Here is a 72,089-nt window from a genome sequence, read left to right as displayed (position 1 = left end):
CATCAAAGCACATAAATATGAAGTCATTGTTCGTGACATGGTGCACTGACTTCATGTCATGGGTGTCACATGTCCCTCAAATTACACTTTCTGGACTCACATGTAGGTTTTCCCCCGAAAAACCTGGAAGTAATCAGTGATGAACATGGGGAAAGGTTCCACCAGGACATTACTGCGTTTGAAAAGCGCTTCAGAAGACGTTGGAACGGCAGTATGCTTGCTGACTATTGTTGGTCTATCATCAGGGAGATCTCTATAGATATGTACAGTCTAGGGCCACGGGACCTACAATTTCGTAACGTTTTAAAGCCTAATGTTTATGCAACCCAAATAACAAATATTCGCTTAAGTTTGCCTGGTGGGTCTGGAGTCTCGGGAAGGATTGAGTAGTGATAGCAGGAGTCACATGACTCATGCGCCAGCCACAACAAACAACAGCTGGGTGCTACGAGGCCTCCAGAAGAATATTTCAGGAAGTGGTTTCTGAACAAGAGCTACTCGAAAGGAAATATTATTTCGACTGATATTAGAGTCATTGTTCACTGACTTTATGATTTACATCGAGTTCTCATCACAGACGCGCATACCACACGCTAATTAAAAATTGAATTGTTTAAGTCCAGTTTATGCACTGGACCTACAGATTAAAGTGGGATCCGAACCACATGTTCCTCTATCTGGTATTGAATTCGGAAGCCTTTGATTACATGGCGAAGACGTTACCACTACGCCATCGGAGGCGCAATGGAACCCCTTGAGAAAGAGACGAGCGAAAATTGCTACTTGACAAACCATATTTGGCCGTAAATTTTAATATAAGATAATATTTTGTGGTCACAGGTTAAAACCGTGAGAAAGGCATAGATATTTTGTCCCATCGTCACTTTCACGAGTTTATAATTCTCCCTCACCGACACGAGTGGTAGATGAAAAGCGAAGTAAATGAAACAGAAATAAAAGGAAAAAGCGAAACAAATTTTATCCATAATATTCTGTACTAAAGTCCGCGCGTTTATTATGTCCCCATCGGCAACCCTTTCATGAAACTTTTTTTTTATAAATGTATATTTGGTTGTAGCTTTGCTGCTATGCACCAGTTACATTTGTTTTACATTTTATAATTTTACGATTTCATAATTTTACAATTTCATAATTTTATAATATAATATTTTCTCTCACAATATAGTTTTTAAGTACATATATTATTTTCTTCGTTGGGTTCCTCAAAAGTATTGACAAGGCGTATGGGACATTATATCCTCCTTCTTTTAGGTCTCTAAAGAAATAATCACGCGTAGTTGCATTAAGATGACATTAAAATATAATATGATCAGATGTTCCTTCAGTTGCACCACACTGACAGATTGGGGATTGAACAATCTTCCTAGTGTACAGCTCTTTAGGGGCTAGGGTGTAATTTAGCCGACATCTAAGAAGACTTGTTAAAGAGTTTCTTGAGAGGTTAATGTCTTGATACCAAGGTTCTTTAGGTATAAGTGGTTGAATTGGATAATATTTTTTCCTATTAGTCTTCCCTGTAATTGTCCATTGTTTCTGCCAACTTTTCAACAATTCTGTTTTAGCATGCGACTCTAGCGATTTTGTAGAAAATTTGATCCGAAGCGATCGATGACTTGATTCTTCAGCTGCGTACTTGGCTAATGCGTCTGCTATGTGGTTCCCTTCTATGGATGTATGCCCAGGAGTCCAGACAAAAGAAATACTGTATCCTGAGTTGGTTAATTTGTGATACAAAATTTTTATGTTAACAATGTACCAGTCTACATAGTAATCAGCTGTTATCGATCCCAGGGAGTGTAAGACTGACACTGAATCAGTGGCTATCACTACCCTCTTGAGGTTTTTCTCCTGTATATACAACAATGCTTGACGAATAGCAAACGCTTCCGCCGTGTATATTGAAAATTCTGTTGGTAATGGGTAGATTTTGTATTCCATTAGATTATTGCAATATATTGCAGCTCCAGTGTTACCAGTTGCGAACTTTGATGCGTCTGTATATACTATGTAAAAACCTTCATGCACTACAGAGTGTACATATTCCATGAATATGTTATTCACCATACTTGGCATTGATGTTCGTGTATCTTTAACTGGATATGGAGGAAAGTGAACGGGAAGTATTGTTGCTAATTTAAAATAGTCTGTCGTAAAGCACGGAGACGTTGAAAATCTAATAACTTTCGGTATGAAATCCTTAATCGACTTGTATGCTGCGAATAAGATTGGAAGATTTAATTTATATTTAGCTGTACGGTTTGATGACATTAAGGCTTGTAAAAGTGATAATTTTGGTATTATCGGACTGGATATGGAAGACGTCTTTTTCATTAAGAATTTTCTCGCAAGATATTGTGCCCGTAGATGAAATGTTGGTTCTCCTACTTCGACAAACGTAGCCTGTTTCGGTGTTCCTTTCCATAGACCAAAGATTCGACATAAACTATGATATTGTATTCAAGATATTTTCCCAAATGTCCAATTTAGATTATTGTTAATCAAGAAAGAACCATATTCTAATCTTGAGTTTAGCATTTGCTTGTGAACAATGTGGAGTAGTCTAGGATCTGCTCCCCACTTTTTCTTGACTGTGAGACATTTTATAATGTTAAACGCCTTAAGCGCCTTTTCTTCCATGTGTTCTACTTGGGCTTTCCATTTCAATTTATCATCCAACATAATACCAAGAAATGTGTGTGTCCTAGTTTGTTTTATGTGTGATCCATCAATGTCTTACACAACTGGAGTTTGTAATCGTTTTCTATGGAACACAATTACAGATGATTTTTCTACGTTAATGTTTATGCCATTGTTACCACACCATGTTCATAATTCGTTTAAAGCCAGTTGTGTTTTCTCTATACCATCAGATAGATTCTTGCTGCTTTTGTATATAACAATATCATCTGCATATTGCAATAATCAAGCATACTTCAATACTTGTTTACCAAGATCATAAGTATACAAATTAAATAATGTTGGACTTAACACCGCACCTTGCGGAAGTCCTTGACTAGTTATGCGAGCATTTGAAAGTTGATGACCGTAACGAACATAAATTTTTCTCTGTAGTAATAATCCAACTATACTTTTAATAAATTGCTTAGCAAGATTGAGATTTTTTAGTTTTTTAACAAGCAAATCTATAAGGACTGCATCATATGCACTAGAAAGATCCAGAAAAACAACTATACAAAATTCGCGACAGCCATATGTCTAAAATAAGTGTAGTCAAAACATATATTGTTCCCATTCCTCTTCTGAATCCCATTTGATATTTTGGTAATATATAGTTATATTGAATCCACGAAGTAATTCTATTAAGTATAAGATGTTCATAAATTTTTGATAAGCATGACGCTAGTGCTATATGCCGATAATTTTTAGAACATCCTGGTGTTTTTCCTGGTTCAAGGATTGGAATTATAACAATTTCCTTCCATTGAAGGGGAACTTGTCCACTATTCCATATCACGTTATAAAGTTCTAATAATTTATCTATCCCCAGTTGTGGTAAGTTTTGTATACATTCATATGATATGCCATCCATTCCTGGTGATGACGAAGGTTTCCTTTCACTTATTTTTCTTAATTCTGCACTGGTATATGGACATTCCAATGTTGATGGTGTGGATTCATTCATTAAATTTAATATGACATTAAAATCACAGTCGCTGGAGTCTGGTGTTAGGGTTTGATGAAATTCTGTTATCCATTTACTACTTATGTCGCCTCCATGATATCTACTAATATTGTTGGCATTAGACATTCTGTTAATAACTTTCCACGTTGTGGTTAAGGATGATTCATTTGTTAATAAGGAACAATACTTTTTCCAAAACTCTGCCTTAATTTGCCTTAAGTACCGTTGATTTTTAGCTGCTGTTTCTTTGTACTTCAAGAAATGGTTCATTGTTAGGTTTTCTTTATATTTGATGAATGCATTTTGTCTAGCGTTTATCAATTTCTGGCAGTTTTTCGTCCACCACGGAGCAATCTTTCTTTTCGAGTCACGTTGACGGGGAATTGTAGATCTGTTCAAATTCTCTTTAATTAGTGATGTATAGTTTTCGTAATCTTTCCCTAAAGTTTGTTGTTGGTAATTTTCAGAAGAGAGATTGATTTGTCTTAAAAATTCGTTCCAGTTAATATTTTTAGCATAGTACGGACGTGTTCGTCTTTCCGGAAGATTACTAGATATAAGTGTTGTATCTATATTTGAATCAAATGATATCAAAATTGGAAGATGATTACTATTATATGGATTTTGCAGAACTCTCCAGTTAATATCGGCAAATATATTCTCTGTCACAAAGTGTTATGTCAGGGGCACTAGGATTTTCATTTGGTCTCGAGATATATATGTGGGAGTGCCATCGTTTAGTATTGTTACATTTGACTCTTGAATGTATCTGCACAGAGATTTCCCTGACATGTCTGAACCATAACAACCCCACAATGGATGATGTGCGTTAATATCCCCTCCGATTATAATAGAAGTATTTGCCGGAAGTTGTTGGAAGAGATTATACCAGAACGAATACAGTAATTTAGACGAAGGTGGATTATATAGTGTAACAAATGTAGTACTATCTATTGTTACTCCAACTATTTTAATATTATCAGGCATATTCCTCAAATGTATTACTTCATACCTATAATTATTTTTAATTCCTATGACCACTCCACCATATCCGTCATCTCTGTCGTGTCTCATCCAGTGGAATCCATAGGCTTTAATTTTTTGATTCGGGATTCAACCACGTTTCTTGAATTAATATAATGTCTGCTGGGTAAAAGTGAATAATGTTTTCTAGACTGTGTATATTTGGAATTATGCTTCTAACATTCCATTGTATAATTCTCTTTATCCTGCCTGGCATTCTGAGTGATGAATTAGATAATTTATTATACTTGATGCTACAACAGACCAATCCTGTTTCATGTTATGTGATGACGAGGTATTGGCGAAGTTGCATATTCCTGCTAGATACTTAGAAAAATTTGTTAAAAAAGGGTCATTCATTGATGATCCACAATCTGAACTCGCTTGCATTTTCTGCGATAGTGGAAGTAATTTGTCTTTTTGATCTAAAGCCGAGCTCATTGAACCACTCTGCTGTTTGTTTTTCTTTCCAATGTGGTTTTGATTTGTCAATTGTCGCTGGTTTCTGTCTTTCTTTTTGTTCTCGATTTTGATATGTTTCCGATGATTTTGGACGTTTTCCCTGAGATAACTTTGTTGTTTCTTGGTTACGATCCACTTGTTGAGCGTAATTAAAAGCTCTTTTGTTAGGCAGTTGGTGATGAATCGTTTGGTATTGGATTTCTTGTTTATAAGTATTTGCATTAATATTATATTGGGTCTGTGTTGTTTCCTTGCATGTTGATTTTATTTGATTTAGTTTATTTTACTTCGTGTTTTGTGCCTCTTGGCTAATTTGCGAAGATGGGGATGAGTGATGAAATTGATGAATGGACATTCACAAACAACCAAGCCCGACCGGGATTCGAACCCAGGACCCTTGACGTCGCAGCGCGATGTGCTAACCACTTTTTTTTTTTTTTTTTAAAGGAAAGCCCCCTAAGCGGAAGCTTCCCCCATCAAATTCACTCATATCATTTCATTCACATTTCTATTTCAGGACTTTTTCAGGACAGACAATCACAAATACCCATGCCTTACCCGGGACTCGAACCCGGAACCCCTGGCGTTGTAGCGCGCTCTGCTAACCACTTCGCCACGGAGGTCGACTTCACTCGGCCACAGGGTCGGGCCCTTGCATGTTGATGCGTAGTACATGTTGTATATTCTGTTCTCACTCGGTACTACTGATGCAGTAGTTAAAGTAGCTTTTGGGTATTTTTTCACAGCTTCATGATAAGATAGGCCCTCAAGCGCCATAGTCTTGACTATATCCTTTTGTCGCTGTTTTTCTGGACAGTCCTTGTCTGTTGCCCAGTGTTCTTGTGAATAGTGAATGCATATGACATTATCATTACAGCTTGAGAATTCATGATATTGCCCACAACGTTTACACTTCAATTTACTCTTACAGTAAGATTTGAAATGCCCATAATACTAGATATTGTATAAAGCAATACCATTAAAAAGAAGCACATGGTTGACAAGCGCCATCCTTCTTCTACAAGGAACAACAATCGATTCGTTATCAGACGTCAAGGCGCATGCGCTCAAGGGCGAAAAGTAAATGCTTGTTCGGAAAACGCGGCTCGCGTCATAAGGAGTTCAGAAGCATGGATGCTTAGGGTGTTCTGCTTATGGACTTTTTGGAACGAGGAAGAACAATTAAAGCTGACCGTTATTGTCAACATTGGATAAACTGAAAAATGCAATTCGACATAAGCGACCAGGTCTCCTGTCATCTGGTGTCATTCTTCTTGACGATAACGCTCGCCCCCACTCAGCAGTGCAAACAGAACACAAAATTGAAGAATTGGGGTGGGAACGGCTGCCCCACCCTCCATACAGCCCCGAAATAGCGCCGAGTGATTTTCACCTTTTTCCGGTGTTAAAGTCTGAATTGCAAGGTTACCGTTTCGAAACAGATGAAGAAGTGAAGCGTAATGTGAGAATAGTGCTCAATAGCCAGAGCCCTGATTTTCTTGCAAAGGGTATGGACAAATTGCTGCAACGGTGGGACAAATGCCTGAATCTCTATGGGGATTATGTGGAGAAGTGAGGAAGGATCCTCCTACACATGTATGTATAGTTTTCTAATGTATCTTAAAAATAACATTTTTTACAGCATACGGAAACTTATATATTGAACGACCCACGTAGTAGCAGTCTGTGCATTGCTTTACCATGGGAATGTAATGCTCTACATCAATCTTTGAATAATACAAGGTGATCCAAAAAAGTCGCCCCTTTCAATTGGTGAGCATAACTTTATTTAGGCAAATAATTGCAAGCTACAAGGACAGAAGTGTTGCACAGACATGGGAGTTTGATACAAGATATGTCAATCCGGTTGTGAATGTCACATCACATCACGTCTCACTTAAGTTTTGAATATAACATCACTCAGGTGAGCACCACCGTTGTTGGAGCACTCATGAAGCCGAGCCACGAAGCTACGCCGCAATGTATTCTCCAGCATAGCAACCGGAATAGCAGCGATTTCACGGCGGATGTTCGCCTCCAGTTCCTGGATCGTTCCTGGGCGGGTTTCGTAGACCCGGGACTTCAGGTATCCCCACAAGAAAAAATCAGCTGCCGTCAGATCCGGCGAACGTGCCGGCCAAGCCACGTCGCCATATCGGGAGATGAGGTGGCCGGGAAAAAGGTCGCACAATTTGGCAATGGACACACGGGCTGCGTGTGCCGTTGCACCGTCCTGTTGGAACCATGTGATCAGAGGAAGGCGTTGGAGTGCAGGCAAGAGAAAGTCTTGGAGCATGGTCACATAACGCTCTGAATTGACAGTACACGTGGCACCAGTGGCATCACGAAAGAAGTATGGTCCGATGATTCCTGATGTACTGATCCCACACCACACAGTTAACTTGGGACTGTGCAACTCACGCTGATGCAATCGCCGCGGGTTTTCTGTACCCCAGAAACGGCAATTCTGTTTGTTGACCGACCCCGATAGCAAAAAGTGTGCCTCGTCAGACATCAGAAGGTTGTCGACAATGCGTGCATCTTGTGCCCACATGTCGAGAAACGTGTCACAAAACTGAACACGTGCCACTTTGTCGGCTGCGGTCATTGCTTGCACTACTTGCACCTTATACGCTCGTGTATGTAAATCCAAGTGTAAAATGCGATGTAAACTGCCATACGTCATATGCAATGCTTGCGATCTGCGGCGCACTGATCTTCGTAGACTTCTTTGGATGTCATCCCGCACACGGTTGATGTGTTCCTGTGTCCTTACAGCTCGGGGTCGTCCAGGAGACGACCTGTGTCGTACTGAACCATCCTCGTGCCATTTCGCTACCCAGCGCCGTATGGTGTGTTTGTCCGGTGCGTCTCTACGCTGGCCTAGTCGGCGGAAAACTCGTTGGGTTGCAACAATGGACTTGCTTTTTATAAACAGCTCTACCGCGCGAACACGGTCTTCCACATTCCACTTCTCCATCGCAACTGATTCTCCCACTATTCGTGAATACGCTTCACTGCCGCCAGCGCGCGCCGGCCAGTGTTGGCTTTGCAGTAGCCAATTGAAAAGGGGCGGCATTTTTGGATCACCTTGTATAAAGTTACATATGCTGGTAAGGTTTGGGCATCAAATGTCAATATTATTGATCTCGTTGGCTCAGCAATTCGACTTCCATTTTCGTCAATTTTGTATTTCATTATTCGTTTCACTTTGAGTACGTTGAAAACATTAGGTTTTATGTTTTCTAATAACTCATCATCTGTAAATGAGGTATCTATCCCTTTAATTACACCCATTCTCCTCACTTTATGTGCTGGTACATAAGCAAACCAGTTATTGTTCATTAGAACCGGATGAGAGAGAAAGTTGTTAGCATTTTTCGCAGATTTGAATTCCAATTTCGCCAGAATTTTCCCCATGGTCTCAATAGTCTTTAGACCTTCTATTTTGGTTTCATGATGTTTTAAACCCTAATTTTAGTATATGTAGCTGTCCAATATTTCTTCTATTTGTTCCATTAATTTCGTTTGCACTTCTTACAAATATATCGTAAGGTCCCAATTGGGTATTTCTGTATGTAATTGTTTCATGATCTTTAGATATTTTAACTTGATGTGTATTTACTGTATCCTGTGACAGGTTTTTCTGAAAGACATCACTTTCGTCTTGACTAGCTACGCTAGCAGGAACCCAAACTTCCATACATTCCGAAGTGTCTGTGTCACTTACTTGGGTATTCATTTTGTTTAATGGCGTCGAGCCATATTAAACACTTATATCATATTAATCACTTTATCTTCACTTAATCTATCAATTCATGAAACTTAACACTGGCAACAATAGCTAACAATAGCCAAACCGCTTCCGATAAGCACGTGCACTCAGACGTTGTTGCCACATTTTCTTTACATTTCTTGTAGTTGCAAGGCGCCTCTCGTTATTTTTGCGCCATAACCACGTGCGGGGTTGATTTTTTTAAACTAGTTGTGTTATTTCTTTGTTGCGTTATGGTGCTGTTTTGTTGCTTTGTTATAGTGTTGTGCTTTTAGTTTTTTTCTTAGACTTTGCTTAATGCAAGTTATCACTCACGGCTGCTAGTGAAAATCCCAAGTATGAAAACAAAACTGCAGGATATTATTTCCTTCATGGAGAGCAGAGGTGCCCATCCCCCCCAAAGCCAATGGCGCATTCCCCCCCCCCAAATCATGTTATGCGTCCCCCCAAATCATGTGTCCCCCCAAAATAAACATCATTAGCGCCCTCAAACCATATCGTAATCCCCACAAAGTATTTATTTACGACAGCGTGTCTACCGAAAGTAACTTTTCCTTAGCTTTACAGAACACTATACTTGATCTGCTCCTCCTCCCTAAACAGGGGTGCCCATCACTCACGACCACCCCTAAAATCGTTCATCATAATCCCCCGAAAATAGTTTGGATGAATGTGTAATAGTTGATGTCTATTTGAATGAAATACCATGTTACATTGTCCATATTTTTTGATTGTTCGATTTTCGAAAAAAACTTAAAGCTAGCACATTGATTGGTTAAGGCCGTACTAAAGGCAATTTTGTGGTAATTTTTTGATAACACATGGCAGCACCGTTTGCCATGGCAACCGAGAGCCATGTTGCCAGATCTCCGCGTAATCAAGGCAGATACATACAGGTTGGTCGATATGGGTACTCGATGTGAAATGAAGCCATGGTGGTTAGAGGTGAGTTAGTGGATTAAAAAGAAATAGTAGTAAATCAGGGAAATTGATAATCATGAGATTTTAGTTATAGCTATGTTCTTATTAGAGAAATAAGCAATATATCATCAGTGGAAGGTAGTAATAGTCGAAATATTAATATAAAATCCGTTGTTTTATATTAAGTATTTTTTTTTAATATTTAGAACGCAGAGAAGAAAATGCAATAATAAGTGTAGTTAAAAATTAATATAAAATCCGTTGTATTATATTCAGTATTTATCTTAATATTTAGAACGCAGAGAAGAAAATACAATTATAAGTGTAGTTAATTCAAACACGAAACGGGCCAAGTGAGGACAGTAATTGAAATAATTGAAAACATTTTGTGAATTCGTTTGAAGCAAATGCTGCGTTGACTCAGGCACGTATCCAAGGGGGGCCTCTAGCCCTCCAGAAAGTTTTCGGTTTACACTAGATAAAATGGGTCTTTTTGGTTTCTCTGTGTGTGTGAAATAAAATAACGTGACGAAAATTTAAGAAGAGAAATAATTATCGAGGCAAGGTAAATTTTTCTATAACCCTGTAATTGATAATAGCACGTATCCAAGGTGGCGATAAGGAGGGTCGAGCCCACCCTCAGGAAATATTTCAGTTTACACGAGATAAAGTACTTTTTTTGGCTTCTTGAATAATGTGACGATAATTTGAGGAGAGTAATAATTATCTAGGCAAGACAGAAAATGTTCTATAACCTTTTTATTGATAATAGGATGTATCCAAGATGGAGATCAGGGAGGTCGAGCCCCTCCCCAGGGAAATCTTTCAGTTTACACTTGATAAAATTAGGTTTTTGGCTTCTTGAATAATGTGACGATGGAGAGAAATAATTATCGAGGCAAGAGGGAGAATGTTCTATAAGCCTGTTATTGATAATAGCACGTATCCAAGGTGGAGATCTGGAGGTCGAGCTCCCGCAGGAAATCTATCAGTTTACACTGGATAAATTAGTTTTTTGGCTTCTTGAATAATGTGACGATAATTTAAGGAGCGTAATTATCGAGGCAAGGAGGAGAATGTTCGTTCTATAACCCTTTTGTTGACAATATTGCACGTAAACTTTTATTGCGGTTTCATTGTTGTTGTTGCAGCGAGCGCGATCATTGTGTAAAGATTTGTCATCATTTAGAAGCTGCACAACAAAGCCTGCCACGAGTAGGACGATTCTTTGATTTATTTATTCTTTGGAAAGCGGAAAAGGAAACATTCTTAAATAAGAAGTGGAGTCGAACTACTGGTAACATTAACGAAAGGTTTTATCTGCGGAACATTCTAGAATATAATGAAGACATAAATAAATACCCGGCTTCAATTTCCCGGTTGATCAGTACAACAGAATCTGTTAGTAATTCAAAAATGAAGATGACTAAGCCAAGCGTCAGGTTAACCTTGCAGCAGGTTTTATGTATCAATCCGCGCGGGAACTGAGCACAGAATCTTCCGTGCCAGTCTTGCCTCAACCGCCGAGCTGCTTACATCGCAGACACTGAGAAAATCCACAGTATTGCCAACCGCACAACACATCAAAACCCGCATGCATGTCAAGCGGAATATATTTGTGTTTCTTTTTGTCTCCTGAAACATAACATTTTAGAAGTACTTTCGGCGCATAAATTATTTAAAAAAATGTGTCATTACTTAATATAAATGCGAAATATCTTCGAAACATGAGAGTATTTTTCCCAGGGGGGCAAACAAGTCACATTTCCCCCAAAAGAGTGTAGTTCCCTAATAACATTGCTTAAATTTGAATTTATTGTGTTAATGCAATAATTAACACATATTATTGTGGCTAAAATGAAATTATATGTGTGAAATACATAATTTTTGGTTGACTTTCATTTTCCAGGGATGGAACGGCCCCCTTGCCTCCCCTTCCGGACGCCCATGAGCATGTGTGTATCTTTCGAGCACGCAAAAATAAAAATAAACAAAGATATAAGAAAACAACGACAGGCCCTCTTGAATTTAATGACAAATTATTGTTTTTGGTTTATAAAAAAATACGTTTATGAAAACCTTTGTTACTGTAAGACACACGCACTTCAAGTTATACCAGCAAAAAAAAAGTATGATTTGTTATTGTGGATATATACAATCAGGTGCATTGTCTGCTGCTATTATTCTGGTTACAATTTATGAATCACTTCACTAAACCAGGATTCAAATCTTGGTCTGTCCATTTCTTGCTAATCATCCATCCCTTTCCTTGCACGGAACAGTAAATAAGTGGGTGAAACAATAAGCCTCCCCCCTTCCCCTCTCCCTTTCTCGTCGGTTTCTTCAGCCCTGGCGGTGGTTTTGCATGGTGATATATATATATATATATAAAATCAATATAACGCCCACGCCCCTCCCAGAGTTAAAGCACGTCTGGTCCAAATAATAAACATGTTTCTTCTCACGGGGATATCTTTTAATACCGGGGACATTCTTTTGTAGTCAAACAACAAACAATCGTTTCCTCTTCCTAAACTCAAACCGCAAATCATTCAACACCCGGGATACAGTTCGTGCGCCCATTGACGGCAAATCACCTCACGCCCTGTTTTACTTTGATCTTGTTTCCGTAAGGAGGATTATGCATTTTAAACAACTTGCTTGATTTGAAGAGCTTTTCCCTTCGGATGAAGCCCACACTAACACTCGCTGAACAGGAGACCTTGCTTGATTCAGCCATTCTCGCCGATGTATAGCACGATTATTAATCACAATAAACATAGGGTTAAAATAGTAGGATGTGCAACACTGGTATCACGGATTCCACGCGCTCTGCAATGTATTCAGTCTTGCTCGACTCGCACTTGGGCTTCAGGGATTCCTCAGCTCAATACAAACTCCAGTTGGCGAATCTGCGGATCCAAGTTCGTCTGCACAGTGATTGCAACCGATCAAGTCCACGCCTGCTAATGGATGTATTATTTTGTCTGTATTTTACAAATTAAATAACTGTTTTCTTGCAAGTATGCAGTTGTGTCGGAATAGAACCCGTCTCAGTGGAACTATATTCTTGCGCGCACGTTTGGATCTACATATGCGAAAACCTGCTGCAAGGTTAACCTGACGCTTGGCTTAGTGACGCAATTTCCTGTAAACTACGGAAGTCTACTTCTAGTTCCAGTTCGTGTCCAAAGTTGAAGATATTGCCGACTAGGAGCCTCAGTGTAGTCCTAGTTCGGGGCATGAGCCGAAGAGATCGAAGGTCTCTAAAGTGAACATTTCACGAGTACCGGATATTGGTGCGGTTTATTAAGACATAAATAAGGCGCAAAGATCAACTGTAATTTTATTTGTGCCCGGGCCAAATTTCGTGTATGCAGTCCGAGACTTTCATGGGATAAAAATGACTTATTTAAGCCAACTGAGTTTGACACACACTCAAACACTTAACTACTACAAAGGGACAGCCGAAAATTTATGAATGTCAAGAAGAGAAAGCAGGAAGATGTTGCATATGTAGATATTTTAGTGGAATTTTCAGGCTCTGCCAGGACCCGAACCAGGGTCTCTGGTATATCGTGCCGTTGCTATACTGGCATACCCAGGATTTTCGAGGGGGGGAGTACGTATACTCTTTTCGGTAGTCAGTCCTCATTTTACCATCTTTCTCTGCTTTTGACCTTCAATTTTTTAGAAATACTGGGCCAAAGGAGGGTTATGACCCCCACCAACACTCACTCCCTTGGGCACGCCACTGGAGATAAATGAGTGAGCATTTTATCATATTGGAAGACGAAACATTAGATGTGTTTGGAACGGAAGGGTTTTCACTGTGCATTAATTGTTTCTCGATCCAGCTGTATTCGAGAAGACTTCCATTGTTTCGTGCCGATATATGACAAGACTGCGGAAGCTGTGGCGGACAATTTTGAACACTTGCGAGTGCTTAGGCCTGAATATGCACAATTTGGTGGGTTTCAGCTTGTATAAGAGCTGCAAACATGGGTAGACAAGACATATTAGTGGTGTTCAGGCTCGAATCAGGGAGAAATATTCGAAAACTGTGTGCGTCCAGTTCGCAGCCCACAGTTTGAATCTCGCATTGTCGAGTGGATTGTCCATCCATTGTGTAACAGCTTCGTGAAAACACTCAGACACCAAAGATGTTTTCATGCCTAATGAGAAGAAACGGACAAACACGTTGTGATAAAAATGGCAGCCTTAAACGGTGGCTACTATTTAGGGGACAGTTGCTTCCCATTTTTTTTGCCTCCGCACTATGGCCTCTTAATGCCAAAGGGCACCACTGACCTTAAACATACACTTGAGAGTTTATATCTATACCCCTTAAAAATATATTGTTCAGCCACCCTCGAAAGGAATTTCTGGATACGTGCCTGCCTTGACTGTACACTTCATTTTGTATGACAGTACTGAATGGAGACTTTATACTCTGTCCCGACTATCTCTGCTGCAGCAAGTCTGCACATGGCGGCAGAGAAGGGGTGGATCGAGTGGGCAGAGCGAAGCAGTACACGATGCTGCGAAAGCTAGTAACTACAGCCGCTTTCACCCGTTCCACGCAATCCCGTTCCCTCTCACGTGTTCATTGGTAGAGCCGTCTCGCGTCACTACTTGCGCAGAGCCTTGCTTTCGTTCGCTTGCTCCAGCGAAGTTCTCTTCTTGTGTATGGAGTGACCGTTCAAAATATTCTTGGGTAGAACGCAGCGCACCGACTTTCATTGTTGAAACGCCATTTTCCGCACCCTGTATTAGTAAAATGAAATTAAAGATAAAACACATTTTCAATTTTTTCAATTATAAACATTGTTGAAAAATGCTTAAAAGTATTAATGTTAATTTTTCCACAAGGCCGTAAATTTCAGTTTCTTAATGTATTTTTCTTGCAGAATTCCAATTGATACAAAAAGTGTTCCATTTTCTCAGGATGACGATAAGACCAAATAATATTTTAGTTTATAATATTTTCGTGTATATTAAAACCTGCAAAAGTTCTTATTCGCAATATTGGAAGAAAACTGAAGATGGAAATTCCAAAAAACATTAAAATCATTACTTTTTATACTTTTATAGTATAAAAAACATATACATAAAAGCGTAATGCTTCCAGGGTCTTCTTCAGACGAATATTCACAATTGAGGGCGGAAACGTTACGTTTTTATGCATATTTTTTATACTAGCCTATAAAAGTTTTCCTTGGTCAGCATTTTAATGTTTTATTAACATGGAAACAAGGCTTAACAGTGTTACAATGGAAATTAAAGCTCAAATTACTATACTATAAGAAAATTATTTATTTGAGAACCTTGAATTGATGTTTTCCTTTTTATGCACAGATAGGCTAATCAGGACTGGACCTACAGTTTAAAGTGGGATCCGAACCACTGTGTAATGCACCTCCACCATGTATCGAACCTCTTGAGTACAAGGCGACGACGTTACCACTACGCCATCGGGGAGGTTTTATTTGAAAACCGGGAATAAAGGTAAACGAGAAGCAGAGTGATTATTTGTTCGTTTCATAATACTTAAGTACAATTTTACACAAGTTGCCTCCGCACAATGTCCAAAGTCCTGTTTCACAATTCTTCACGAATTATACTGGTTTGTTCTGCAGCTGTCTTTGGAAGTAACAGTAACATTTTCGTGTAACAGTAACTGTAAACTACTTAGTTTATGAAATTAGTACCTGAAATTCAGTTATTTTTCCACCTAACTAGTAACTAAATTGAAAGTTAGTTGTACACCCCTGTTCACATAATATGTCACTCTTCATAGGGTCGAACAGTTGAAGTATGTACCAATTGATCTGAATAGAAGTGTACAATTACTATTTTTTTCGCATAGAAAGGAATTTTCTTTTGCTCCATTTTTACAATTTGTTGAATCATATCCTCGCCTGAAACAATGGATTGAAATCGTGAGACCATGAGAACAATCTTATTTATTGCCAAGAACCAGAATTTATCTCTCCCAAGCGTATTTTAATTAGAATAATTTCGACATAAGGCTATATAATCTCCAACAATCCTCATTGGTATACCACAGTTCAACAGTAATTCTGAATAATATTGTTTGCTCAGCAAAAATACAATAAAATATTATTTGTTCATCTTTAAGTAAAAGATGTGGATTTTATTGCCTCTGTATTTAGTACATATAAAATATATTAACTTAGTTATAATTATATGGTTGATTGATTTAGTTTATTTTAATACACTTTTCTGCCATTTTTGTCTAATCGCAAAGATGAGAATGAGTGATAATATGATGAAACTTATGCAGGATCACATACAAAGAATATCCATGCCTGGATTCGAATCAGAGACTCCTAGCGTCGTAACTCGCTGTTCTAACCACTCCAACACGGAGACCAGCAGTTATAATTATATATGAAACAATGCCAAGTTGTTGGTGGTCATCTGTGATGAAATGAATAAAGCGCTTGAATTTCATGTTCTGAACCATGTCTTAAAAGATACAACTAATCTAGAATAAAGTAATAATTACAATTATTGTAATAGTAACTAAATTAGATACTTTTTAAAGCAACAGTAATTATAACTGAATTAATTTCTCAAGTGATTAACTTTGAATTACTTTTGAAAAGTAACTTTCCAAACACTGTTGATATCTTAGAGTTCAGCATTACTCAGATAAGAATTGTAAGAAAAGTTTTCTGAGATACAATATGGTAATAATTACCATTAGAATAAAATTCAAATCATTCAAAAATCATTGCATGAAAGAACTACAAAAACTATATATTCGGGGTATACGTATAAATTCACATTAACATTTTTGTTTCAATGTAACTTCATTCTCCTTCTTGCTCATCCTGCAAAACATTATGTCGTTCTTTCATAGATACGTATGCTTCTTGCTGTCTTATAATCATCATCCCATTCAGAAAGCAATGATGGGCAAATAACCTTAAAAATTGGAACTAGCGAAAATTTCAAGGAATGTTTGCTATAAGTTGACAGACAAGACACACACGTTATACCATTCCCATTATTTTCAGTTTCTCTAATATACCATTCCCAATTGCTGACTACTTGCAACCAGATATTAAAAATCTTGCAACATAATTTCTTGAATATATTTTGGACTCTTGATATCTTGTAAACAATCACCATTCAACCATGTATGTGCAAATTGTGTACAGGTCAAACACTCCACAAAGACGAATTTGATTCCATAGAAGCATATCCACAAACTTCCACGGTATTGGGTTGCCATTGTTTGTCAAATCTGTTGTCCTTTTTACAAATTTCAAGGTATTCTTAGAAGACACATCAAATGGATTCTCAAATGTTCATCTGCAAAGGGAGCAAATAAAAATATTGTTAATATGGTATATGAGACTATGAACTTAACAAAGAAAAAAAAAAACATTTTCATTACATTGTTACAACCAGAGACAAGTTGAGTTAATAATAAAATGAAAACAACTTAGAGATATTGTGTAAGTGGATGTGAATATAATTGATCTAAACTACACCATAATTGTTAACGTAGTGGTCCTGTTATAACAAAATTATTAAAGGTTTGATTCACTATATCAGCTCAGATTCAGATCTATCTTTACAGTGCATGTTAAATATGACTTGGACTTCAGTAGGTTATTGAATAAAATATTCGTAACATAATCAGGACAGATTATGATTTCTCTGAAAATCAATCAATCTTACCCCCAAATAAATGATTGCCTTTGCACTTGTAAAATATGTAAACTAGTAAACTTTCCTAATCTATACTAATTTGTAAATTCTCAGTAAGCACGCAAACTATTGTTTGGTAGACTGTTAGGACTTTACTCTTTTAGCTGTTAGGGTGTACTTTTACACTTTAAATACATAAAGCTTGAACTTATTGGAAATGCTGCACTACCATTACAAGGCGTTCAAAATTATGATAGAACGAGAAAACCGAAGAGTTTTTTATACAGCTTACAAAACCGGTTTTCTGACCTGATTCTGTGAAAGAAGATAACAGAACGTTGTCCAGAACTTGCACAAAATTCGGGGATCTCACATTAAATCTATTCTATACGTTAGAGTTGCTAAAATAGCTGGAATACTGAATATGAATCCAGCAGTGTGGAATACTGAATATGAATCCAGCAGTGTGTTTCTTTTTTCTAGAACTCTGCAATCTTTTCAACTGAGGTGTACTAAGTGTTAATTTCATTCCATGACCTCTACTCAAACAAGATTTTTTTTCTTCTCCTGTTGTTTTTTAGTGAGGAGATTGTATAAAATATACTTGGTACACAATACCTTTAGGTTTCATCATAATGGGTATATATATTTAGAATTATAGTCCCCACCCTAATTTTTGTTTTGAAAAAATGCAATCCAGGGTGTACTACGTGGAAGTGTAAGAAGATTATAGGTTATTGGTGATCCACATCCAATCATATCACATCTCGTGATAAACTTAAAAGTTATTTCTCCTCAATAGGATCCCACCACCAAGCCCAACCTCATACTTAATAACTAAAAGAGTGTAGAACTAGAGAATCCAAATTAGTACATATGCAATCGGACGTCATCCAACTGTGTCATCAGATGAAAGTTCGCTCGCTGGGGAGCTGCTTCCCTCCCACTCATCACCTCCAGCGACCTCAACCAGGGCAGTCACCGATTGTGAATGTCACATCCGCTTGACGCCCGCACTCAGTTTTCAATGATTCGGCTACGAAGAAACGAGGGAGAAGTGGGGGCGACAAACGACACGTGTGACTTTTAGAACGACGCGAACCAATCAACGGCAACGCTGCGCACCTGTACCGAAGTATTGGTCACTATCGCTCTCAAGGCGGGGCTGCATTTTTGGCCGACGCCTCCGAAGCCATTTTTCAAATTTACTCCTTTCGAAAATTCGCTATGATATTCGAAAATCTGAAACTTACGCATGCTTAGAATTCATTCTAGAGCAATCAGGTGAATCTATGTGGCTTAGTTTCGCTGATGTCTAGATATTCGCAATAGTTAAATAGGCTCACGTAGCCACGAAACTATTGGGAATATCTACTATACAACAGCGAAAGCAAACAACGCAAAGATATGCTCCAGCTGAAATTCTGAGCACATGTATTTTTTTCAGAATATCATAGGTTTTTTGAAAGGAGAGTGTGGTCCATGGTCCTAGTCAACCAAAGGTGCAGCTGAGCCTTCAGCGACACGCATCTTTTGCCACCGCGTTCTCCCTAAGTACGGGTATGTCGAAGGACTCCAGAGGAGGATTGCGCTGGGACCATTCGGTTAAGAAATAACCTTCTTTCTCACCTTAGACATACTAACCCCACCTCCCTCACTATTCCCAAACCCCGAGCAAATACAAATTGTCTTTGCCCTCGAAACCATCCCACCAGCAGATTCTGCGCAACGTAATCGCGTGATTGTCCTCCCCATCCCACATCCAATACCCTCCCATCCCACATCCATTACCCATCGCTGGGTCCTCGGGAAATCCCGCGATTTTCCCCACCGATCCCTCCCAAGAATCTGCTGGGATCATTTCTGTCGGATTATGAACGAGTGCATACTATTCTAACATCAGAAACAAGCTCTTTCTGTATGTTTATGTGTCTTTGTCTGAAGAGTACATATGAAAAGACAACCGCTATATTACCCTCCTCTAGCCCTCCAATACATCAACTGACCCTGTGAAACTCAGGACTCGTCCACCACTGTAGCTAAACATGGTTAATGACAATGTTGTTGCACAATTGCTGTGCAAGGGAATAGTATCGAAAAATTAATCATAATCTCAGCATCAAGTGAGACTTCTCTTGTGGGATGACTTTTAATGATTCAAGCCCTTAGAAATAAAATTTCCCCTCCGTTTTGTCAAATACCTCCTACCTGTTTGTCTGTTTTTCCCTTCTCATCCATATGAATGTGGCAACCAAGAATTCAATTTTTTCTAATCGAAATTTTGACTGGAAGAAAAAACGTTGTGTTTTCAGCGCTGCTATCAGTGGATAGCTGATGAGGTCTTACAAACGGCAGCTAATCAGACGACAGCACGAAATTATGTTTACTTTTTCTTAATTCATTCGTGGCAATTACTACAGGCCACTAGATTATTAAATCCAAATGCAATTTGCATTAAAATTTAAATTTTCCCCTTATAATGTAATTACAATTTTTTACATGACTCATAAAATCACAAATTGTAGTGCATAGTTTATAAATAGGCGTACTGAATGCAATTCTCAAAATTAATTCAATATAAGGAACAGTTTCCATTGCATCAATAAAGACACTTACCGGTCAAAAAATTTGGTCCTTTCAGGGTTGCTTTCAGAAGTGAACTGAAACTTAATATTAATGGCCTGTATTAATATGGCGAGTTTAGTTCATTCATGTTACCTAGTAACGTGTTTGTTGTTTGTTTTTGCAAATAGAGGAAAGTATTTTCATTGTCAAAATGGAAACATTCTTCAATTATGGCAATTAACCTCATAATTTCATTGTGTATTTGAATGTGTAATTATAAAAACTAACGTAGCTTGGTAATTAAATATTGCTATATGTATTGTTACTTTACTTTGAAGAAGTTCAAGAATGACTAGTATTAATAGCTAACTCAAAATGATATACAAATTACATACCTTGTTTTCAATAATATTCAAATCTCATAAGAAAATTCCCTACCAAAAGTTGCTAATAAAACTGTTGTAAGATCTTCTTTTACTGAATTAGTTCATGTCTTCAATATCTGCACCGCGGAACTCATAAATTATGTGATAATTACTTATTTTGTCAATGTCATTTTATTTATGAAATGTGTATGTTTACATTTCAAGTACAGTGGTGGAAAAAAAACTTCTACCGCATAAGGCTTTAGTTGGAGCAAGTAATGCAAGAGGGTAGGCAACACTATTGAGTCATTTTAATTTGAATTCCTGTTCGTCGTAGGCGTAACTTGGCGCGGGGCAAAAGGGGCATTTGTCCCCCCCCCCTTAAATGAGGTTTCTGAAAACTGCTAAAACAGGACTAAAATTCGACGAGTTTAGAATGGCTTATATTTGAAAGATGGTTCCAAAATAGATACCAATTTAATACTTTTTAATACTTTGAAAATGTGTCAGATTTGTTTATTACGTCATATTTGAGTGTGGCAAATGCCTACTACAAAACTGGGATTTCATAACAGAAAAATCAACCCACTCCTTTCATTTCGTAGCCGGTTTCATCTTAAAACTGAAATTAAGAATATTAGTTAACAATGTTATTGGCGACCTATGAAAAAAAAATGAATTATTGTGTTAGACCCAACTCTTTAATACCTTAGCACAATCTTTTTTGAAGTTTAAATTTTGTTGTAAGTCCACTTTATGCACAGAAGGGCTGATCTGCACTGGGTACAGTTTAAAGTAGGATTTGAATCACCGTGTGCCTTCACCTGATATCGAACCCGGAATCACTTTCATACAGAGCAAGGACATTACCACTACGCCATCAGGGAGGCGCACACAATCTTTTTTATTTCGTCCTTTTGAAACGTATATACATTATCGAGTAATAGGTTGTTTAACCTTGCTACATCTCTATGGATTACATTTTACAATGAAACAACAGACACATGTCTTAGCCAGTATTCGAACCCATGTTCCATGTTTATGGTTTCCTCTCCACACTACAAAAACTAGCAGGTTCCCATAGCTTTCCTTTGAATAGCCTTACAATGTTTGCGTATCATATCACCCAAATTAATTCATTCGTTTCGAGCACAATCCCCGATGGCGCAGTGGGACCGTCGTCGCCCTGTAATCAAGGGGTCCCAGGTTTGATACCCGGTGGACGCACATAGTGGTTCGAATCCCACTTTAAACTGAAGGTTCAGTCCCGATTAGCCTAACTGGGCATAAAGTGGACCTAAGATACCAAATCAACAAACCAACACAATCCCTTTATTGTCCATATTTTCGAATCCAGAACCTTCGTCACGAATAACATAGGCAGGAAGACAATGTGAAATAACCGAATAGAAACAGAACCTAAAACCTACAACGGATAGATTGGATTAAGTCGACGATACAGCACGCGTCCTGAAATGAAGAAGAATACGAAAGTTGAAGGACCTCGATGCACACACACACAAACTATTCCTCCCCTCAATGGAAAGATATCCTTCTTGCAGGCCTTTACGAAGGAGTGCCCTGAGGGAACTTCAAGGTCACGAGGAATGTGTTCTACAATCAATGACGGGACTAAAACATACGTCTAGTTTGGTATAAAAGCCGTGTTCCTCCTTATTGTGTACGTCCTTGATAACAGGAACACCTGACCTCCTCTGCTCTGCTTGCAACCCTTTCGTTCAACGACCTTCGGCCGTACTTAGCAAGAGTGAATGGCTCACCAGATACCTGTTGCCTGTGAGCCTATACAAGAATACATAGTTCGTTAGTAGCTGTAAGTACTCTTTCATCTATAGTTATATCAGTTAACGTTTGAATAGTTTCCTAATGGTTACGTTAGTGATAAATCTGTAATTTAGTTCTCGAGAGTGAGCTTTCTATCTATTTGCACGGGGGGATTTTTATACAGCCTGCATACCTTATTTTCTTTTTCCTGAAACAAGAAGAAATTCGAAGGCACAAAAAGAGTCGTATAAAGTTTGTCGCGCACTAAGACAAAGAATCCGGCAACAGAACTTCTGTTGTCTGCTTCTATTGAAATCAAGTGATGTAACGCCCACTACAGGGGAACGTGCGGAACCGATGCACGGAATTTCCGGCTAGAAGTCTGCAGTTTGCCTTGAAGATTATGTTCTTAACATGTATTGTGAGCATCTTTGGGTGGACTTTAAACACTATCAAGAAGGTCAACTTCAGGACAATCAACTCCAGAACTTCCAATAAAGATTCTCCTTAGCATTATGGAAGATTCAGAAGATTCATAGTTTAAAAAAAGTATCCATACTTATTAAAAACCACATTTTCTAATACGTATGTGTAAGTAACTATTGATCTAGTTTTATCTAGTATCGCATTTTCTTCCTACTAACCCTACAGCTAATTTGAACTATCTTGCATTTAGATTCTAACGTAAAGTACACTCACCGCCAAAACGCACACGTGCCTCCTGAAATACCATATTTTTTTCATGGTGGTATGGGTGTTGCCTAACTCGACAATGATGGGCAACGTCGTGTTGAAGATTTACTATGGAGGTGTGTTTATCGCCGTAGAGTTATGCAACACACACAACGCCCATCAGAAACTTCATTTTTATTGCCGATGACTGTACATGATCAATATCACCTCTCCACCACCTTTCGTTCGTGGCCCACTCAATATACAGTAGCACGCATCTGTTAGATTATGAATAGAGAAATATAGTGGTTGCAAATGGTTTATGGGTGGGGAATCCCTCCCCATGGGATTTTACATAATGCAAGTAATGGACATTACCGAAGAAGTAACATTAAGGTCTAGTGCACGATAACAGGGTGCGATCAGCAGTATGAACAAACATGATGTTATCGCATCAGCAATGCCCAGTTCGCCCATTAACCGTGGCATCGTTACCCATTTCTGGGAAGGTAAGCGCCGATGACTAACTTGAAAGCATGGTCTCCATTGGATTTCCCAAAGCAAATTCCCTTATTTTTCCAGGTATTTTTAGATTTTATTTTCTTTGCAATTCTCTTCTCTGAACGCTACCAATTCTGCATGTTTTGGCAAATCGCGGCGACGAGGATGAAGTATTGGATGGATGAAATTGAAGCGAGACTCGCAAAGGAACCTTGGCCAGGGCAGAACTCGATCCTGGAACCCTTCGTTGCAAGATCGAGAGTATACCGCTCAAAGCGCTTTGTACACAGAAGTGGCTATGCTTTTGTATGGACTTACGGCGGGCGGTCTACATGCTGGCAAGGGAAATGGGAGCGGGGAATACACCGCAGACCAACCAGACAACAGCGGTAGCGCCGAGAGTTGCGACGTCGCGGGAGGAGGTGCTGCGCGCAACTTGTCCTACAAGCTGCTGTGTTTCTCACCGCGCTTGATTGGTCGCTTCCCCGCTCCCCACATCCCTTACAGTATGTAGGCCGCCGCAGTAAGACTGAACAAGATCTATAGTTGTTCTTAAATTAATACCCACGCACTTCTGTATGGTTTTGATCAGGATGGTATTTGAACGGAATGAGAGAAATTTGGGCTTCTGGCAGGCACGTAACCAGGGGGAGGGGGACTAAGGTAGCTGGAGCCCCCCCGCAAAACCTACAAATATCTCATTTAAATAGTGTATAGTGGTAATGAATTTTACTTTCTTAGCTGGATTAAACGTTAGATCGAAAAAAGTTTAGTGTATAATAACTAGATTATGTCGTATCAATCCATAGGATTATTCTTTATTTTATTTAACTTTCTCTAGAAGCTTCAATTCACCAAGGGTCGTTCATTTGTTTCCACCAGCTGTCCACTCCTCTCACGTATTTGAATTATGCACAGTCGAGTGTTAAGCAGACTTCCTGATGTATTGAGGTTACAAGGTTTACAACAGGTAAACAAGTGGTAAGCTGTTTACAATACTAGAAAGGAAAACTCACGAATCAGCGTGGAGGAAGTCTCCACGGACAGGGGTTTAGAGGAGCGGACTGACTGGCAGAGGACTGACTTTTCGATTTGATTGTAAACAGGTAACAAGTCTTTTGGAGAGTAGGGAAGGAGAGTGGTCACCCTGACGGAGCTGAGAAGCCTGGAGAGAGCACGTTTTTATTTTACACTTCGCTACTGATTTGATCATCCATTGTAAGTCTAGACAGGTATTCATCCTAATCCTTACCATGTATGATTCAGGTTCGAAAGTTCTAAAATCCAACGAGTGATGTTGCCATTTCTAGATGTTTTGTAAGGTATTCTATTTCAGTTGTGCCTCGTGCTGCCAAGCTTCCAACTTGTCGTCATGACAAGTGCTCTCATCATTAATGAGGATGAATGATGATTAGCTACATCACCCATAAATCTATTGGGAGTGGCAGGTTCGATCCTATCATTCATTAGAATGATACGATATTTATTATTTTACCATTTAATCCAAAGAATAAATAGTTCCACAGCTCTCAAAATGTATAATTTTCTTTGTGAGAGGTCATACAATATAAACTTTATGAGTAAAATTTACCCCTAACTTTTAAAGCCTTTTTTTATCGGAATGTGTAAAAGTTAATAACAAAATACAATAACTATGAATTTCAGTACACTAACTGTACAAAGTGTACGAAAAATAATTGGACAACAGTTCTCATAAGGTGGATCTAGTAGCAAAGTCTCTCAATTTATAAAATAATAAAAATAATAAATTTGGATTAAAATTGGTTTATTATTAATGACTTATAATAGTTAATATTGTAAAATGTCAATTATAACCGTGGTAATAATTATTATTGTGATTATTATATCTACTAATCAAGTTTAATCAGTGGCCTGCCCCCTCTACTAATATTTCTGGCGACGCCTGTGCTGATAAGGGATTAGCCCCTCCCAAAATAAAATCCTGGCTAAGGGCCTGCTATCTGGTTACTGTCTCGCACCTCTGTTTGCTAATTTTAAGCACTTGCAGGCGTGGAACTATACATAATATCCCAATGCTTCAAAACTAATTACTGGCATTTACCCCTCACTGGAAATTTTTCAAATACCACACTAATTACAACTTATACTCTTACCAATATATCTCTAAAGGAAGGGCGCGCATAAATAACAGTAGAGAAGGGGAGAAAGCAAGCTGTCCGAGCAAGGCAATGCGCTCTGCTGCAAATGGCTGGTAACCCAGTCAATAAAGGTTTCATGTCGGGAATAATTCCGTAAAAGCTACCCCCCCCCCCCGAACATCAATTTCGCAGACTCTCGGTTATTGATCTATATCTTCGTAACCAATTATCGTAGGCAGGTAATCTTTTTTAGTCTCAATCCTCATTAGATGGGCTACAAAAAAAGATTCTGTTTAATTTTTCGACAATGTCGGTGGTTTCGCCGTAATTTAAAAAATAATCTTCAAAAAGTGATTTTTTTCAAGTGCTTTCTGAAGTTTCGGCCTTCTAACTTTTGAACAAATTAAATTACAAAAAAATGTTTCGTATAAAAGTTGTAGCCTAATTTATAAGCTTTAAAACGATATCAGTTTTAATATATTTATTAGATACGCCATAAAATGTCTCGAAATGGAGGACAGCACCAACTTTATCACAGTCCGGCGGTTAAGTCCGGAATCATTGACTTTTCGATAAAAGCATGAGACTTGGTAGAATCAATTGTTATACCACTTAAGATATGTTAAGTTGAGTAGCCAATCGCCATCTGCGTGCTGATGGCCGCCATCTTGAAAAGAGTGCGCCATATTGGATATTTTTTATTTGATATATCTCGGGAACGGTGGCACCTTTCAACTTCAGGATTTTTCAGAAATGCTCCAAATAGTGTAAACTTTTATAATATATCAATAAATCTATTTTTGAAAAATAAAAATAGTGGTCTTGTAGAAAAACTCACTATAATACTTAATGTGAATAACTCCGACATTGGCCCTTTTTTGTCCGTCATTGACTGGGCTGTGGTAGCTGCCCAACCTTTCTCTCTCCCGCTTTCATTGACCAAACTTTGTCGGGTTACTACTTGCGCAGAGGACTCGTTTTCGTTTGCTTTCTCCAAAGATTCCCGGGACAGAGTATAGGTTAGCTGACTTTGAAGTATAATTTTAGAGTCGGATGCAATGTAGTGACTATAAATATCGAGTAATCTTCATTGAGAAGAAATCGACTAAAATACTTTATTAATTCATTCATGGTTGGTTGTTTTAGTTGGTGTTTTAATTCCACTTTATGCACAGTAAGGCTAATTGTGGGATTTTTAAAGTGGGATCCGAACTACTATGTGCCTCCGGGTATCGAACCCGGGGCCCCTTGATTACAAGGCAACGACGATACCACTGTCCCATTGGTGAGGCCCCCTGTAATGACTCGAGTAAAGAGAAAAATTTTCAAGTATTTCTTTACACTCACGTACACACACACACGCATACATGAACAAATCGGTATTTGTTTAAAAGTCCATATTCAAAGAATCCACACCAATAAGTACACTTCTTTTTTTTTTAAAAAAAAAAGCGTGTCATATTGAAATAGTTTCTGGGAAAAACACGAAAAAATTAAACCAAAATAAATATAACAAAAGCGTGTTTTGTTGTCTCCATCTTTTATCATATACAATCTGATATTATACAAAAATGTTCAATACGAAACCTATATATTTAATATTTTAGTACATTAATGAATCACGTTACATTGTATTACTGTGACATGGTTCACGCCTTTTAAAAAATATATATGATTCAATTATATTTTACATTCACTAAAGTCTCCATGATTGCCTCAGTCCTATGATGATTTCCCTGATTGTTCCATGGTTTGCAGACCAGAGAAAATCAAGTATGCACTTGATAACCAACAAAAATGCATATTTGAGTAAGAAAACATTTGTTTATCTGGTTCTGGAGGTGGACTGGCCAACAGATGGGCGTCCTCTACATCCCTTTCAAAATGTTGTTTAGCCTCTCAAGAAAACTGGATACTTGCCTGATGTATGTTTTAAAATGGTGAAAGTGTGTTCAAAGATGTTCTCGTTGATGTAGTCTCTTTACGATTGTGATGGTGTACTTAAGTTTGGTTCAAGTCCAGTTTATGCACGTATAGACTAATCGGGAATGCAACTTCAGTTTCAAGTGGGATCCGAACCAAAAATGCCTCTACTAGTATCGAACCTGAAACCGCTTGATTACAAGGCAACGACATTATCACTACGCCACGATAGTGCACTTTTAGGGTTATCTTATGTATATATTATTTGTAATCAATAGTTTACAACTCGTTCCATTGCTTCAATTCTGAGGAGCGTTAGGCTTACTTACTTCTGATATCACATTTAACGCGGAAAAAAATATTTAATGACCATGGCCACTGCAAAACCATTAGCGTGCTAACCACAATAACGTATTCCAACATGAGCTAAATAAATTAGCTTTTAGCATGTGATTACAGTGTTCGTACTGCTATAAGATGATTAATGACACTCTAGGCATTACCGATAACTGCCAGGTGTTATTTAGAAGGTATGGTAAAAGCTGTGTGCGAATTAACGGCAGGGATGCCGGGGATTTCCCTCCACGCAAAAGCGAATTATCTTTATCCCTTTCAGGAATGTTTTTATCCCCTCCAAAGAAAATGGAATTGAAAGTATATAGTATTATGGCCTATTCCTTAACAATGTAACAAACACAATTGAAAATAATTCGTGTAGATTACTGGTCCAGTCATCAAACACTTCCCTGCAGAAAAGTTTTCAGCCTTGTGGATTACAGTAGGGCACCATTCTGCAACTGGTCAACCTCACCGAGCCAACAGCAGGTTCTTTTCCACTTATGTCTTCATAGCATAGTGCTGATACTTTACATGTATTAAAGTATTCACAAGAAACTTGTATGCAGGTTAAACATATATCAAGTTTGAACTTGGCAATAAAAATTTGGTCAAGTTTTCGGTGGCTAGTTCGATAGCTTTTTGTGCGTACGAGTTTGGCATTTCTTACGATGTTCAGTCATCGGCAATGAAAATTGGCACCTACATCCTGAAATACTTGCTTCCCTGCAAGACGTTATGTGTGTTGCCTAACTCTACGGCGGTGGTAGAAGTTACCACAGAAATTTTCTATTCAAATCCACTTATTGCCGTAGAGTTAGACAACACACATAACGCCTTGCAGGGAAGCGAGTATTTCAGGATATATGTGTCCCATTCTTATTGCCTGTGATTGTACGTGTAAATATACAAAGTGCTTCTAAATTATGTGTAAATCTTATGAGATTTAATTACTCAAGTTAGAACCACTGTTCTAAAGTACTTGAATCGTAAGGCAATAGTTTTAATTTACTTTGAGTTTGACTTTTAAGTCCGCTATATGCACAGAAAAGCTAATCGGGACTGGACCTACAGTTTAAAGTGAGATCCAATCTGCTATATGCTCCCTCCCTTTCAAGCGGACGAACGAAACTCCGCCTATGCTTGTTGTCTTCAATCAGTTACCTAACTCGTATTTACTGATGCACTGTACTTAGCTTATACAGAGCATTCCGTGACATTCGCTACGAGACACTGCGGCAAGCTGCCCGGTGGTCAGCGCCGGGCCGCTTGCCGCCGAGTCTCGTAGCGAATGTCACGGAATGCTCTGTATTTTGAATGTCAGATTGTCCATCCAGTTTTCACGTCAGAATCGCACGCTACATTTTACCTCAATTTAAAACTGGCTTAGCCAATGGGAAATGTTCACACTGTGGGGCAAGTGTTATGCGACTCTAGTGTGCATCCTTAGTTTATTTCTGGGAAAAGTTCACTTGTACAGTCACGGACATTTGCTGGTTGTAATGATCGAATTGAAAGTCAGCTGTGTCTTTACAACCTGCAAGTCTCCTTGACTGCAACCAGTGATATGCCGTAGACTGTATCAATACCTACGTGTGTTTTTTCTACGCGTAATCTACGCATAGATAATATTGGTTTAGAGTTTATGTAGACCTTTTGGGGGTTACTGTTTGGGACGTAGAGCGCATGCAATACATTATAATAATAGTTTCATAGAATATTATAATGTATTACTATAGTAACGCTTTGAAAGTGATATCCGGAAAAAAAATATCAAGTAATGTTTACACATGAACATTTGAATAAATTCATATGTTTTTTGACTTATTTCCTTACTTTTAGGTTCACCTTCTGATGTAATTTATAAAGACTGGGATTGTCTCGTGCAATGTTCTTGGATAAATATTTTATACTAATTACCTTCGTAAAACTGCAGTGCCTGGAGACTAATTTGGAGAAAGCCATCTTCACAGTGAACAGCTACTTCACACATGTTCATATTCAAATCCTAGGAAACTCCATTCAATTGTTCTGTAATGATGCATTTCGTTATGAAAAAACTTACACGCTGCTTTGTACTGACAATACTGTTTGCCAGTTATTTGTTTCGAGCTTCCTCGATGGCAATCGTAGACCAGTTCTGGTGTCTAACAAAGATATCTTTAGTTCAGATAACTATGGTAATTACTTTTGTGAGAACTGTGTTGTAATCATTGTTGGTCACAACAAAGAATCTCTGTATGAGATTGAGAAACACCAAAGTGGTTCATATTACAATAACAGAGCGAAATTCCTTTTCATAATGATGTCTCCAGCTGAAACTAGTCATGAAGACGGGTCTAGAGTACTTAAAGATTTGTGGAGAGCAAAGATTCTCTGGGTTGCTATTATCAGTATTCGTTTGCCACAGAATATTAACACAAGTGATGGTGTTTTAGTGTCTATTTCTGTGTATTCATACAACCCTTTCATGAACATTACAGTCAGTGAAAATTCAACTCCTGAAACACTGAGTGCCTTGTCTGGGGTATTTTTTCAAGCATATCATAGTAGAAAGAACGCAAATCTTCATGGATCAATTCTGAAAACTTCGACAATGGACGGCAACGCACCTCCATATATATATAATTCCAAAAACAGGGAACAAGAACTTGGTGGAGTTTGTGTTAAAGTACTACAAAATTTGGCTGAATATACAAATTTTACTTACAAAGTAATCAATAAGTACAGTGGTAACAATTATGGCTCTAAACTAACAAATGGAACATGGACATATTTGATAGGTGACTTAACAAGGAAGAGAACTGATTTTGCTTTACGATTACTTGGAATAAACAGAGCTAGAAGTCAGGTTGTAGATTATACAAACTATGTTAGTGTAACGACTATTCATTTTCTAGTTCCGAAAGGTCTAGAAATGTCATCTTCGATCGTTCACATTTATTCCATGGAAGTTTGGATGTCAATCGTAGCAACGGCCGTCGTTTTCCTGCTAATTTTTATTGTTGTACAAAAAGTTTCATTCAACAGTGCTCACAGATGGACTAATATACCTCTGAAAATGTGGGGAGCATTTCTGCAAATTTCAATGACACAACCAACAAGCAATTTTACACGAATTGCCTATTTTTGTTGGGTCTACTTTAGTCTAGTAGTCATAACTCTCTTCCACGGTGCTATTTTAAGCGTTCTGATAATTCCTCGACATTCCCCTGATATTGACACGTTCACTGAATTATCAAATTCTGGTCTTGAAATTACAGGATTTGGTTTTTACAGAAATTATCTAAGTGATCGCTCTAATCCTGCACTAATCTCATTATGGAAGAGATACGTTCTAGCCAATCTTAGTCATAGAGCAATGATCTACAACGCAATACATGACAGAAGAACCGCTGTCGCACAAGAAAGTGAGCTTCTAAAATATTTGGTTCATAATTTCTTCTGGTTGAAGAACTGCACAGCTCCTTTTCATATAATGAAAGAACACCTAGGAATGCTGTTACTAAGTATTGGTGTCTCCAAAGGTTCCCCATATCTTACTAGATTTAATACTCTTATAAGCAGAATGCACCAATCTGGTCTTGTTTCTAAATGGCTCCTGGATGAAATTAACACGTCTGGCATCTACACAAGGTCTCAACATTCATGCTATTGTAATGTGGCGATTTCCTTTTCCATTTTAAAACTCTACTTTTGTGGATTGATCCTTGGTTTCTTCCTCTCACTTGTTACATTCGCAATCGAACTTCTTCGACACCAATTGAAAATTATTTACGGCTGTGATAAGAAGGTTCGAAATCAAGAGTTGGATTGTGAATCCTCGAAATAATAATACAAATAAGCGGAGTGCCCCGAAAAAAAATCGGTGAGGTTTTGACCGAGTCATCACAGTTACAAACATCAATGAACACATGTTTTCTGTTTGTCTGTGTGTGTGAGTATTCGATTGAACTGATGATCTTACCGATTCAAACCGATTTTCAAGTCAATGAAAACTGCAAGTTATTTGTTTTGTAATTGGATGTGCAAGTAAACTAATGAAAGTCTTTAAAACTCTTGTACCAACTGAACGAAGGTTAACATTGTAATATCCAACAGCGTTTAATATGCTATCCAATATTGGTAATATACGAGTATATGATAAGGCAGCGGGCTTCTTAGCATGGGAATTTAACAAATCCTAAGTTTACAGTAACAATGACCTAATTGAATTATGGAGTGTATCAAAACAGAAGATGGGCTCTTCCCAGTTTACTTGTTGAAGTCTGTGTCACGCTACCACTAAGCATATGATTCACATGAATGGACATGCGGAACAACACTAGACATTGGAATTACACAGGCCTCAAGTAAACCTTTGTGCTAATTCATTGACATGTAAGTATGGTTATGTATATGGAATTACCCCATAAATGTAGTAATAAGAAAATTACGTCATTCCCTCATTGAAATAAGTAGCGACTTTCGGGATAGCTCACGTGACCAGGATATGAACAAATTGTTTCACTTAGGTGGCTAATCGGGAATAGAGTTTAGAGTTTTACCTTATCTGTGATTTAGTAAGTCAAGTCTGAAAAACTGGAGTGTATAACGTCGCGAACTGAACCCAGGGTCAAAAATGATTGCCTGTAATGAGATCGTTAACTACAATACTTACAGGTGACCGACCCACTCTCTATTAGATGTTTTCTTTTACGTCAAGAACAGTTATATCTTTCACAACACCTTAGCATACGTTCATGCTGTTCCTGCTGTAAAACTCCTTGCTACATGTTATTTTCTTTATGCTTTCTTGCTAATACTTCACAACAACAAACTAAACCGGATATTACGGAGCCAAGTAACAGGATGAAGAATATTGTCTGTATGCTTTCCAAAGAAAGATTCACGAACTGTCTGCATGAGTCTGCTGAAGCAGAGATTTCTATGGACTCGTGAAAAATATCGTTCATCCTCTTTCTAATCAGACCTGCTTGTTCCATTCTTCTGGCGATGATGTTGAATCGTGAAGTATAAGGTGAATCTTTATGGAGTGCATACTTTAGGAGCTTCAATCCCACAGCTTCTTCAACAACGTGAAATTTATCCGTACAACCTTCGGATACACTTGCCTCCAGAGCGTAGTATGTGACAATGTTGATGTCTGCCAGAACAGCAAACCCTCCGTTTCTTATTGTATCTGGCACCACTTCGTACAAGCTTCCGTTGGTCACACCTTTCCCAGAGGGTTGAGAGAATAGGATTGCTTCTGTCGCAAAAGAACGCTCTGTCCACGCCAAAACATGTAACAAACATTCCAGCACCAGCAACCTGTTTCAAAGTCTCAATGTCTGGATAATAAACAGGTATTGTGAGGAACGACACTATAGACCCTTGATACAATGATGTGGCCACCAGAGCAAGATACACCCATAGGAAAAATATAAATTTTGTAACTGTATGTCTTGGTTGAAAAGTTGATATTTGTAGAAGAACGGAAAACAGATACAGACCACTTAATTTCTTAAATCTTCCTTCCCAATTAACCGAGCAGAATTACATGCACCCACAAACAGATACCACAAACACAAAAGTCACGACAATGCACATCCACAACTTGGGAGCGAACATCAGGAAAAGAGACATGTATTTCGGCACCATACGAGTATCTCCTTATTAATACAAAATATTCATTTTGCGATGAACAGTTAGGATTTTTTTAGTACAATATTCTGAATATATTTCATATAACATAATTAAAAACAGGGTTAATGTGGAGTTAGGCCTATTGTTATAAGAATATAAATCCATGAAGAAATGTATTATTAAAAGTGGCAAGCAATCAAGAGTAAAGAGTTAAGATCAACATGTAGGGTAACACAAATGCTACAAATGTAGGATTTATCTGTGTGTGCTGACATATTAGAGGTGGAGCGAATTATATAGTACAATATTCTGAATATATTTCATATAACATAATAAAAAACAGGGTTAATGTGGAGTTAGGCCTATTGTTATAAGTAGAGCCCGGAAGTTTGGCAAAATGCCTCTTTTTATCTACTGCATATATTAATAAAATTTTTCAGGATATACGTTTCTTAGGTTGTTTCGAATGTTTTGGAAGCCTTTTCATTTTACCTATTTTGCCTATTTGGGACCCCACTGCCTATTTTTAATTATAATGCCTTTTTTTGCCTTTTTCAATGAAATTTGACATTTTTTTAAAAAAAAATGTGTATATAAATTATTTTTCTCCCAAAAAACGTTGTTAGCATTTATTTTTCTTACGTTTATTATGTGAATAATTTTCGCCTTATTTAAGTAATATTGAACTCACGCATGTTTCAACATTGCTGAAGGAGAAAAGTGTGAGAAAAAGTATTTCATGCTGAGTCAGGATATTGCCTTTCGGTTAACATTTCTTGTGCATGATTGACTGCTGAAGTGGACAGGTTGATTTCGAACACAAAGAAAATATTTCTGAAATCTCCCTCTCGAACCCGAAAATTTCAGGAAGTTGCGATTGAGCTTAGTTTACCTCAGCAACCAGTCTTGATGAGATAGGGAACCTGGATATCAACAGCTATATATTATGCTAACAACCTTCAAAAAATCAGTGAGGTGATCGATGCTCTTCCAGAAAATGAAGCGGCTTCAATTCGTGAAGTGAAAAAACTCCTGTGCTATTCAAGTTTACTTTTGCACATTATGGTGCATTGCCAGAGACAATTACAATTATAGCATCCATGAAAATCTTCGAGGAATCTATGCAGCAGATGATGGAAGTGCCAGGAGAAAAGGGGTGAGCTGTTGCGGAAAAGTGCTAACGGGTAGTGAGTGCAAATGAGGACTTGAAACAATTGAAAACAATTTGTGATATTCTAAAAGGTGAAAATGCTGTTATCAAAATGAGTCCAGCTACATTAGCTTGTTATATGTATGCTCCAATAACTTCTGTCGAAGTAGAAAGATCATTTTCTATTATGAAAAACATTCTCTCTGACAGACGACTATCAATGAATGTTTAGAACTTAAAAAGAACCTTGTAGTTATGTGCAATCAAGACGGAGAAAATTGAAATGCTCTTCCCAATTTAGATTTTAACATTTTGCCAGAAATTATAGATAAAAGTAAGCGACTTCTAAATGTGCCTTTTTTCGGTTTATTTTGCCTTTTTTTTTATTTTAGTGCCTATTTACCACATTATAAATGCCTTTTTGCCTGCCTATTTTAACGAAAATAAATGCCTGAACTTCCGGTCTCTAGTTATAAGAATATAAATTCATGAAGAAATGTATGATTAAAAGTTGCAAGCAATCACGAGTAAAGAGTTAAGATCAACATGTAGGGTAACACAAATGCTACAAATGTAGGATTTCTCTGTGTGTGCTGACATATTAGAGGTGGAGCGGGTTATATAGGTATATCAGGGTATCTGTAAATTTACAGATAATTTTACCGATTCGTTACTTACATAAGTAGCCAGTAATTTAGAGCAAAGTTATAACTAGTTGACATTTCACTATCAAGATAAAGATTAAAAAAAAAAGGTAAAGTGCTCCCTCTGCTTAGCACCACGCCATGAACGCGCATAGGGGGTGTGGGGATAACGCCCCACACTTTCTTGATCCGGTCATGAGTGGGGGTGATGTGATCAGCATCACGCCCCTGACTGCCTTTACCCACCAGGGTTTCCACCAGGTACCCATGTCATTCGACTCTGGGTTCATTCAACGTTAGAAAAGTTCCCGGATTTGAACCGGCCGGGGATCGAACCCGGGACCTTGAGCATGGTAGTCAGACGCGTTACCGACTGAGCCACCGCGGCCACATCAAGATAAAGATAACATTTCATAACAAAATGTGCATACGAGACAGAGCTCTTTCACAAACTCAGCAGGTTGACGAAGCCTAAACACACGGCCATGAAATTAGGCGGGTGTCAGAAGTTCGCGCCGTTGCCATGCCAGAGCACAACCCCGTGTCTTCGGAGGTTTAAGAGAATGAAAGATCTCGTTGTAGAGTTGGTATTTATAAACCATGTTATACATACAAAACTGACAGTATTTGATCGAAAGGTCAGGGATGACACAAAAGTGTTCTGGAGAGATATCCGTCTGACGCTCTAACTAGGCAACGCAGCCCGGTTGACGTTGCCACAAAGTGCGCGGGAACCATGGACATGTGGCACCAGCGCAATTGTGCCCAGCTGCCTATTTTCATGGCCGTGCGTTTAGTGACGTATTTTCCTTATTACATAGTTCAGGAGGAAGACTACTGCATGTAAATTTTGCCTTACCTATAATAGAGTCCTCGTGACTAAATGGTAACCAAGCATGTAATTCTTTTCTCAGTAGAGCAACGGATATTTAAGAGTTCTTAGCTAATTTCCTCTAACTCCACAACTGCCTTGGTAGCTCTATCTGGTTCTGACAGAGACCTAGTCTTTCATAGGAATTTCCCTCGACTCATTTCCCCAACGTTTGTCTTTGGAAACGAAAAACAATATCGATGATTGATTAATACCTAAATTAGTCTCTGGATTTGGCATAACGTGTTCTTAATTGAGCCAATGTGTCAATAGCAAACAGTGGTCAAACAGCCGTGATAAACGCCATACACTGACAAGTTGTTATCCTCGAAAGATAAAAACCAAACCACAAGGCACGAATAGAAAGGGTACATCAGACATCTGGTTTCCCATAGTTTCAAGTATTCGTGGTAAATAAGGTAAATTTTCATCCCTACGAACAGATGATTTAGCACGTCACTTTATCCAAACCTATTGTGTAACATATATGTTAAACAAATGTAATCTTGTTCATGAAGTAAGAATAGTTTCGTTTCGTACACTTGTTGATAAAACATCTAAGTATTGCGTGATTGACGACCCAGTGACGGTGCCAAAGGAGTGCAGGGAAAGAGACTCCCAATGGGCGAACAGTACCTTCTCTAGCAAACAATTGATTGATTTGGTGTTTTAAGTCCAATTTATACACAGTAAGGCTAATCGGGACTGGACCTACAGTTTAAAGTGGGATCCGAGCCACTATGTGCCTCCACCGGGTATCGAACCCGGGACCCCTTGATTACAAGGCGGCGACGCTGCCACTGCGCCATCGGGAAGGCCCTCTAGCAAACAAGGTAGACTGGATAAGCATATCGCAAATATGCGTAATTATTATTATACGCAAATATTTGTATTTATACCCATGAAAATAGGCAGCTGGGCAGAATTGCGCTGGTACCACATGTATGGACGTCCGGAAGGGGGAGGGGCACGGCCTCCCCTGGAAAATGAGAGTCAACCAATAATTATATACTTCACACATATAATTTCATTTCAACCACAATATGATGTTAATATCGCATGAACATTACGACATCAAATAGAAGCAATGTTTTTTGAGGGGACGACACTATTATGGGGAGAAATGTGCCTCCTTTGCCTCCCTTGGAGAAAATACTTTGCTTGCCCCTCCTGCGGACGTCCCCGGCCACATGTGAGAAAAGCAAAGCGAGAGCGGGACAAAAGTCGCTGGTTCCCGCGCACTGTGTGGCATCGTCAACCGGGCTGCGTTGCCTATACTAAACGCAACTCCAACTGGCGGCTGGGAAACAGCGAATCAACGATCAGTTGAATTTTCTTCGACTGAGATCGGGTATTTTCGAGTCACAAGGTACCGAGCGTTGTTCGCGGGACGAAACAAATGAGCGTTGGGTTCACCACCTGTTGCCAAACGTACTGTAAAGGGAGAAACAGTTTTCTTGGTCAACACCAGAAATCAGCGGGTTCAACTGCACACGTGGTTCTGCACATTGATGTTTCCGGAAGGACCACCCACAGGTCGGAATGCAGGCGGACACACAGTCATATAAAGGCAACTGGCAAAAACAGAAGTACGCTTGGCAACGTTGCTTCGGGAGAGCGATGTGATCCCTTCATGTTTTACTTTGCAACTGAGTTTGTTGAAGCCCATCGGACCACACGCCCCCGAAAGTGATTAGTGATTGGGGGACAGGACCGCCAGAAACAACCATGAAGGTCAACCGCCAGTTGGAGTTGCGATCAGTATAGTTCGAGTGTCAGACCGATATCTCTTCGGGACACTTTTGTGTCATCCCTGACCTTTGGAGAAAGTACCGTCAGTTTGTATAACATGAATTACAAAGACCAACTCTACAACGAGATCTTTCATTCTCTTAAACTTCCGAACACACGGGGTTTGTGCTCCGACGTGGCAACAGCGCGAACGAACTTCTGCCAGCCGCCTAATTTCATGGCCGTGCCTTTAGATGGTAGATTATATGACGCCAGAAAACACTTCTGACTCCCCAATCATTCTCCTCTGGTGTCCCGTCCTGGCAAGGGCTATGTTGCAACTTTAAGTCCTGGAGAGGGCGTCGTGACAACTTTCACCGAGGGTTTTGTTTTATTTTGTGTACTCCAACACTTGATCACAAAAAATCACACAAGCTAATGAGTGGGCTCCAGCCCCACGGGCAGTGGCGTAGCAACGGGTGGGCGAACTGGGTGATCGCCCGGGGCCTCGCTAAGGAGCCTCGCGTCCAATGAGATTGATACGAAAAATATAATAAATAGAAGCGAGAAAAAATATGGAAAAGGCTAACCTTTGTGGGCAATAAAATTAAAACATTTTGTTTTTATCTGGTTCTAAATTCTAGTTAAACGTTATAATTTTAATGAATACGTCAAATCAAGGGCATAAGATACAGACAGGCGGGCCCTAAGCCTAAGAGGACCCGAAAGAAGTAAAAATTATCGTCGTATTTCTCGTGTGAAACATTTACGCAAAAGTTCACGATAACTTGCTTGGACATTGTTACCTATTTATCCTTTTATTGAATAAAAAGCGCCTTGTCTTGTATTTTCTTCTTTGTCTTGACCTTGCACTCACGATTTTAATAAGTTAGGAAAAAAGCACCTCCAAGTGCCACGAAGCAAGTGTGAGGCATTTAAATGCTAGCGTTGTTTCCTTACTTCCTACAGCAGGTCCGTATCCAAGATTCTTTTTAGGGGGGTAGGGAGCAGATCCGAAAATGTGGAACAAAGGGATGATCCGAAATGCTGTTGGATTGATTGAGATCGGTTATTTTACGTCGATTTTCTGGCACTTTTGGCTAATCGCGACGAGGAGAATGAGTGATGATATGATGAAATTGATAATGATACACTCACAAAGAACATCCATGCTCAGCCCGGAATTCGAACCTAGGACCCATGGCGTCGTGGTAACCACTACGTGAGGGTGATCGGTGAAATGCTGTTGGAGTATTAGATGTGACCACCAATGTTATGAGTATTGCAGCTAGTGCTAACTTAAGTTTATACTCAACGGAAAATGTAATATATCCATTGTATTTTCATTCAGTCTGTTTTTTCCACAGTGTGATGATAATAATAGGTTGAAATAAAAATGTATTTAAGCAGACAGATGTCAACATCAGCTTCGCATCAAAAGAACGTTATCCCTTAGAACAACACAAGATGTATTTGCTGTACAATTGTAGAGTTGCGATGTTATGGTCCAAAGTAACGGGGGAATATCAACTAACCTATAAACCCCCTCCTCCGATCCGACAGTCAGCAACACAGTCGCTTACAGACAAAGGTTGTCACATGACGTACAGCTTGATGCTTATTGTTTACATTAAATTCTCAGAAGTATTCCAGTAGTACTGTGTTTCGCAAAATAACAATGTGTTCGTTTTTTAAAAAAATTGTTATTCCATCAACATTGAACAACCATAATAATTCTTTAGTTAGAAAATAATAGATTTAAATATTCAATTTTTTTCACATAAAACTAAATGATAACTTTCGTATTAGCGATGATTATTAAAATGAAGAACATGTTTAAATGTGAGTTAACCAAAATAAAAATAAAAATTGCAACACAACTGCAGTTTGAAAAATGTCGGTACAGGCAGGGGTGCCCACAGGGGTGCCCACAGAAAGGGATTATGGCGCAGGATACACCATCGAAATTTTTGGTGGAGGGATTTTTTCCCTTCAAATAATATAAAATTCAGAATATTTGTAAAAATTTTACAGCTTAAATGCAGCATATTTAATCCATTAGATGAAGAATAGAAAGTGTTTAAGGGTGTTATCGAAGGGAGGGGGTGGGAGAAATATCCACCTGCAAAATATTAGGCCTTATTTTACACCTGGGTTCTGGGGGGGATTCTGAATTAAACGTTGGGGGGGGACAGTATCCAACTCTAGGTCTTAGATTATGACGGGTATTTTAGTTAGAGGGGGATTGAGCATTACATTAAGGGGGTATCCAATTCTTGGGTATTACTATTGTCTTAGACTGTTGCGAAATTCTGGTGTGGGGACTGAGAATTAATTTTTTGGAGGAGGCAATATCCACTCTTCAATATTCAATATCAACAGAAAGTCTCAAATTGGCATGGAAGTCTTGATGGTAGGATTGAGTATTAAATTTAAAGGGGGATATAGGAAGCTTTTGATAAAGTGTTAAATCTTAGGTTGTCAAGGGATTTCTGTAGTGGACAGAGAGAGTTCGAACATTACATTTTGAAGACTGTATTTAGCAACGTTTAGACCCCGAACGTGCCAAAAGAGAATCTGGAAAAGAGTAAATATGGCGGGATCCTAAGAAAGTATTGACACCCCATTAAAATAATATTCTTGAAAGCCTGCAAAGAGATGGATAAAAAAAAAAATTCTTGCGAGCGATTGGCGCTTTCCTCAGGTCAATGTGAATATTTATACTATAGGTAGGTGCATTACAAGACATAAGCGATATTCTCGATATTCATTAATAACATCACTTAATGCTTAGTGTTGGTATACTGCTTAATTTAAAGCAGGTGCACAGTGGCAAAGCGTGACATTTTTACGTAGTCATCGCAAGACTTGCCAAACGTCAGGGTCAATATTTCAACCGTGGAGGGGGAGGGGGGATTTCTACATTGATAATGATGATAACAGTGTTCGTACAGACGCATGAAGTAGAGATGGCCAAATTCATTTTCTTCTACGTTGTACTCGTATATGATCGTAAAATAAGGAAGACTAAACTTTCTTAAATTCTACCCGAAAAATGGAAACATTTTTAAACGTCTCTCTCCGAAATCCGGGTAGTAAAATTTCCGAATCGAGATTTTAAATTTTCCGGAATCCTGATGTTGTTGACCATCCCTGGTGTGAAAGTAAGATATGTTAGGGAAAAGGTTCTGTCTAAGTAAGTATGTCTGTCACCTCGAGAACAAAAATCTTGATCAGTCTTGTCATTCGTAAGCATAGTAAACACAAAACAACATTGAAGTACTTCGTGTTTTGTAAAGTAAGAACATTATTTTCACAAAACGATATTTGAACCGCAGGATCAAAAGAAAGAAAAAAATGGAAAGGAGAAATACTGTGAAGGAAATACAATGGATCCAGAACTGCTTCCCCCCCCCCCAGCTCTTTCTAGCACTAACCGTGGGGAAATTTATGCTTTTGCTTACTTATGACGTCACTGAAAGCCTGCCGTGTTTGTAAACAAGGGGGCTGAAAAAAGGCCTCTTATGACCAGACCTTCAAGAGCGGGGGAAAAAGCGATCGAAGGACCTTGGATTCCCAGACCTGCTGCGATGAGTTGGCCCGCCTGACACCATTGCACTCAGCAGGAAACGTAGCGGGACGGCTGGGCACGGGGGTTAGAACTGGGCTCTCCTTTCGATTCGCTAAAGTTAGCCAATCTCTTGCGTATTTCTAGCTGTTTCATGGCGTCGAGTGACTAACTTCGCTCAAATATGGAGTATTCTGACTTATTTTTTACTTCTTCTCTAAAATATTTAAAAAGCATTTTTTATTATTATTTTGCTTTGTCATCGCCGCATCTCCCGATGACCGGACGCTTCGCCTCTGCAGAGGTGCATCATTTGGAACAACAATATATCGAATCCGCATTTCTAACTTCACGTCACAGAAAAAAATTACTTTGACAAGTTAAATTTGCACTGAAGACAAAATCCACGTAATTATTCTTATGCGTTACTAAAATAATTATATTTACCCCAAGAAAACGGGGGGGGGGGTGAGTTCTTTGAAAGAGGAACCGTATTATAATATCGTCCTCAGCTTTACTTTGTGGGGATTACTGTATGGTTTGAGTGCGCGAATTTGGGGGGGTCGAATGACATGATTTTGGGGGGGGATTGCGCAATTGGCCTTGGGGGGATGGGCACCCCAGGGTACAGGGATTATATATAGAAACAATAGACTGTCCCGACAAGTCTTGCAGAATTGCATCAAAAATTACTCAATGTTGCAGAATTGAGAATGCAGACTTTTGGAGCCTGCCTCTCTAATCCGAACAAACCCATTCATACATGCAAGCACGAAATCCAAATTCTTGCACAATCTGAAAAATCGTCAATCCTATATTCATGACTTCTTATATCTTCACATAATAATATTTCGAGGGGGATCATGGCCCCTTCCCTGGGTACAGGCCTGTTCTACAGCTTCAGTTTTCAGCTTCCAGGATACATAAAAATACATTATTAGGGTGAGTGAAATTATTAAATATAATTTTTGTCAGTAATTTATTATTATTTAAATATGATAAATTTCTGACGTATCCCTGAAGATTTTTGTATCGATTCATATTGAGATTTCAAATATAAAGAATGGATTGGGGCCACGCTGCATTGTAATCTCGCTCAGGGCCTCGCGATATGTTGCTACGCCACTGCCCACGGGCCCATTTAAATTGGTGCCACTGTACACAGTCACCATAAATTGCGTAACGAAATTTTGGTATGTAGCTGTGGTGCGGTAAACCTAATGGAATTCAACTGGAACACGAACTAACCTAACCTAACTATTCTATGGTACAACTACGATAGTTTACAAGTGGATTGGACATAATGATCCCTGGATGAGATGTGTCATTCATAACCAGAGATTTGATGGTTCAAAACAGGACCCTATCGACCCTTCAAATTGCACCCTGCTTTAAAATGAATAGATGCATGTTTCTTCGCTCCTTTCAAATGACAAACTTCTGATTTTCCGTTCCATCACATTTTAAAAATGGGCCCAAAACGAGGTTTAGACTCTAGAGTTTTATATGTTTCGGAATTAAGCTGGTTTTAAAATACCCATAACTTCTAAAAAATAGAGAAATAAAATATACTTATGAAAACTTTCGATTAAAAAAACAGGAAATCCGTGTGTGCTCTTCTAAAATGGAATTTTCCATGCCCCACCTACAGCGCCGTACCCCAACATTAATACCCCCCCCCCCAACGTCCCATTAAAATGTGGGGCCTACAAGGGGCTGAGGTTTGTTTTGGGGGTTTTCCTTCGCCCCTGCCCCCTGTAGCGCCGCCCCTGTCTGTAACATTTGTCATGTCGTGACGTCAATAGACGAAGGTGTTCAATACGTGTTCAATGCGATAAGTGAGACTCTCTACTTATCTTGCAAGAAGGAACAATAACAAAATCACACACATCACACACACCCGTCACCCACTGTCGTTTACGAGTAACTCCGTTCCACTGTTTTTTTATAGGAATGCAATGCAAAGCTCAACAATTTAATTACAGCAGAAATAAGGACTATTCTATTGAAAAATAATGCAACTCTTGGCGCACAATTTGTGAGTAGATCACAAACACATTGTCTTTACCTGGAATAATATCCTTTGTACAGAATGAAAGTGCGGGACTGAGATTAAACGGCCCAAGTTCCGATTATATAATTTTGATCTAGTAATGGTACTCACTCGTTGATGACGATTGAGAATTTTAATAGGTAAAAATGTCGAAGCCGGGAAACGTTTTTCTTCCAATTTACAGGAGAAAGTACGGTACTATTATAGTATGGGAGTGACACCTATAAATCATATATTTCGCACTTTTTTACATTGCTAACGTACTCTTTTGATTAAATGTTAAGTATCCACGAAACGCCTGAAATTCCTTTATTTTCTTATTTTTCACATTGGTACTTACATATTCTGCATTCCTGAGGATTCTTGAAGGAGCCATTTCGTTTTTTTTCACGGAAATAATTATATTTTCGACGTATGAAGTAAGTTTTGTTCGTTTCTTTTTCTCTTCAGTAACACGCTAAATGGCGGTCACAGTTTCACTACCGTAGTCGGCATGCAATGTTTCCACCCCACTCCACCAAAAAATACCTACGTAGCCCCACAAACCATTGATGCATAGCCCCACGAACCATTCATACATAGCCCCATGAACCATTTGCGAAAACGTACCTTCTTCAGTAACAAACACACGTGTTTGGAAACACTGATCGGGATTGACTGGGATTATGTCATCACACACAGGCTACATCCACCTGGAAGTAAATGGATGCAAGAGTTTTTGTGCATCGGTCACACATTTATATCGAAAAATAGATGATTTACCGGCAAAATTGAAAGAACGATGCGAGAAAACACTTCCCCGAACTTCCACAATTCTAAAGAAACTGCATTCGGTAAGTAATTTCTCCTGTAAATTTGAAGAAATGCGTTTCGGGGATACTTAAATTTTACCTTTACGAGTACTTACTGTTACTTGTTATTTCGATTCTGTAACACATTATGGCGGGTGATAGCGTACTGGTTCAGGGTGCGTTGTGCGAGTGTTTTGTCGATTTATGCAGTGTTGCAACCTCGTTCACCGGAAAATACCTACTTTCATGCCAGGATTTGAAATTATGCTAATACCTCGCAAACCATTGACGTTAGCCTCACAAACCATTGACGTTAGCACCAAAAACCATTCACGTTAGCCCCAAAAATCATTTTCCGTAAGGTTAGGTTAGGTTAAGTTAGGTTAGGCAAGCATAGTTAAAAAAAAATTAAAAATTAAAAATACTCGGCACGTCATGTTCTAGTGAAAACACGGCGAGTTTGATGCACTGACTACAGGGTTACGTCATCTTACACACGGAACATTGAGCTCTCCTGCAGAAAGCAAATGGCGGGAGCAGAAACAGCGTGTCGAACAGAGATTTTCGCAGAAAACAACATGTATTCGCATTAAAATGGATCAAAACTACATTCACGAACTTCCACAATGCTACAGATAATGATTTCCGTAAGTACTTTCTCCTGTAAATTTGAAGAAATTCGTCACCCCTATACTATAATGTTACCAAAAGTACTTACGGAATTGAGTTTCTGTGGAATTTCGGAAGGTCGTAGAAGTGTTTTCTCACATTTTTCAATGTATTTGGCCACTAATTCATGTATTTTTCTATAATAATGTCCGTCCGATGCACGAAAGCTGTTGCTTGCATATCCATCCATGTACTTGAACCAGATGTTGCGAGCATCTGATGACGTAATCCCCGGTAAGTGTTTCCAAACACACAGTTCTTTTTCACTATTTTGCCCAACCTAAAGCAACCTAACCTAACCTTACCGTGATGGTGCGGGAATGTTTTTTTGGGCTATGTGTGAATGATTTTTGTTTCTGTATGGGAATGGTTTTCGGGGCTATGCGGGATTTTTTCTGTTAAGAAGGTTGAAACACTGCTTTGCCATTTGAAACACAGCATATCGACAATGCTAGTCAGGATTTGCCTGCCATTTTGCGTGTTCAGGAAGCGATAAAAGAATGAACAATAATTACTCGATATGTCGACAATAGATACTAATTTCGTTAAAGAAAGTGAAATCCCTTGTTAAGCAATCTTTCGCAATGCAGAATAGGTAAGTATGAATGTCAACAAGTACAGAATAAGCGAGTTACAGATGTTTTCCGGCTTTGATAGTTTTACCCTTCGAAGAGCTTCACTGGTGTTATGGGAGAAATGTGCTTGAGACCAGAAATTACATGCTTGTGCGTGGAAGCATTTAGTTTAATGCTAAGAGTCCTAAACCTGATCCATTTAACTTGGCAACGAAAACATTTAGAGATGTTTTATTAATGCTGAGAGTCACAAATCTGATCTGCCTAATGTAACACACATCTGGTCTCGAGCATAAAAATCTGCTGATATTCCATATCTCAGATAACCATAAACCAATAATTGCTGCTTGTTGTGAAGTGGGGATGCTTGCGTAAGCTACTTTTACTTTTTCTGTAAAAATACTTTAGCAAAGCCTTCAACTGTGCTAATTTGTTTCTCCTAGCTTTGAACTTCCTACCACAATCGTTTCTAGTATTCTAAAATACTTTCTAATACTCCCATAAAACTTCATAAAATTAAACATTTAGAAATTTCACCAACTGAACTGACATTAGTTCTCGAAAGCTTTTCAAGGTTCATAAACCATGGAGGATTTGAACATTTTCAGCAAACTGGGGAAAGGGAAGGAGGATATTTGCAACCACCTGCAGTAATCATGGATTCTCCCTACAAAGGACACCCTGTTTACACCCTAGGGGTTACCTTACCACTATAACTTGTGGCGCAACAGCCCGTTAAGGTGGTCAGGGCGTACCTACCGACTGCTCGCCTCACTCCCACCTGTTGAGGTGGAAGATCATCCTACCAGTTACAGGGTGACGTGTGGTCAGGGTGTACCTACCGACTGCTAGCCTCACTCCCACCTGTTGAGGTGGAAGATCATCCTACCAGTTACAGGGTGACGTGTGGTCAGCACGACAAACCCCCAGTCATTGTAGGTTTCCATGACCAGATTACGCTACTCATTCGTAGCTCCCCAATTTCCTCATGATGGTGAGTGGCCACCAATCCCACGCACATGGCGAAATCTCCGGAGAAAAATTGCACACTTCCCTAAGGAGATTCGAACCTGCACACATCCTGTAGCCGGAGCCCAAAGCATGATGCCATAGACATCACGGCCACAGTGCGGGACACCTGACCAACATATGTTAATAAATAATGTGGCAGACACAAAGACAAGTTTACCAAATTATAAGTTTATGTTTCATCATGCCATAACATGTGGGAAGTAAAGCCTCTAATTAATATTTTTTCATTAAGTAATATTCAGACAATCCATACATTTTCATTTCTACATTCCATTGGGGTTGAAAATTATTGTAGGAAGTTGTGAATAGTATATTTTGGGTTGCACCAGTGGCACTAACTTGCATGGTCTTGAGCTCACCCAATATTTTTTTTTTGTTATTAGTTTATATTTGTTATTGTGATTTGTGGTTGAGTGCTTATTGAAATCTTTAAATAACAGATTAAAAAAGAAAGTTAGGATGCATTAATATCATAATACGTGGAAAGTGGGGATTTATGTGAAGTTTTTGAGAAATTATAATTCAAGTGGTTGAACCCACCCAATGTTTTTGAAAAGTTGGCACCCCTGGTTTGAGTACCAATCTTAATACACACTGTCCTGATTTTTGACAACTACAGGTTTTCAATTCTTATCTTAATCAAGGGTGGTGTTCAATTGTTATCCTGATCAAGGGTCTACAGAAAAAAAGAAAATTCAAATGTAATGGCATAGATATTTTCAGATAATTGAACAGTTTCTTGAAAGAAAAAAATAACTGATATTAATAATTCACTGTATTGGGATTTGGTCATTTTATTTTATCTGTTATTCATCCCCACATTAGTTAATCATGGCTGATGGCTTGATGAAACGCAAAAGAGAAAACAAACCACACAGCCAATTCATATTCTTACACTGGAAATCATTGGACTTCAATTAATCCATAGGTTTCGATCCAGTGGTCTGAAAATTCACACATTGAAACCAGTGGCGTGCACAGGATTTTGGAAAGGAGAGGGTTACACATACATTTCTTTAGTAGTGAGCCCTAAATTTACCATTTTGTTCCTGCCTCTGACGTTATTTGTTTAGGAATACTGGGCCAAAAGAAGGGGGTTATGACTCCCACCAACCCCTCCTTGAGCACACCACTGATTGAAACACTGTAATGTGAAAGTGGAAGAATATTTTAAATAAACACAGACTGAGTTAAATTTCTTCTCCTTTTTTGCGTTATAAGGAAAGATTTGATGATTGTGTGTGCACGAATTTGGATTTTTTTACTGAGAATTAAGACAGATTAATCGGCACTGTATTGGTATCAGCTGATATAGGTGTATTGGTTTATCAGAAAATTACTGATATTTTTACCCATCTGACATTAATAGCATGTAATTTAGTGCAAAAGTCTATTTTGTTGTTATTTCTATGACTGTAAACGTATAATTTATATAGCCTCATTTAGTAAGGTCAAGATCTAAATATGCAGTTTCTTGTTGAAGGCCAAATGCATTGTAGTCACTTATATCAGGGAGGTTACCATTCATGCTGCTGAAGGAACATATGCAGTTATATGTTGGGTTAGTGGTGAGACATGTTGCTAGTCAAGTTGGTAGGGTGTCTGACTACCATGCGGGAGATGTGGGTTTGATTCCCAGGGTGGGTGATTTAAGGTTGGAATTTTCTGGCTCTGTCCCTGCCTAAAGAGGCTCCTGAGGCTCACCCAGCCTCAAATCAATGAGTACCAGGTGGCAACCGTAGGGGGTAAAGGTGGCCAGAGCATGGTGCTGATCACATCACCTCCAACATGGCCAAGATCAAAAGTATGTGGGGCCCTACCCCCACATCCCCTAAATGTGTCCTCATGGCACGGTGCTATAAGCATGGGTACTTTACTTTACCATGTTGTGTTAGTAGAATACCAGAATTGGCATTTTATCATTATCTTCAAAAATATCATGTCAATTCATCCTCACTTTCTACCAGAAACAAATGTTGCCGACCAAGTATTTAGTGCCCATGAAGTCACCAAATGGACCTAAATACCAAGAGTCGAATTTCAAATTCTAATGACAAACTAGTATTGTCATGTTTTTTTGTTCTTGTATTGTTTAATAATCATTTCAAATGTTCAAATCCCCAGAGGTGACTATTTTTAATAGCAGGGATATTTAATTACAATTTGAGTTTAAATGATTCTTTTTTTTAAAACTGTTAAACATTTGTAAGAACATGTTTTAATTATTAACAACATTATAAAGTAGTTTATGGTCTAGATGTGCAATGAACTCTATCAAATGGATAGAAAAATATCTAGCCTATATATTTGCTGTATGTTTTCTGGTCATAATTCCATTATTTATTTTATGCAGGTTGATGAATCTAACACATAGAGTAACTGGAAAAATGAACTAATGCAAGAAAAATGGAAACTGCAATATACCCAATGGCTGTGAAAGAAGAGGTGCTGAGAGAAAGTTGTACCACAAGGAACATAAAGGATGAACCGCAAGACATAATGCACTATGCAAAAATTTCAGAAACTTTACAATTGAAACCTATTGCTGAAGAAGTGAAACTAATTGCTATAAAAAAAGAAGATTCATTTCATACTTTTTGTGAGAATTATACATGCACAAATGTTAAAAAAGATGTGAAAGTCGAGAAAAAATCAGTGTCTAATAATATTTATGATGAAAACATATTTAGTGCCCAGAATGTTACAGCTGGCATTAGTTTTGAAAAATCAAACGCTATTGGTGAAGTTAAGAAGAAACTTTATTGTAAAGGGAAACCTTATTTTGAATCCTTTTCTAACAATAATGATAATAATTGTAATAACTACAATTCTCAAGACATTGAAAGTCAGGTTCTAAATTATGGCCAGTCTGTTACTGTAAAAACTGCATCTGATCTAAAACCAAGGCTAGGGAACACACATGAAAACACAGCAGTAAAAGTTGAATATGTACAAGGAATAGAAAGGAAGTCCATTACAAAACAGTGTTACGTTAAGTTGGAAAAAATAGACAGCTCAAGGGTTAGGAGTATATGTTCTCTAAAGCAAGAATTCCCATTGAGCAAAGGGTAAGTGAAATTGTATTCTCTTAATTTGATCCTTACATCTAAATACTTGGGAGAAATTATGTAGGCCCCAAAAATTTCACAACAGAATGAGAATTATTTTCTTGCATGTGATAACCTTTTCTGCTGTTGTAAAATTTATAGTCAGTCCTTATTTTTTTACGTGGGATGTACAACTTTGTCTAGCATAGCAAATCTCATAATAGATCCTCCCCATTAATAGAACAAATAATATTCTTCCATGATCATACAATAGTAATTGCAGTCGCAAGTCACTTTCTCATTATGAGGTGTGTTCAGAAAGTAAGTTCAGATATGCTTTTTTAAAAGAAGGACAAATTTATTGTGGTTAGAATGCTTAAGCCAGAAACTATTTCTTGTTAGACTGGGACAAAGGCTCTTGTAGAAATCACCAATGTTATTCTTTGTTACAAGGATGACTTTCCGTTGGCAGGTTTTAGACACAGGTGCCATTTCAGTGTACCAGTGGGTTGATTGTGTGATGGTGGTGTGTGTCTTCTCTCTGAGTCAATGGGGAAGTTCATATGGGCCTGTGTTTAACAATTTCTGGTCTCTCGTTAGACTTTTCTGAAGTTTCACTTACCTAGTCACCAATATGCGACAACCATGCAGGATCAATAAACAGGGTATCTACCAAAATAACAGATTCAAAATTCTTGACCTTTTTTTCATTTTCCTTAACCTTTATGTATACAACCGCTACTTAGGTAAAGCTGGAAATTAGCAATTAAGGAAATAAATATTTATTTGATGAAATACACCTACCAAAGGCCAGCTAAGATGAAAACTGAAGCTGTGTTTAACAAGAGAATCAGACTTTCCTTATCTATTAATGAATCCTGGACTGCATTTGGCAGACTAGCAAGGCTCTGGCGTCTGGACTCGCAGCCAGTATTATCTTATGTGGGGCTCATTGTGTCGTCCATATATATTTGTGATTTTCCTTTCATCCATCTTATGTTACCACAAGTCATCATCATCGTCACAATTAGCCAAAGGGGCAGAAAAGAGAAGTAAAATAAACTAAATCAGTCATTGTGATAGCAAAAATTCTTGACTTTTGAGTGACTTCTTGACCTACTTGTTGATTTCCTTACTTTTTCTCGACTTTCATGACTGGTAGACATCCTGATAAAGCATCAACATGGATGCCATGAATTGAACTCATACCCATGGCAAATAATAAGCTGGCCCTACAACAGGGGAGTACAAAAGCCTGTGTTCTGGTCTGACAAATGCCTTAATAAGAATAGTAAGCATATCGAGAAGTATTTTATGGTGTTAGGATTTGGACAAACAGGTGCATCTTTTTTCCAAAAATAATAATAATAATAATAATAATAATAATAACCTACAGGAAATACTTTCTGAATAATCTTTGTATTTACATTAGGGATGGGACAGATGAATCGGTACTCTTTTGGAATCTGCCTATATAGGCATATCGGTTTATCGGCAAAGTTACCGATAATTTTATCGATCTGATATATCTTATAATTTAGTGTAATATTCTGCCATTGGGTTACAATTTTTATAGATATAAACATATATATCTCCATGCCTTACATTTTAAAAAAGTAAATATCTAAATATATGTAACTTCTTTTCCATTATAATCATTAAATGTAACATACATTTATTGAGGAGGTCAATGAACTATTGAGTTTCTTCAAGGATCATGTGGAATTTTATATTGGATCAATCGAATATCGGTATCAGTAAATTTTATATATTTATCATTGTGTGCATGGGCACCAACAGGATAGGTCAAGGGAGGTCACTTGATTCCCTCTCAAAACTGAAATATTGCTTACTTCCTCTCCTCTTTCTCTTGTATGTATCTCTTCCCCACCACCCATTTTCTGTATCTCTCTCTTGCTAGATTTGTGTAACATCCCTCTCTCTTACACACACACAGCTTTTCTTTTCTTTCTCTTAAAACATTTATATTTTGTTGTGATCGATAAAAACAGTGTCACATAGTTTTCAATATACCGTATTGGCCCGAATATAAGTTGCCCCTAAGTTGCATATAAGCAGCACCCTAAAATTTGAAGGAGCGAAAAAAAAAAAAAAAAAAAAAAGATGATACCTGAATATAAGCCGAGGGAAGAAAAGAAAATACCGGTAACCATTTACCGGCAGATTCAGGTAAATATAATTAGGTAGGTACATATTTTATCATAAATATAGTACATACAAAATACAGTATCATTATTGAAAAATTAAGGTTACAATTGTGTGCTATACCTACTTCTGTTAACTACCGGCAAAGTACTTATTAGGCAACAAAATTTGCCTATTCACCACCATCACCGCCATCCGGTACTCACTCCATCACTCTCACTGCTTTCCTCCCACTTCAGTAGAAATGAATGAATAACACAATCTTAATAAAAATCAAAGAGTATGTTATCAAGAATGCCGACAGTTTTTACAATGCCCAGTTAGAAACAACAATGCTATTGTTCCTGTTAGAAACAACAATGCTACTGTCGCATTATCGTTATTTCAAAATGAGAAATTGGCACATTATTAACAGCATATGATTTGATGAGATGTCAATTTTTTTAAGGTCGCGAAGATAAGATGCATCCTAATTTTTCACAATAGAGATTTGGATAAAATATGCAGCTTATATTCGGGCCAATACGGTACATTACAATTTTCAAAATTGTAATCCTCTGAAAATGTTTCCACAAGTGCCAGTGGTCGTGTAAATGTATTGTACAAAGAAAGTCAGTTGATCTTAGACCTTGGAACAGGCAACAATACAAAACAACCACATCATCAAAAATATCTGCTAAAGACTAATACAGCACATGCTTGATGCATCTATGCACTCAGCTGGTGTCAAATGCAATAGCCCAATGAAAGTTGCCTACCTCATGTCCTGTGCTCTACATTGGAAATAAATATTCAAGACAGTATGGGTGCGAGGAGGGGTGACATTCCTTGAAAGCACTCCAATGTCAACCGCTCTTCCATGCATCCAGGACTGCATTTTTGCAGGCCAACAAGGCTTTTTGTGCTTGGACCCATGACTAGTGTAATCCAGAGGAATGGGGGTTGTATTGTCTGTGTGTGTGTATATAAATGAAGCTTTCTACCCATATCTCAAAACAACGATTCCTTGTACATATCTGTTACTGTCTTATGTAAGTTTTGAATTGTATTTTTGTTATTTTACATCACTTTTCTGCTACTTTTGGCTATCATGATGATGAGGATGAGTGATGATTAAAATCGATGAAGGGACACTCACAGAAAACACCCATGCCCAGGAACTTTGGGAGTAAGATTCGAAGTCGACCACTTAATCATCGTGTGAGAACCAGAGGAACGAAACTCCGATCTGACGAGCTCTGTTTGGAGTCAGATCGACATATCTCCACTTCTATTCTTTAGCAGTAAGGTGGAGCCATATATCTCCAATTTACTGACATATTCATAAAAATACGTTATTTAATCTCTCCCTTAAATTTGATAAATTGGAGTTACTCTGGTTCTCAGACGACATAATGTGTTCAGCCACCGAGCAGACATACGTAGTATAGAGTGTTCATTACATTTCGTGTCTACGTGGCCTGTCTAGAAAGTATCAGACTTTACGCTGGTAAATGAAAGTCACTTGCCTGGTATGGTTGACGTCCTAATCCCCTTCAAAATAGCCCCCTTGGGATTTCACACGCTTAGCCCAACAAGCCGGCCATTGCTGGAAGCACTTCTGGAGCGGCTCCTTTGGAATGTGTCTCAACTCCGCCATCGCATTGCTCATAATGTCCTCTCGGCTGTCAAAACGGGAGCCTTTCAGTGGAGACTTTAGCTTCGGGAACTACCAGAAGTCGCATGGAGCCATGTGCATCATCATCTCCTCAAGTTATCATGGTATTTAAAAGATCTGCATCCCTGTTGACAATCACCAGCATGTCTTGTGCGACGTTTTCCTGCGAAAGCAGATTGGGCGCAAGTTTTGCTATGCATGCCTAAATCCTCCCGTAAAATTGAAAACACAGAACCTTTGCTGATACCAGTATCATCAGCAATTTCCCTGACTGTGTCAAACTACGATCTTCCATTACCAAGACATCGCACTATGATGCCAGGGGTCCCGGGTTCAAATCCTGGCCTGGGCATGGATATTTGTGAGTGTCAATTCATCAATTTCATCATATCATCTCTCATCCCCATCTACGCAAATTAGCCAAAAGTGGCACAAAAAGCGAAGTAAAATAAAGCAAATCAAATCAAAGCATTAACAAGGACCTCACTTTCTCAACATTTTCTGCATTCTGACTTGTTGATGGCCTCCCAGAATGCTGATCACTCTCTGCCGATGTGCTCCCACTTTTTGAAGCATTTGTACCAGTCCTTTATTTGGGTAACTGCCATGGCACCATCACCAAAAGCCTGTTGAATCTTTCGAATTGTTTTCATTTTCGTCTCCCCAAGCTTCTGGCAAAACTTGATGCATTCCGCCATCCCAGTGAGCAAGAAATTGTGACATTACACAGAAACACTACCTTGCTCGCCAGCTGCCTCCCATCGACTTACGCCCAGCAACATGCGTGCATCTGCTTGAAGGTTCTCTTCACCTCTGTGCAGAATGGAGCCAACCTACCATAGATATTTTCCGCGGGAAATGAAAAGGTCTGATACTTTTTAGACAGGCCACGTATAGTTGTACAACAATTGTCAAAGTGTTTGCAGTTTGGGAAAAGTGGGGGGAAAAAAGGAACTGAAAACCGTAATTTTCAACTTACATAACTTTTGTACAAAAAGTGAATACACATGACACTTACACTGGGTATTAACTTTTGTCTAAACAAGAAAATGATGCTCTACATGAACATTCAGTATGCAAAGATTTATCGTTCTTTATCAGTTCAATGAATACACATAAGAGACCATCGATACACATTGAAAATTTTTGAAAGCGACTCCACAGCTGTCTTTTATCCTTGTTTGTTTTTACTTCATACAAAAACTTTTTTAACCCTTTAGTAACCTTATCCGATGTTTAAAACAAAGTTAATACCCAGTGTAAGACTTATATCTCTATCACTTTTTGGACAAAAGTTACGTGCATTCAAAATTTTGGTTGAGAGATTTTTTGGATACCCTGTAGTTTTGCATATTGAATTATGTAGATTTGATTGGGTAATGTCTTACGTTGCTATGTCTTTAACTATGTGCAAGAGAGAAAATTTCATATATCACATCTGTACCCCCCACTCTTTCATGTGTCGTCTTAAGTATCATGGATGGTAAAAGTAATTATTGTAATACTTTATACTTTCCAGTTGGTAAATGGTAGTTTTTCATGGTTCAGTTTCATGAAATATTTTGGTCTTGTTCTTTATGCAAACACTTTATATTGTACACCGTGTCCCAAAAGGTACCTTACAACTTTGATGTCATACAGCACAACTTGTAATTCTTGTAATTAACATAGAGGAATATACTTTGTTGTAGGTGATTCACCAACACCTAAAGGTGTTTTTTTCTTTGCTTCAGGTATTGAATATGATGGTTTACCACCCAACTGGGTCTTAGATGTGAGAGATGTCCTGGGCAGGACATTTCTAACATGTTGGATTGGAAGAGATGGTCCAATTGCGTGGCTTTCTAGATCACCTGACATTACACCCCTGGACTTCTTTTTGTGGTGCTATGTCAAAGTGTACAACATTCCCATAATTGATCTTGATGATTTGAAGACCAGAATAAGGCTGCCATTGCCACAGTTGACAGGGATATGTTAGAGAGGGCAGTGTTCGAAAAATCTTCTTCAGAGCTAGGTGCCAGCTCTGAAAATCAGATGCCAGGAAACCACCTACTAGCAATTGTACATACTATAAGAAGCTGAGCCGGTCCCTGTGGCAGAGTGGTTAGCACATCGTGCTACGATGCCAGGGGTCCCCGGTTCGAATCTCAGTCTGGGCATAGATATTTGCGAGTGTTCAGTTGTCAATTTCATCATATCACTCATCCCCATCTTCGTAAATTAGCCAAAAGTGGCAAAGAAGCGAAGTAAAATAAACAATTCAATGAAAAATCAATCAATCTATAAGAAGGTGCATCACCATATTCAAAACATCGCTAAATCATGTGAGAAAGCGGAAAATGGGTGGTTGGGGGACAAAGAGTAAGAAATTGTTCCTGATTCTATGGAATGTTCTCAACGTTGATAAAAAAAATCATTTGCTAACTTACGCAGCAATTTGAAGTTAGAATTTTCAAAATTTTGTACATGCAAACTTAAAAAATGCGACAATATTACAGCAAAATATCACAGTCGCCAGGCTGAATTTTTTAGTTGCCATGGCAACCTGGCGGCACAGATTTTTCGAGCCCTGAGAGAGGGTATGGACAAAGTTGGAATTTCGATTAGATGTTGTATGTGACACCAGAGGTGTGCATGTTGAAGTGGACTAACGCACAATAAAACTTCATGTGTTGGTAAATCAATGAGCCATGGCATGTTTCTTTATGTCAGTTGCAAGTTGAGCTGTATGACATCAAAGTTGTAAAGTACCTTTAAGGAACACCCTGCATATCTAGACTAGTCCTGAATGGTCTCTGAATGAAGTGAAGATTTAGCAACACATTTTATCAAAAACTTATAATATTTTACACATGCATTTTGACATTTTTAGATGTGAAAATACTGAAGAAATTAAAGTGAAACAGGATAATCTTCAGTGTTCTTCTGAATGCAGCATGCCTAACAGATCAGCTGAAACACAGCTACGGAAAAGAAACCAAAATCAAGAACTTGTTCGGCCAGAAGTTTGTGAGGATTGCTACACTTGTCAGCAATGTGGTAAGGTGTTTGAAAATAAAATTATGTTCAAGAAACATTTAAAGACACACACAAAAAATAAACTTTTTTTCTGTTCACTATGCAATATGAAATTTCAGAGGAAAACAACGCTCACAAACCATGCAAAAAGGCACCATCTATATGACAAACCTAATGTGTGTTATGAATGTGGAAAATCATTTACCTATAAAGGTGACTTGAGAAAACATATCACAATCCATACGAACGAGCGGCCATTTGTCTGTAAGGAATGTGGAAAAGCATTTAAGCAGAATTCTCATCTCCTGACTCACGGTTTCACTCATAGCAAGGAGAAACCGTTTCTTTGTCAATTGTGTGGGAAAGGGTATCCCGAGAAAGGAAAGCTAACTCTGCATATACGAAAGCATGAACGCAACTATCCATACGACTGTGACTTCTGTGGGAAAGGATTTCCAGAGAAGGGTAAACTAAGCATTCACATTGCAAGTCACGTCAGAAGAACTGCATATTATGTGATGAAACAAAAAAATCAAATGATTTGAAGCATTGGTTTTCTTTGGCATCTTGAATTTTCAACTTGTTAATGTGTCAAAGTAAAAAAACCTGAAATCTTAATGCAAACTGTTTGCATTGCAAGCAAAATTGCATTCAGTCTGCAAAACACACAATTTGTGTAAATATTTACACGTTGGTGAACACTTAATTTTGTCATGTTTTCAATTTCATTTGGGAAGCACAGATACCTCAAATTATGAAACAAAGAATGTTCTCCAGAAGAAAGTGAAATGTTAATTATGAATACGATGATTACTACACAGCTGCAATATACATACTAATTTAATTTCTGAATATGAATTCTTATTTGATATGATAAATACGCTAACAAATAAGTAACCAGAGAATTATTTTATAAATTATTTTTGTACTAGTGTGTTAATAGGAATATTCTCTCTGTTGATCCCAGAGATCATTTAATCAAGCATAGAACAGTGAAAATCAACAATACCTTTTGGGTGTGTGGTTGGTAATACAGTAAAACCTGTCTGTTCTGGAACATGATGGTTCCGAGCAAAATTTTTCCGTCAACAGTTTTCCTTCTTGTACAGGGTTGACTTTAAATACAGTACAGAATGCTGCAGGAAATAATCGACAAAGATTTACATTTCGCATTACTTATAATGTAGAGTACTAATGCATGTATGTACATGAATAAAAATGCGATACAGTCGCAATAAGCATAGCAGAGATTACAATTATGTAACTACACTCAACATGTTGGTACACTTTTTACAGTATTGTAAGAACGTACAGTATGTACTTATGTATCTTTTCGAACCCGGGACCCCTGGCATCGTAGCGCGATGTGCATAGAGGGAAAGAGAAATATTGAAAGATGGAATAAGAGAGGTGAAGAAAGATTGAGATAAAAGTGAAGAATAAAGAAAGAGATAACAAGAAAAATAGAAAGATAACGAAAGAACAGAGGAGAAATAGACAAAGAAAGGTGGAGAAAGAGGGTAAGAGATGAAAGAAAGAAACTGAATCGTAACAGCTATGAGTATTGTAGCGCATTTGTTCATATCGACAGTGTTACCGATAAGCGAGTGGCAACAGAGGCATGTTCCACTTACAGTATTGCATTGTTTTCTTGCGAGCGAAAAAAATAAAGGAAGAAATTTCCGTCTTACTGAGAATAAAAAAATCTTGGTCTTTAAATGGTGTTCCGTTTCCGCCTTAAGCAGGTCATTTTCAGGTATAAAATCTGTCCGTCCTGTGGACTTTTTTTTTCCGTATTTACAGGTTTCCTTCTTATAGAGGTTCTGGGATATGCAGTTTTTACTGTATTTCCTGTGAGTTATTCATAATGACAACATTTCGACTTAAGATAGATGTACAAATGTTTGAAGTGATGCAATGAAATATAAAAATTGTATGTTAAGATATGTATATCAGCATTTGTAACCCTTCAAGAATATGCACACAGGTTTATGTTCAAGTATAGTAAGGGTGTCACATTGTCCCCTTACACTATGTAGTATTAGAAAACTAGTGGTGGCCAACTGTGACCCATGACAGGTGGTGATGGAGGGCTAAAATTTTTGAACATATAAGGAAAGTAATAACTTTTTTTGTGTTATAGTTTTCCATGAGAATGTGAATCAGTTTCGTTCCATGTGGCTTTCATAGATTACATATTGTGTTTCTGAGTCAAAGATTCTGAGATTTGTCACCACATTAAATTCAATATGGTAAAAATTATATTTTCACAAAAAATCAAATACTTTCAAATGATGAAATTGTGTGAAAAGCTTCAAATTGTGTGGGGTGACAATCATAGGCGCGCATTGCTTTTTATTTCTAGGGTATACAAAGTATGTACTCTTTTAAGAAACGTCCGTAAAACAACATCCTCAAGTTAGCCTAATTTGTTGTTATTTCAGTAGTATAATTTCTGTTATTATTATTTTGAAATTAATAAACAGTTCTATAATTATTGAATTTTTATTATTTAATATCACTTTTCTAACTTTTGAAGTTAATTGTAATGAAAAATGAATTAGTATTGCTTTTGCATGTAGCTATAAATGAAGTAAGTTAAGGAGGAAACACATTGAAATACACTGGGGAAGTTCAAAGTAAAAAATAGTTTTGCTTATAAACTAAGGGTATTCAAACTGTGCAGTGCCTCTATGGGAGACACTGAAGTTTCTCAGGGAGGCATGTGAACATTTGAAAAAGATATTACCCTTTTCCTCAAAGTTTAAAGTGTGTTAATATCAATATCTTCAAAACGATCCATGTACGATTCACTTAGTAATAACCATGTTCCTTTGTATGCCCTGATTTGTTTTTCTTTCTTTCCAAAAATGTATGTAGATATGAGAGCTCTACACACTTTCGTTCTGTATTATTGCAAGTCACGTAGGTTGTCGCACAGCAATGTCATCTCACCTTGTTTTTGAACTGAGACAGAAACATACATTTCTGATATTTTCGACGAACTAAATGTTCTGAATATATCTCTACAACAGTGATATCAACATTCTGCACCTATCGGACAAGGTGGCAACCTTCGAAAGGAATTTGCTGCTTTGGAAGTGAAAGGAAATATTTAAGTTGAAAACATTGGTGATTGCTTTCTACATTGAGCATGTTGTTAGAAGAAAGGAAGCTACAATCAAATGAAGAAATCGAATCATGTTTGTGAAACGCTTGTCACAACTTCATCTACATTTCAGAAATGCTTTCCACAGGTCACACACACAGCACAAGTGGATCAGGGATCCATTCAATGCAAACCCTCCACTAAATTTTACCACAGCAGAAGAGGAGCAACTTATCAATCTTTCTTCAAACTTGGACTACGTTTCTTCCTGCAACATTGCATGAATTGTGGAACTCCAATGAATAGACCTCTTTTATCTTTTAGGTTCCTAAAATAGGCTCTAAAAATCCGAAAATAGGTTCTAGAAACCTTAAATTAGGTTCCACAAAGACTTAATTTGGTACAAAATTACTGAAAAATACTGATTACATACAATTGTTAAAAACAAAATTTCACAAGAACCGTAATAACCAAATATTAATTTTCTAAACAAATTTTCATTTCTTTATATCATTTTCAAAATTATCTACAAATTATTATAATACTGCAGTTGTGCTGTTAGAAAATGTTACTTGTTGATATGAAAAATTAATTACGTATGTATAAGTTGCTGCACAATATCAGGGTGGCTACTCACTTGGAATTCCTCAAATTCCGGGAATTACACGTGAATTATTGGCTCCGGAAATTATGTGTGAATTATTGGCTCTGGAAATTATTCATGAATTTTGGCAAAACATGAAATAAGGTACAAGCGGATGTTTTCTCTATTCCAATTTTTCTCCATAGACGTGAAAAATTGCAACTTGTATTATTCCAAATCCCATTAATTTTATACATGTTTATAAATGCTCTGAGGCAAGTTTCTCTCAGCTTTTAGTTTAGCTTTTTTAGGAAGAAAAAGAGCTACATGGAAAATAAAACTAAATTTTCTCAATTCATTTACTTTGTTAGTGTCTTTTACAGAACAATCTATCTGTCAAATCTCCCTAATTTCAATTAATTACTGTGAACGAAGTACGATGAATTGTGTAATAACTGTAACACCAAATGAAAGGCCACATCTTCAAGTTTTGTTTTCATGACTTGAAGTTGTCAGTTTGCTCACTACGCAGCACCACGGTCGCATAAATAAAAATGGTGACTGTTCAACAATGTGCGCATGCAGTGGTGTGGTATGCTGAGACAAAATCTGTGATTGCAACGCAACAAAATTTCAGACGAGTGTACAGAGGAGTTGCACCTGATGCTAAATCAATTAGGCTGTTGTTTAGTAAGTTTCTAACAACCGGCAGTGTCCTAAAACAATCTGGTGGAGCTCGCCGTCGTGTGTCAGAGGAAAAGGTGGAAGAAATTTGAGCGTGGTTTGGGAGAAGCTCGAGTAAATCCATCCACCAGGCATCTAGGCAATTCAATGTGCCTCCAACAACAATGCATCGAGTTCTGCACAAGCGCTTTTGGTTGTATCCGTATAAAGTCCAGATTGTGCAACAATTGAAGCCAGATGATAAGCTGCATCGGAAAGAATTTGGTATGGAAATGCTGCAGCGTATCGACATGAATCCTCACTTCCTTGACAACGTCTAGTTTTCAGACGAAGCAATGTTTCATGTCTTGGTGATTGTCAACCGGCATAACGTACGGATCTGGGGATCTGAAAACCCACATCTGTACAGAGAAAATGTACGCGATAGCCCAAAATTGAATGTTTGGTGTTGTCTAATGAAGGACAGGATCATCGGTCCATTTGTTTTCAAGGAAGATACTCTAACAGGCCCTGTGTACTTAGACATGTTGGAGCAATTTGTGTACCCCCAGGTAGTTGCTCTACAACCGGACATCATCTTCCAACAAGATGGGGCTCCCCCATGCTGGAGTCTGGATGTTTGGAGGTTCCTCAATTCGACATTTCCTAATTGCTGGATTGGACACGATGAACCGATACAGTGGCCGCCACGTTCACCTGACCTCACTCTGCTGGACTTCTTCCTCTGGGGTTACGTCAAGGATCATGTGTTTGCGACTCCAGTCAATAACATCCCAGAGTTACGAACCCACATACGTGATACAATTGCAACGGTAACAGGGGACATGTTCGAGAGAACATGGCAAGAAGTTGAATACAGACTGGATATTGTTCGTGCTACCAATCGGGCACATGTGAAGGTGTATTAGTGTGTGGAAAATAAAATTTATGAGTTTTTCTTCGATTCTCTGAAATTTCATTGCTCTATCATTCATACTTTCTTTTCTACGATTAATTGAAATTAGGGAGATTTGAATGGAACACCCGGTATGTCTTGAAGTTGATTAGGTAAATTTTTTGGTACATTGGAATCATACAAACCCTTTATATTGTCAATATTTTTGTGTGTGGAAGGGAGGGTAAGAGTCGGTAATACGTAAGGTTGGAATAGAGAAAACATCTGCTTGTATACTTGAAGTTTTGAAAAGTTCCGCTTGAAAACCAGGAATTATACTAGTGACCACCATGAATCTTTTTGCGTTATCCACATTCAAACTCCACCTTTTGTCTGTGAGGATCATTTCATGTGCTGAAAATTATCTTTCAACAGAAACATAGTCAGTAGTGCAAATTTGAATGCTGAAACATTTCTTCGCAAGCCGTGAATGTCAAGAAGGATCAAACTGACACGAAAGTGGACAAGGCCGCACAGATCAGAAGTTTGCACTTGGGACTGTGCAGGCAGTAGAGACGATTGGGTGCCAAAACTGAGAATGGGGAGAGGGGGGGGGGGCAAGGACAGTTTACTTTATCTTAGTAGGCAAGGCTTAGAATTAAGAGTCTATAGTGCAGGGGTAAAAAGTATGGGGAAACTGTCCTCTTTCTGATGTCACTGTTACCTGTAGATAACAGTGACGTCAGACTTTTTTTTGTTTTGTTTAATGCTTTGATAAAGATCATATACTTGGAGGGAGGGAAATCGACAGAAAACATGTTTCAAACACGCCAGTCATTGAATTATTTCACCAATACCTCTGCGAGAAACAAAAATCCTGTAAAACCTTATCTAAAAGATAAAACCTAAAAAAGGTTTAATTTAGGCACATAAACCTAAAATAGGTTCTAACAAGCAAAATAAGTTATTTTAGGCACAATAAAACTTCGTCAGTTGTTTTGTTTTTTAATGAAACGCTGATATAACTTGTTATTTCTCATTTACCTGGAAATGAAAAAAAATAGGTTAAAAACCTAAAATCCGAGGTCTAGTAATGAACCACAGTTAAGTAAGAATGCCTTAAACATTCTGCTTCATTTTGCAATTTCTTATCGTTCCGAAAATGGATTTACAGTCATGGTGGTGATTAAGTCCAATAATAGATCAAGAGCAAATATCTAGAATGATTTTCCAAATACGTGCGTAGATTGGATGAACTGCATGATGTCAAGCAAGCCCCTGATTTTGCATAACATTGTAATATGTCTGTTATTAACACCTATTATCCAGGTTTTCTTGCTGCCTGCATTTATCAATTTTCCTCGTGAATATCATATCACTGAGTGAATTGACACCAGCTTATGAACCCTAAAAATTATACATCATCTGTATTAATCACAGATTATATTTTCATTACTTGCGTATTTACCAGCAGTACATAAACACATCAACAGATTTTGTGTTGATCTTTTGTGGCCATGTGTATATATTATTATTGAGTGGAGGCGCATGCAGATTTTGGCAGCTTAGGGGAGCAATGACAGCAAAAAGTTAAAACCTATGCTATAAACCAATACATCAGAATTTCGTAAGAATGTGAAGGATACACATTCATTAATGCTATAAAATTTGCTACAAGCTGATCAGTGTAAATGCATTTCTATTTAGCTGAAATCACCACTATTATGGATCATTTCAGTAAATTGATACCAGGTGTGCCGGTTAATAATTCGTAATTGATCCGAAAGAAAACAAGTGTATCTGGGGAGAAAGGTAACAAATGCTTTATTCAAAGTATGCGCCATCGCTAGCTATACATTGTGCCCATCTGTCTGTCAAATTGTGGATGACCTTCCAGAAAAATCATTCACATTTTGAGGTGATCCAGTCAGCAAGCCATTGTTCGACATCTTCATAATTGTTGAAGTGTTGCTGGGAAAGTGAGTGAGACATCAATGAAAACAAGTGGTAGTGCAGAAATGGTGCCTCTGACGCCTTTTGCTGTGTGTGATGAGGCATTGTCGTGCTGCAAAATCACTTTTCCGTGTCTTGTCGCCCAATCTGGGTGCTTTTCAATCAATGCATGGTTCAAATTGATGAGTTGATGACGGTAGCGAACGGCATTCATTGTTTCACCTGGTTTCAGAAGCTCATGGTACACCACACCCTTCTGATCCCACCAAATGCACAGCATTGTCTTCCTTCCGAAGCGATTCGGTTTTGCGGTCGATATTGAAGATTGTCCTGGGTCAGCCCATGACTTTTTGCATTTTGGGTTCTCGAAGTAGATCCATTTTTCGTCCCCAGTCACTATCCGATGCAAGAAAGACTTTCTTTCATGCCGAGAAAGCAACACTTCACACACAGTTTTTCGCTTTTCAATTTGTCTGTCATTCAGATGATGTGGGACCCATTTTCCTGCCTTCTGGATCTTTCCCATGGCATGAAGACGATCAGATATGGTTTGGCAACCAACATTTAACTTCTCTGCCAGTTGTTGTTGCGTTTGTGTATCATCTTTGTCCAACAGTGCTTGCAATTCGCCATCTTGGAATTTTTTTGGCTGGCCCGAAATCACCACTTTAGAATCGTTGAAACCAATGCACACATGCATCTTGCATTAGGACATTGTCACAGTACGTTTCCACAAGGATACGATGGCTTTCACTCGCATTTTTCTTTTGATTGAACAAGAAAAGCAGCACATGCTCCTTATTTGGTTTGAAGGTCAACATGTTTCCCACACAAACCCAATATCACGATCACTCGCACTCGGTTGCACATCCACGGCATTTTGCCAGGTACTGTCCTGGCAACACACTGACGTAACAGTTGAGATTGTGCACCAACCCTTGCTTCCAGCGATGAAATTAAGAATTATTAACCGGCACACCTGGAATGATATAATGCGTTTATTATTTAGTATATTTTTAAATTCTAATAGTTAAATGTGTGGGACAAAATGTTGAACTAAATTTGTTGTTTAGTAAGAAACTTCAAGATTCCTGTCTAATTTTCTTTCATTACTGGGAATGCCTCAGAAATAATCAGAGAAACTTCCTCCTCTTACATAAACATTTTATAAAACCAATGTCTTTTGATAGTTTATTACTGAATTAATGACAGGGCTACCTGCCCCCACTGACGATGCCAGTTTAATACAAGTACACTTGCGTGCTACTTTTATGACAGTTCTTTAGGGGCCACAAAAAGGATATTTTGTAGTCTTTCTTTGCTAGCAAGACTCCAGAAAATTATATCTGCTTGAAATTATTGAACATAATTCGGGGATATTCTCATAACGATTCCATTCATTATTATTGGAGACTGGATTTAAAGGGAAGTCCTTTTTTTATTTTTCAACACTGATCGTGGAATAAATGACAACAGTGTTGATAATTATCTTCCACCAACAAGATTACATTGTTTCGACTCCTTTTTTTCCCTTTCTCAGCCCACATTCCCTTTTTTCCCCCTTTTTTAAAAACATTTTCCTTTCTGGTCCCTTTATTCGCTAGTTTTTCAGCCTACATTCCCTTTTTTTCCACTTTTTTTTTTAAAAAAAAAATCTTCCTTGGTCCCTTTATGGACAAGATATCAAATATATTTTACAACTGTATTTTTCCTAAACAAAACATTCAACAGTTGTCTATTTGGTGCAGCTTAAAGGAAAGTAAGAAGAAGCGCCTCCTACCTTACCTTCCCTCTATGACTGTTGGGAGTATGTTGAAGTGATTGTGGCAACAAAAGCGGCACGCCTGTTGATTTGAGAGTGTACTTATCTGCTAGATTTAGACTTTTATTGTGAAGTTTTTTAGAATAGTTTGAACTTTACTGTGTGACAGTGATGACAGTATTGAGTGCAGGCCCGTAGCCAGAATTGATCTCCAGGGGGGGCTCACGGGTTATCAGGGGGGGCTTTGTAAATCAAGTCCATTTTTCAAAAGTTTAACAGTGTTAAGTGAAGTTAAATTATGTGCGTGTGTGGGGAGGGGGGCATTAAGTTACATAAAGTTTAGAAATATCACAAATACTACATTTTTCTATATCTTTTAAAATATCACTTGAAGTGCTAATTGACTGCTATTGAAATCATCCCTTACTACACACTCCATACTACATTTGATGATATCAATCATAGTGCCTACCGTACATTCCACTCCCTGGCCGAAACAATAAAACTACCCTTCGTTCCCAAAACTTGGGAGTTGTTATTTTTTGACGCAGATGCGGAGGGAATTTGCATAATGACATCAAAGTCACAGATTTTTGTATAAATGGGAGGTCGCAACAGGGGGAACAAAGGTACAGATAAAGACGCTCTCCTGTGAAGAAACTTTCTGAAGTCTAGAGAAGAGAATCTCCTAAATACTTGCCGCTACTTAAGACTTCTTCTTATAAATAAGATGAACGAATGTAATAGCTGCTGTTCATGCTCCCTGAATTTATCCTTCAGCAAAGTTGTGAGCAAAATAATATCTGCTATCTACATTTTCACTTTTCACTGCAAACAAATTACACAAAATAGTTTTGCCTAATGTCAAGGGGGCTGACCTCAGTGCCAGGGGGGCTGACAGTAGTTTCAGGGGTCATTGCCTTGTAATCAAGGGGTCCCGGGTTCGATACCCGGTGGAGGCACAAATGGTTCGGATCCCACTTTAAACTGTAGGTCCAGTCCTGATTAGCCTTACTGCGCATAAAGTGGACTTAAAACACCAAATCAAATCAAATCAAGTAGTTTCAGGGGGGCTGAGCCCCCCCTGGCCCCTGCCTGGCTACGGGCCTGATTGAGTGTCAGAGTGGTAGCAAGCTATGGAATGCCATTAGCTGTTTCAAGGAAGATTTCATCGAAACTGATGGAAACTGTACTTTACTTTAAAAATAAAAAAAGGAAATGAAAAGGAATAAGTTTATTTTCACAGTCCACTAAAAATATTATTTTAAATAAAAGCCCAATATATATACCATTCATATATAAAAAGGGATACATTAAATTTCTTGAATTTTTTACATTCATACAAAATTTAATGTATCATCTTTTTTACATATGAATGGTATATATTGTGCTTTCATTTAAAATAATATTTTTAGTAAAGTGCAAAAATAAACTATAGTCCTTTTTCATTTCCATTTTTTTGGCAATAATTTTCCATTTGTTTGTTACTTTTAGAGTAAAACTTTTCCCTTTAAAATCCAGTCTCTATTTATTATGTACGTTTTTGTAATAGCTAGGAACAGTGCCGGATCTACAAATCTGTGGGCCCCCAGCAAAATATTACCTTAAAAAAACACACGCACTCACACTCACTCACTCTCTCTCTCTCTCTCTCTCTCTCTCTCTCTCTCTCTCTGTGTGTGTGTGTGTGTGTGTGTGTAATTCTTGATCTCATGCTGACAAACTCGCATATGAAGGCCTGCAGGGTGATTCAAAAGTCCGTTAACACCCCCTATAAAAAGTATAATTGATAGTAACAGGTTAGGCTTAGGGGGAACCACGTTGGTGTGTTTCAAGTGGATGTCCACCATATTAGTGGCTGCCATATTGAATTCAACTCATTTCTTTTTAGAATGGAAAGGGGGTGATGTGCATAGGTGCCGATTTAAGAGATTTGAGATTTGGGGGGTAAAGATAAGTAAAGCATAAATACTGATTTCTTTCTGTTTGCAGGAAGAGGGGTAATTTTTTTTTCCTTAAGGTGTAACCTAATACACTTGAATTAACCTTTGAAAAATAGTAATTGCAATAACTGTATTTGACAACAAAACTTTATATCAGGGTACATCGAACTTTATTAGCTGGACAAAAAATTCACTGCACTACTGTGATTATGATTATACAACATAATACTTATTCTTACAATCAATCCTTTATAGGAGTTTAATATCTTCACACATATTTACATAAAAAAAGGAAGGCCTGAAATAGAATTTTCATCTCGGCGAGCGATTTTTGACATTAACGAAGCGAAACAAAGGAGCCTATTTTGCAATGCACTGGCTTATTCAAGAGCATGAAGACTGCAGTATTCCCATGCTACTTCTTCTATTCTCGCACATATTCATTCATAATATGCCATGCATTTTCATCAATTCATTGTCAGTTTGAAAAAGGAAATACTGAAATAGTAAACGCACAAGACACTCAAACTGAGTGCTAGTCCCACATTATTGAATCTGCCCATTTCAGAGCAGAATCTGCGTAATTTCCCACCTGTTGTGTGTGAAGTTGCTGTGTGCAAAAGTTATGTCATATGTTGGAAGATATGCATTGGGCCCCTTATATGGAGGTTAAACAAGAACTGGATGGGCCCGGGCCCCTCTGCCCCTCCCTCTGGGTTTCGACACTGGTGGTGATGTGATATACATATATGACACTATTTTCTCATGAAATTGTAGCCTGATTTGATCTAAGTTCGGAATTTTTCCGGCTTTGTTCCCGCAAAAAGCTGATCCAGGGTCCACCCAGCATCAAATCAAATGGTACGCGTTGGGGGGGGGGGGGGTAAATGTGGCCGGAGCATGGTGCTGATCACATCACCTCCAAGATGTCCGGCATCGAAAATATGTGGGGCCCTGCCCCCACATATCCTAAATGTGCCTTAATGACATGCACAGGGAAATTTAACCTTACCTGGGATATTGTATTCATTTCTGTGCCTCTGAGTAACTACGTTTATTTTTTATATGCACATATACGAACCCTCTACTATGTCAATGGCTGAGGGCCCCCCTAAAGGCTTACTTGTCTCTGGGCCCCCCCGCACTGCGGGGTTTTGAGGGTTGTAGATCCAGCAGTGTCTAGGGACAGCCCTATTCAGCTTTGATGGAAACGTGAAATGTAATTTGTAGATCATTTTAAAAGATGGGGAGTGGCATTTTCCTGTCGCAGATTGACGCAAAATGTGAAATAAAGTCTTAAAAGTGTGGGGCGTTACCCCCACACCCCCTATACGCCTTCATGGCGTGGTGCTATGCACAGGGGAACACTTTACCTTTTTTACATGGAATTTGAAGTTTATATTCTCACAATATATCTTGATTTGATTCTCCCATGTGTTATGTAGAACTTTATAAAATCCATGTCTTTTTACCGAAGTGGCAGAAGGTGAAGACTAGGAATATGCTTAACAGGATTATTTCTGTAATATTGATGCAAAAATAATGGCTGAATTGTTTCACTGTGTGTTTGCAAACACTTTTTTCTAATGCATCTTATTGGTTATGTTTTTTTACACACCATTTTAAAGCTTATTTATTGCTTAATCTATCTGCCTTAAAATGATTTTTCTATCGCTTGATTATCTCGATTATAGGCTATTTGCAATGATGCTGTCAAAGCAAGAAATGCACATAGTTTTGCTTCATGAGTTCAAACTTGGTCTCAGTGCAGCAGGAGCAACTCAAAATTTCACTAAACCATCCTGTGGGGGAAGAGTTTTTGAGTGTACAGTGCATAGGTGGTTTGAAAAATTCTGTACTGGTGATATGAGTCCCGAAGATGAGGATGGTCATGGATTAGAGTCCTGCATGTGACCACTTTCTCTCACTCATACTCTGTCTCCCACCCTTGAGCATATACATTTGAATATCATTTTACTGTGACAATAATCGTAGACACATATGAGTATATGTAAAATATCACCTTGGTAGTTTGAGCCCACCATCATCCTGTTTCATTTTCATATATCACTGTGTATTCGTAAGATGGACTAAACTACATTTTGACTACATGATGACTATGTTCACTTAAATTTCACTGCGTCTTTCACTTCACGATCCATATTTGAGGGCCAACTACCACAGACAAAGTATGGTTATACGTGTACTACTAGGCTTCAAGTGTATGCCATGCATTTTGCCTGTTCAAGCGTTATTCGTTGGAGTGAAGTAGCTCTCAATTCTGTTCACTATCTAACATCGTTTATGCGAACTATTTGCAGTTCGAGCGAAGTCCTCTCCCTGCAGCACACTAATGCAGATAGGCAGTTGTATATTAAAATGTAGCCAGCACTATTGTGTATCTAAATCATATTGAACTGTGTGATTGTGGCAAATGTTTTTTTTGTTTTTTTGGTCCTGAAGTATGGAGTGTGAAGTAGACAGGAAGGACCATTTCTGTCTTCTCCTATACAAGTTTACAAGGGATCTTTAGCTGCAGAGGCTACTTGACAAATTTGTGAAGTGTATGAGAGCAATGCTATTCCTCAGAGAACAGCTTACAAATTGGTTGACTGGTTCCAAGGTGGAAATTTTGACATCTATGACTATTCACACTCTGGTCTCCATCACACCTTGATGAGAATCGTTTGAACAGTCTGATCCACATAGTTTCTCATCAAACCACATCCTAATTTGGCATGGAGATCAGGCTACAGTCGTTTGATTGATTTGTAGTTTTAAAACCACTTCATGCACAGTAAGGCTAATCGGGATGACCTATAGTTTAAAGTGAGATCCGAAACACTATGTGTCTCCACCGGGTATCGAACCCGGGACCCCTTGATTACAAGGCGACGATGAGACCACTGTGCCATTGGGGAGGCCCTAGAGGCTACAGTCGTGCAGCACCTGCAGCATATGGGAGAAGTCCAGAAATTGGGGTCTTGGGTGTCTTACACACTCGTAAAGGACCACAAGAATCAGCATGCTGCCATTATGTGGTTCCTTGCTCGCCCATTATCACAAATATTCTCGGCAACACAAACCCTTTCTCTCGCATATTGTTACCGGAAATGAATGGTGGTGCTTATATATCCTTTTCAGGCACAGGAGAAAATATTAAAGCCCAAACAAGAAGCCAACACCATGTCCAAAATAGGGTCTTCATCTTCAAAGATTATTTTGTTATGTTTTGTGTCATGGAATAAATTATTCACTGGGAAATTCTGCAGAGGAATCTGAATATCAACGCTGCACTGTATTGTGAGCAACTCTGCTGTGTGGAGGAAGCAATTTAACAGAAACGCCCAAATCAGCACCATGCTGTCATTCTGCAACATGATAACGTACATCCTCAAAAGTGAAAACATGGCCAAATTGGCCATTCAGAAAATGAATTGGGAGATCCTTCCTTGTCAGTAGTAATTTGAATCGCAAATAACCTGGGTCTCGTATCGAATTGTAAATGCCTTTCTGAATGAGAGTGCTTTTACACCAAAGGTGAAGTGAGAGAGTGCAAAGTCTAGTTTCATCTCTGAGATGACAAGATTTTGATGCCTATTGCCCATGAATATTGAGGTGGATTTCAAAAGCCAGGTAACAAAGGCAATGGAACTCTATACCTTCACCACACACCACACAGTGAAAATCCGCTTGGCAGACTGGACTGTTGTACCTCAAAAGCATGAAATGTACAGAGTTATGCGAATTTTTGTAGAGCTTCATGGTTTCTGTGAGAATAATTTTAATTTACACAGGTGAAATGAGCTTTTTGATCTTAATGAAGATGGCTCTGGGTAGTGGCATGATTCTCTGTAATGTTGTAAAGGTTAAAAGGCATATGTCTGTTGCCTTCCCACCAAAACAACAGACAACGTGAGTGAATTGGCAATAGCGTAGTGGTTGGAAGCCAGTAGTTATGCATAACACCCATTCATCATCCATGCAGGACTACTGGACTAACCTAAACATTACTTTAAATGTGTGTGTACACATACACAACCCATAAATCATCAGTAATCTTGTCCTCTTCATAAGGAAACACTTTCTGCTGCCGCTGACATACCTACAAGAATATAGAATATAGGGTGCTCTGGATTCTTGTACAGGGCAGGTGGGAAGTTAGTAGATATTAATAGGTTTTGTAATTTTAATACAATACATCCACCAGCATTCCAAATCTATGCATTCAATTCTTCCAATGTGCAAGGTTTTGTCTGGTATACTTTCCTCGTTGTCCAACTCCACAGGAAAAAGTCACAGGGTGTGATGTCTGAATTTCTTGCAGGCTATTCATGGTGTTATCATCCCATCCAACATCTCAGAAATGTCTGAATGAGCCAGGTGTGATGGCCACACACAGTTGCAGCGATTGGATTCCAAAAAGGGGGTTCAAGGACAGTTTACTTTCCCTTGGTAGATAAGGTTTAGCATAGTTCTGGGGTAAAAGTGGTAAAAAGTGGGGGGGGCAAATGCCACCCCCCCCCTAATTGCCGCCACTGGCCGCACATAATCTTCCAACATCTGAAGGTAGTGATTGGCATCCATGGTGCCATGCAGGTATATAGGCCGATGAACCAAGTAGTCGTCTTTCCGCACCACATGGCCAGCCCGTAGCCAGGGGGTGGCTCGGAGGGCTCAAGCCCCCCTCTTAATCCTACAAAAACTAATTTAAATAGTGTATGGTGGTAACTAATTTTACTTCCTTAGCAGGAGTAAGCATCTTGAATAATAAGTTGTA

The 72,089-nt window shown here is 38.4% G+C and overlaps 1 protein-coding gene across 3 annotated transcripts; it reads left to right on the top strand.

Annotated features, from left to right (window-relative positions):
- Positions 1 to 43,295: 43,295 nt before the first annotated feature.
- On the top strand, positions 43,296 to 58,887 carry LOC145987710 (uncharacterized). Of its 3 annotated transcripts, none has more exons than XR_014441684.1 (3): positions 43,296 to 43,428; positions 48,864 to 49,578; positions 55,114 to 58,887. XR_014441684.1 is itself a non-coding variant. In XM_083122279.1 (3 exons), exons 2-3 carry the CDS (start codon positions 48,917 to 48,919, stop codon positions 56,944 to 56,946), a joined length of 1,353 nt encoding a protein of 450 aa, XP_082978405.1. In that variant the 5' UTR covers positions 43,296 to 43,428; positions 48,864 to 48,916; the 3' UTR covers positions 56,947 to 58,887. The 3 variants fall into 3 exon arrangements, 2 of the variants coding, with proteins under 2 accessions (XP_082978405.1, XP_082978406.1); XM_083122279.1 differs by having other exon boundaries at positions 56,256 to 58,887; XM_083122280.1 differs by lacking the exon at positions 43,296 to 43,428 and adding an exon at positions 44,111 to 44,276 and having other exon boundaries at positions 56,256 to 58,887.
- Positions 58,888 to 72,089: the final 13,202 nt, after the last annotated feature.

Source organism: Lepisma saccharinum, chromosome 5 (genome assembly GCF_977018435.1).
Source record: "Lepisma saccharinum chromosome 5, izLepSacc3.1, whole genome shotgun sequence".
Lineage (NCBI taxonomy): Eukaryota > Metazoa > Arthropoda > Insecta > Zygentoma > Lepismatidae > Lepisma > Lepisma saccharinum.
Note: the sequence above shows the minus strand (reverse complement) of the source record. Positions and strands in the feature narration are given on the sequence as shown.

Excerpts from the sequence above, each read along its gene's own strand:
- LOC145987710 (XM_083122279.1), top strand. The coding sequence starts at position 48,917 with ATGGAAACTGCAATATACCCAATGGCTGTGAAAGAAGAGGTGCTGAGA. Across the intron at positions 49,579-56,255 it reads GAATTCCCATTGAGCAAAGG|ATGTGAAAATACTGAAGAAA; the intron begins GTAAGTGAAATT and ends TGACATTTTTAG.